The 72089-nt window shown below is 34.0% G+C and overlaps 1 protein-coding gene across 2 annotated transcripts; it reads left to right on the top strand.

Moving 5' to 3' along the window:
- Positions 1-16379: 16379 nt before the first annotated feature.
- Positions 16380-66066, top strand: LOC129226440 (putative sodium-dependent multivitamin transporter). 2 transcript variants are annotated; one of them, XM_054861041.1, is made up of 13 exons: positions 16380-16508; positions 24279-24687; positions 26765-26830; positions 28762-28881; positions 34855-35006; positions 40514-40654; positions 44709-44844; positions 48523-48730; positions 52085-52239; positions 53718-53953; positions 63705-63814; positions 65169-65263; positions 65955-66066. In XM_054861041.1, exons 2-13 carry the CDS (start codon positions 24364-24366, stop codon positions 65985-65987), a joined length of 1776 nt encoding a protein of 591 aa, XP_054717016.1. In that variant the 5' UTR covers positions 16380-16508; positions 24279-24363; the 3' UTR covers positions 65988-66066. The 2 variants fall into 2 exon arrangements, with proteins under 2 accessions (XP_054717016.1, XP_054717017.1); XM_054861042.1 differs by lacking the exon at positions 26765-26830.
- Positions 66067-72089: the final 6023 nt, after the last annotated feature.

Below are 72089 nucleotides of genomic sequence, written 5' to 3'. Positions count from 1 at the left end.
TGTATTTTAAGATAAAATTTTCCATTCAAATTTGACAGAAAAAATACTTTTTATCACTATTACTTCACTTGTTCATTTATAATTACTATTTCAATTTTTAAAACAATGAAGAGTTTTCCTTTTTCTTCGCTAGTTGCATCGTTAAAATGAAATTGGCGGCCGCACTTCTGAAAAACGGGGAGGGGTGGGAGTGGGGGGTGGCTTGCAATAGCGACGGCCCTGAAACAGACGCGGAAAAAGTATTATTAATTCATCTATTTCTTGTTGAATGAGCTTAAATATTTTTCTTTCCAAAATTCAAAAATTTCATATTTTAAATAAAATAAAAAAAACTTTCTGGAAAAAAATCCCCCCAAAAGTTTTGATGGCGCAACCTGCGCCATAATCCCCCCTGTGGGTACCCCTGTTTAGAGAATAAACCATTGAATCACATTAAAAATGCCAATAATGGGGAAATGACATTAAATTGGAGTAAAAGGAAGTCATGTGATGCACACATCAGCTCGTTAAATTATGTTTTATATTACTTCGGCTGCTAATGAATTTTTCGCAGTTTATTATATTAAGCAGTAAAACACAAAAACTTGTCGATCTTCTGCTCAGGGCAGTGATATTATTAATTAGTAAACGAATTAATACAGCTATTAGTTTTACCAATTAATTGGTAAACTAATTAATAATAAACAGCTTTCATCATAGGCTAGTTGCTCGGATTTGCTCGAAGGAATAGTTAATATTAGTCTCTTTTTTTTTCAGAAAATTTCGATTCATTATTTTCTAAAAATATAATCATTTTGTTTAACGTCTTGATAAATTTATTTATATCTGATACTTGAAGTTTATTCAGCAAACGAGATTGCTTGTTTTCGTCACTTGGCTCAAATTCGGACTATTATCTGAAATCAGTTGTTTTTGCAATTTTTTTATAGAGAGTCGCGTGAAAAAAGCAAAAGTATGTATGCTGGTATGCTTTTCTTCGAGAACGGCAAAGGAGTTGTGGGTCAAGTCAGGTAGAAAGAGATTTAGAATTTTCCGAGGAACTTATTTTTTCTGTGTAGACATTCTTCCGAAAATTTCGTGCTGAAAGCATGCTCGCCCATTTAAAACTTAGACACCAAAGTACTAACTAAGATAACTAGCAAAGCACCAAATCAGTGGATATTTCTGGGAAAGTTGAAACTTGTTTGGAGCTTCCAAGTCATTTAGAATTAAAGTTATTACGCTCTTAAAGATCAAACTCGAAACGCTTTTCTCTAATTAAAGCATTTTAACTAGTGTTTTTCTTTTTACCTCCTTTTACAAAAAAGGAAGTATTGTATTCGCGAAAAAAATTTTATCCAAAAAATCGGCCTTAATTTCCATTTTGCTCACCTCCCGAAGGAATGTTGAGTTTTTTTTTCGAGCCGACCGCACGTACATATGTACCGAAGAACGTATAGACGCACGAAATATTCATTTTGACGATTCTCGAATGAATTACAACGAGTTTTCTCGTGACGTCTGTATGTACGTACATGTGTGCGTGTGTACGTATGTGCGTATGTATGTTGCATAACTCTAGAACGGTATGTACTAGAAAGTTGAAATTTGATACGTAGACTCCTAGTTGAGTCTAGTTGTGCACCTCCCCTTTTGGTTGTATTCGGGTGTTTCTAAAGGGGTCTTTTGCACCTTTTTTGCAGAGCATTTTTTAAGGAATTTTTACTAGGCGACACAAGTTCATCATAAGAGTAAAAATTATTGAGAAGGTTACAGCTTTTTCTCAACAAATGTATGCATAATCGTCGCCTCAAAGTGGAATTTCTGTAAGTACTGTTTGTTCTGTGGCGGCTGTATAGATCTTCTGATTTAAAAGGAAGCCGATATGAACCAAACCTTAAGAATAGTATTAACTCCGAAGTAAAGGGGGTCCGGGGGTTTCTCCCCCGGAAAATTTTCGAAATTTTATTCTTGAAAACGCATTTTAGACGATCTTTGGTAATGTTAGGATTGAAGAGGTTCGGTGTCACTCACCTGTCTATTTTTCGAACTTCTAGTTCTAAGAATGCAGTTTTAGACGATCTTTTTGACGATGTTAGAGTGAGGGGAGATTTGAGGGCCCATATCAAAGGAAAAATTTCTCTATTTGTAATTCTAACTGACTTTCGTAATATTATGCGCTCCGGTGCGACTCCCTCCCCACGCCCGTTTTTTGAAATTGAAACGTTAAAAACGCAAACATTATGTCCAATAATGTTTAGAAGAGGGTGGTTCGGGGTTGTCAGGCGGATTTCTTTCTGCAATTGTAGTGCTAAAAACGGAGTTCAATACGTTCTTTTTGTGATATGACGTGGAGGAGTAATTCAAGGGCCCGCCACAAGAAATTTTTCTAATTTGCATTCTTAAAGATGCATTCTACTTGTCTTTGATAATGGTAGGGGAGAAGAGGTTTGGAGCACTCCCTCGGAAATTGTAGCTCTAAAAAATAAAAGATGAAAAAACTAAAACCCGAATACGGCAAAAAAAAAGCCCTAAAAGATAAGAAACAAGGTAGGTGCTGTTTAATATCATCGTCCTATTGAGTAAAACCAGTAATTTGATAGGTTAGATACTCCTGTTTATTTAGTTCTATTGAAATCCTCTGCCACTTTCGCATTAATAACATTATAATTCAATTCAAATGCCGTTGTCGTGCGTTCTCAACTACAGTTCTACTATACCGCACGACTACGGTATTTGAATTGAATTATGTTATTAATGCGAAAGTGGCAGAGGATTTCAATAGAACTAAATAAACAGGAATATCTAACCTATCAAATTACTGGTTTTACTCAATAGGACGATGGTATTAAACAGCACCTACCTTGTTTCTTATCTTTTAGGGCTTTTTTTTTTTTTTTTTTTTTTTGAGCAATCACGATTGCTTATTGTTTTCACTTGACTGTTTTTGACGTTCCTTTGATTTTTCCCCCGCCACCCTCCGCACCATCACCGTCGACGGGCTCCTCACGATGCTGCTCCTATAGCGAAAGCCGTCTCCAGGTTGCATCCATGTCCTACACACACGCGCATACATACACATCTACACACACACGCACACACACACACGCCTACACACACATACACAAACACATACACACACGCATACATACAGACACCCACACATACACACACAAAAACATACACACACATACACACAACTACCCACACATTCATGCCTGCACACAGACACAAACACATATGCCTACACACGCATACACATACCCCCTCCCACACACACACATTCATACACACAACTACCCACACACTTATGCCAGCACACAGACACAAACACACATGCCTACACACACATACACATAACCCGTACACACAAACACATACCCCCACACACAAACACACACGCACATACACACAATCGTGATTGCGAAAAACATGATTTGAATTCAAGATGTCAAAATTCAAATTAGTTTATTTATTTATTTATTTATTTTTTTGCCGTAGTCGGTTTTCAGTTTTTTATTCTTTTATTTTATTTAAATATTTTCCGTTTTAATCTAAGATGGACAAAAAATAATAACGTGAGTAATTTACGGTAAGCATTTTAGTTTGATATACAAGAATATCATTAACTTAAAACTTAAAAGGTAAACTTAATTTATTGCTATTACATGAAGCTGATAGAAAATTTAAACAATAAAAGATTGATTTAACTTAATAAGACTATAATAGTAATCAACACCAAACTTGTTTCTTACCCTTTGTTCCCTTAGTCGGGTTATTAATAAATTTATTTAAAACCCACTCTAAAAAAATCATTTAAATTCGAGTTTTGCAAGGTAAAATCAACTCCTCCTATTGTCCTATTGTTGAAGTCGATTGATAGCGTACGTTACTTGAGCCATAATAACGAATCAATTGACACTTATTCATGAAAGTCGGATAAATAGTTTAGGTGCTGCAATAGAACATACGCAAATACAAAGACTGCTATTTTTTTTTAAAAGCAAATTATTAATGGATTTTTTTTGCTTTATATTTGTCTTTTCCCCTGAGACAAATAAAGTTATGCTCTTTTCTTTCTTCCTTTCTTTTCTTTTTCTTTTTTCTTTTTTTTTTTTTTTTTGTATGTGTGTTTTTTAATGTGTATTTGCCTGCCTTTTTGGATTTCCCTTAAGAAGGGGAATAGCATTGAGAGAATGATGCAGGGATCCCAATTTAGGGGTCCCGGGGGTTCCATCATCATCATCATAGTTGGCTCGACAGCCCAGGGTGGGCCAAGGCCTTCCTTTGGAGAATCTTCCAAGACGTCCTACTTTTTGCCTGGGTTTTCCAATTTTTAACTTTGAGAATATCGAAGTCAGATTCAACAGAATCCAACCATCTCATTTTTGGTCGTCCCCTTCCTCGAATTGTCACAGGTTTTGCAGCAAAAACTTTTTTAACTGGGTTTTCTTCGTTCATTCGAGAGACATGGGCCGCCCAGTTCATTCTCCTATTTTTTATGCTTTTTATTATGTCAGGTTCTCTAAACAATCTGTGAATTTCAAAACTGAATCGTCCCCGGGGGTTCCCCCAGATTGAATTTTGGAAAAAAAAAATCTAGTAAAATTATGCAGTTTGAAGCCATATAAAGGAAGATTGGAATCGAAAATATTCGGGGAAAAATAGGCAAACAAAACTTTTTTTTAATTATGTACTCTTGCAAGTTGAGATAGTACACAGTAACATTTTTTTAGGGGTCGACACATCAATGAGGCAGTCGACAGAGAGATAGAGCGAGGGAGAAGAAAGTATAATGCATTGTTACTTGCTCTCATGGACTTTCGATACAGTTAGTTTTTAATCACCTCTGCAACCCATCTACAAAGTGCTTTAAAAGAAATAGGGTACACACTTAGAAAATAGGTAGCAAGAGAGTAACATAGTGCCCATTTGAACAATTCATAATTTATACGCTTAGTAAGAAATAAAATTGAAGCATACTTCTTTTTATGAATATACTTTAATCCAATGTTAAAGCAACCCCCCCCCCCTCGCGCGCACACACACACACACACACACACAAGGGAATAGAGTTTGATGGAATAATGAACGATGCTAAGAGTAAGAGTATAATTTCCATGAAACCTATTGTTCAGTGGCAAATCATGTAATTAATTGAGAAGTTCAAGAAATAAACTGCTAAAACTGGAGGTTATGTCCTAGCTGGGTCCAAAAATGTGAAAGTTCTGTCTTTGGACCTATTGTCCGTCGGACATTGTGTCCGTTGGACGTTATGTCCGTCGGACGTTATGTCCCTTGGATGTTTTGGAACTGGACGTTATGTCCATGGACGTTTTGGATCTGGACCTTATGTGATGTCCGTTATTCCATTGAAGCACACACTGAATTTAACATATTTTATCACTCCTCCTTATCAACTCCAATTTGTTAGAAATTTTAAAATTCAAGGCTTGTAGCCACATTTTAGTAAAATTTCAAGCATTTAAAAATGAAATTGATTTTTTTTTCAAGTATTTTCATTTTTTTAGGAACGACAACTCACACAACTTTTCGTGATAAGCAATAGGTAAGCATAACTAAATATTAAGCATGATAAGCATAACTAAAATGTAAATCCGGGCCCTGGAAATGATAGTATAAATAACAAATGTCTCAAAAACATTTTTACAAATTAAAAGCGGTAATGGATAATTAAAGTAAAAGTTTTTGAAATAAGTAAATTTTCTTACGAACCAAACTTACCCTTAAAAATCCTTTGTTTGAATCATCAAAATGAGTTTCAATTTCATTATAACTTTAAAAGGATTTTTAATTACAGCTAAAACGTGTTACAAATGACTCCATCATTCTTCAGTCCTGTTGCCTCGAAACTGGAGAAAAAATAAATAGATTGCCAGTGCCTACAAGTTTCAACGCGCGAATCCCTTTTATTCAAAAAGTCATAAAAAAGGAAGTGGTAGGTGTGGTATAATCCTCAGTTACCCTAAAGCAAAAATTACTGAAAAGAATTCCAGGAAACAACCCCGACCCTTCAGCCTTCGGCTTTTCTTTCGAAAAAATACCTCTCTCTTTGCATCTTTGAATGAAAAACAGCTGTTTTCGTTCCGCAAACTGCTTTTATTGCCGTCCCGTCCCACCAAGTAGTGTCCCTGCAGGGTCCTGTACCCTGTACACAGATAGACGTGAAATGCTTATCGGCTATCATCAATGAAAGAGCTAATGAGATGGGGTGCTAATCGATTGCTTAATCTGGCGCCGAGCAGGGCTATGGCTCTGGGCGCCGAGTGCGTGGTGGGCCGGTCCTCAAGGGTAGAAAAAGAAGGCTTTCGTCATGTACGAGTCGGCGGTTTTTTTTTTTTTTTTTTAAAGAAGGCAAGGGTCTTCCTAAGATTTTTACAAAGATTTGAAATCCGTTTACAAAAATGAGTGTACCAATTTTAGATTTTCCAGTGTCGCCCAGTGGTTTGATTTCGCATCTTCTAGGCGACAGATTTTTTTCACTAGGCGACAGTAGTGTCGCGCAGTTCCTATGTTAAAAAATGCTCTGCTTTTTTGGGTGGAAATCATTGTTAATTTCGATGCAAACTCAAGTCGTGTTATAATTTGGCGGATACTTGTAATATATCGCAAGTCTTTTGGTCACCAAGTTTTGTCGCCAATTTGGCGACAAATTTGGCGGATTTTTTTTTTTTTTTTAAATCTGGTTTCAATTTGGCCACCGTTGGTGATATTCAGAGAGTTAACTATTGAATCACATTAAAATTGCATTAATGGTCAAATAACATTAGATTGTTTTAAAAGGAAGTCATCAGATGCACACATCAACTCGTTTTTATGTAAAAAAAAAACTGGATGTGTCCTTGCAAGATGATTAGCAGGGATAATTCAATCGACATAAAAAATGGTTTTATTTGAAAATTTTCCCAGTTAAATGTCTGCTCTCTCTCTCTCTCTCTCAATTTCAGCGGAGAGTTTACTTTTAGTGTTTCAGTACAATGAAAATAAAATGTAACTGTTTAACACTAGTGCAAAGTTTTTTTTCAGTGTTTAACTTCTTAGTATATACTTTATGTTCCTTGACCCCCTCCTCCCTCCCCCTGTTTTTCGATATTTTTCTAAAACTTTTACTGTGAAATTAAAATTATTTTTCCTTCTTCTTCTTCTTCTTCTTTTTTTTTTTTTTGTATATACTTTATGTTCCTTGACCCCCTCCTCCCTCCCCCTGTTTTTCGATATTTTTCTAAAACTTTTACTGTGAAATTAAAATTATTTTTCCTTCTTCTTCTTCTTCTTCTTTTTTTTTTTTTTTTTTTTTTTTTGTCTTAAACAATTGCCGAATCGTGCCAAAAATAAAAAATTCAGTAACTCTACTGTACATGCAACAGCTTCGTTTCATTTTTAGTGATTACACCTTAGAATGGTGTGACTTTCTTTTGAAGTGGCATACGTATAACCATCTCATTTGAGCCATTTCCAGAATGGAAGATTAACGTTGTCTTTTGTTTAGTGTTTATGAGTTTCAGTTCTCTATCAATTACTAATGGACTGATTTATTTTGAATTTAAAATCCTTCAATTGTTTATTTTTGTGTTTTCTTCGAATTTGATTCAAGCATTCGAAACAAGCTAAAATAAAATAAAGTTTCAAAGAATGAAGTTATTTTTTAAAAATAGTTCAACATATATTTAAAAGATGGCAGCACGAAACATTATGGTTTTAGCTGGACCCAGAGGGGTTCGTGAAAGTTATTCGATTCACGGCACCCTTTGAAGGATAAAAATTTGTTCCTCCAGGGAGGGGCGTGCACAGAAATTTTGGGGCCCGTCATAAATGATTTTTCCGGGCTCCCTCCTTATTGTTTACCCCTATATTTCACCCCTAGTTTCAAAAATAATGGGCCTCCTTCAGGCTCAGGCCCGGTCCGACATGTGTGTCCCTTCCCCCCTTCCCCCCGACGCACGCCCCTGCCTATGTCTATTATATTGATTCAGTGGGCATTTTGCGGCTTCCCTTGCCTCTCCCTGCGGCACCCACTGTGAGAACCCCTCGCTTAGCGTATATTTCAGTAAAACTTGAAAAAAAGAAAAAATATTAAAAAAAAACAAAAACATGATATATATATATATATATATATATATATATATATATATATATATATATATATATATATATAAGACTATTTAGAAGACTTAAAATAAATACATAATTTCCATATTACAACACTAAAAAATTGCAGTTAGTCTTTATATCGAAATGTTTAGGATAATTCTAAAGCAGCCAATAAAAATATGATTAAAATTTGAGAGAAAAAAATATATAGGCGGTATAGTAAACGCTACCTGTACAGAGTTGGATACCACCCATTTCTCCTATCGAATATTTAACTTATATTTCATTGTCCGATTTAGGATTACCCTAAATGTAACGACATTGAAATTAATTGTTTTGTAATCAAGAAATCATATACTTTGTATTTTATTTCATATAGTTTTTAATGCGAACCAAGCTTAGGATATTTAGTTTTTTCGCTTTGAAATTTTTTTGAGGGAAAACTTTTTAAAATTAAAAATATATTTACTTGTATTGGCTTTAGTTTACAATTGTAATGTACCTAATGAGAGAATAGCTTGTATTTACTATTTTTACTTCCTTTTACAAAAAAGGAAGTATTGTATTCGCAAAAAAATTTTTACTCAAAAATCGACCTTAATTTCCATTTTGCTCACCCCCGAATGAATGTTGAGTTCATTTTTCAAACCGACCACACGTGGATATATGCCTAGAAACGTACAGAAACCGAAATATCCATTTTGACGATCCCCGAGTTAATTACAACGAGTTTTCTCGTGACGTCTGTATGTACGTATGTATGTGCGTATGTGTGTATGTGTGTATGTATGTCGCATAACGCAAGAACGGAATGTCCTAGAAAGTTGAAATTTGGTACTTAGACTCCTAGTGGGATCTAGTTGTGCACTAGGGTGGTACAAAGTACATAGAGAAAGCCTTTCTTCAACTAATCTTTTGCGGCACCCCACTAAAATGTGCCAATAGACTAGAAAATGTGATTTGGAAAGTTTCAAGTCATTTCGATGATATTAACACGTGCCGCAAAGAGGCTAAAGTTACGAAAAATGGCAAGTTTTAGCAAAAAACGTAGTTTTTCACCTGTAAAACCAAAACTATTCATTCCAGAAACTTTGTTCTGGTCTCATTTTATAGGGAATTTTATCCTCTTTAAGTGTAATTCCATCAAAATTCTTGTGAAAATTGATTGAACATTATTCAGGATTTTTCAAGTCAGATCGTAGCTAATATCCTTAAAATCGCGTAAAAAGAACGAATCATTATAATATAAATTATACTTATTCTTTTAGTTAATGGGTGTAACCCCCATACAATGTTTAGCTATCAGAGCAAAAACAGCAATATTATCAGAAATATATGCAGCGAAATTCTGTTACAACGAATACCGATACAACGAAATACCTGTTTCAACGAAAGTAATTTTCAGCTCCGATTTGATTTCCATTACGTTGCTTGAACTTCATTGCTACTAAAACCTCGTTACGACGAAGAGAATTTCTGGTAATTTGAAGTTTGTTGTAACAAAATATCACTGTAATATAGTCATTTCTCTAAAACTCAAAGCTAAAACAAACAACTGCATGTAAAACTAATGAAATTAGCTGTAGAGGCTATAAATACGGAACGTTGCTTTTCTCCTCCATGGTCAGCGCTAAAAACTAGCTTAAAAATCTCAGTCTTGTAAGGGTTTTCGATCCCCCAGAGAAAGAAAAAGTACGATTCCCAGGAAAGTGGCCAGTGTTCTTAGACGAGGACTTGTTAGGGCTTTCGTTAAAATGACAGTCATTTTATGGCTCCTTTCTGCAGTACAAACCTGCGTTTTGTGAGTACAGTTGTTACAGAAAAAGTTTTCGTATTTAGCGTGTCGCTACCACATCTTAGAAGTTGGTTTGAAAGCAGTTTTAATTTGTAAAATAGGTACGTCCCTCAACCAGATATTTTTCAAGAATTTCAGGATGAATGGTATAGATAAGAGGCAATTCAAAGCAGATTAAAAAAGAAAAAAAAGCAATCCAGATGAAATTTTAAGCTTTCTTTTTGAGAAATAAAAACAGTAGCAGCTTAGGGATGCCTATAAAATGTTCATTCCATTTTGCTTTACTTACTTAGGGAGTCTTTCTCCAAACAATGTTACTTTTCGAGTATCTGGCGCTGTTCATTGCACAAGATGGATGGCAAAGGCCATATGAGGCAGTGAGAAGCAAAGGGATGCAAGTAGACTATTTTAAGTTTCGAAAAAACGCGTTTAAAGATCAGATCCTATGTTGATCCAGCTCTCTCCTCTAGTTCTCTAGATCCTAGCTTTCATTGAATTTTTTTTTCTAAATCATGCTATACAGCAGCACCTACCAGGGCTACTATTACAATCTCTTGCCCCAAGACAGAAGAGATGTTCACCTACCATTTGTACTGGTCATCTCCAAATTTTTAATTTTGTCACTTGCATCCTTTTGCTTCTCACTACCTTATATGAGGCAGTGAGAAGCAAAGGGATGTAAGTGGACTTTTTAAAGTTCCTCATAAAATGCGTTTAAAGTGCAGATCCTAGGTAGGCTTTCATTGAACTTTTATTCTAAATCATGTTACATAACAGCCCCTACCAGAGCTACTAGTACCATATCTTGCCCCTTAGCAGAGGAGACGTTCCCCTATTATTTGTAATGATTATCTCGAAAATTCTAATTTTGTCAATTACATTCCTTTGCTTCTCACTGCCTCATATACTCTTTAAAAATATATCTTCTCAGGGATCAGCTTTCCTTAATTGATTTAAAGATAAAAGGTGTTAAAGATATTTGGTTGTTTATCAACAATATTTATGGAAAAGTATGGTTTATTGTCTGCGATCCAGCTTTAGACCCCAACCAAGATCAGTTAATAAAATCTTTGGTTCAATACAAGAGTATTTATGAAGATGATGTAGGCACAGAACTACCTAAAATAATTAATCATTTCTAGTCTCTGAACTCAGAGAAGGTTGCATTTCCCTTTTTTGATGGTACTTTAACGAGAGAAAAAAGATCAAAACAAAGAAGGCTGCAAAATTAAAATTCGAAGTAGGAGATAATGAAGATGATTGTGATGATAGGGATACAGAAGCATAGCTCAATCTGAAGGAAGCATGGTTTACTGGACAAAGTAGATTTTTCCATTTCTCCTCAAACTTTTTAAGAGATACAACTTTTTACAGAGATTCGAAATCGAAACAAAGTTTTTAAATACTGATCTTGATGAACAGTGTGAAAACCAATATTATATTAAAGCTAAAAAGATAGTAAACAGTTTAAGGGTTGTCAATGGCACAGCTGAAATAGGTGTAAAACTAATTTCTAACTAACGACAGTTTCTATTACAAGTAATGTTCGAATGCAGGCACATTTTTCCACATTCATGAAAACCTGTCATCGAAGCCATTACCACTTAACTTCTCAATGAAAAGTAATAACATAATTATGTATGATTTAACAGTGTAAGCAATAAAATGCATTAGATTCCCCCCCCCCTTTTTTTTGTACTTTTAACTCTGCTTTCTCTTCTGAACTACTTAGTTATTTTATTTTAAATCAGCAATTTGCTGCAATTAATTTTTAAAGTACCTCCAAATGAAGTCTTTTTAATGGGTAAATTAAAATCGACAAAGAGCAAATAAAGGTAGTTGAATATTGTAATACTTTTAGATCTTTGCATGAAAATACCTTATTGATGATATATATTACATGACCTGACCTAAAAAATGCCCAGTGCCATTCTATAAATTTTGCTTAAAAAATGGATAAGATAACTCCTCACGAGAGAATAAAATTTCCCATGAAATGAGACCAGAACGCAGTTTCTAGGATGAAAAGTTTTGGTTTTAAAGAAGAAAAACTACGATTTTTTGCTAAAAATCACTGTTTTTCGTAACTTTGGCCTCTTTGCGACACGTGTTAATGTATCGGATTGAGCTGAAACTTTGCAAATCATGTTTTCTAGTTCATTGGCACATTTTAGGGGGGTGCCCCGGAAGAAATTCGAAAATCGATTTTTTGTGACCACCCTATTGTGCACCTCCCTTTTTGGTTGAATTCCGATGCTCAAAAAGAGGTCTTTTGGTCCTTTTTTTTTGGGGGGGGGGGGGTGAATCATTGTTAATTTCTATGTAAACTCAAGTCGCCGAGGTCTTTGGTCGCCAACTTATCGACAAATTTGGAAATTTTATTTATTTTTTTTTTTAAATCTTGTTTCAATTTGGCCACTGTTGCTGACATTTAGAAAGTAAACTATTGAATCACATTAAAACTGCCAATAATGAGAAAATGACATTAAATTGGAGTAAAAGGAAGTCATGTGATGCACACATCAGCTCGTTTGCTTTAAATATTGCAAGTTTGTATGCTTGTTCAAAATTATAAACTAATTCTTTGCTAATTTTAGAAGCACAAAACTACAGATAGAAGGATTACAATATTTATTTTTTTTTAATTCAATTTATATTAAGCATGTTTTTGAACTTCTTGAAATGTGATACAATTGCCGGTGCAGCGGGCATGTACTAAAAAACTATGGCTCAACTGTTTCTGCGATAAGGTCAAAATAATAAATTCTCTGTGGAACCTTAAGTCAAATAAAGTTAAATTTTCGCTTTTTATTGATACTTTTTAAAAACGAGCTGATGTGTGCATCACATGACTTCCTTTTCACGCTTATTTAATGATAATAGGGCCTTGGACTTGGAGTAAGCAAAGAAACACTTCAAATGTTTCACCCAAAGTTTGTTGCGAACCGAAGGAAAAAAAAACGTTTTATACAGATTAATTTTCCCAATATTGGTAATTTTAATGTAATTCAATGGTTAACTCTCTATATATCGCCAATAGTGACCAAATTGAAACCAAATTTAAAAATAAGAAAAAAAAAATCCTGCAAATTTGTCGCCAAGTTGGCAACAAAACTTGACGACCAAAAGCTTGGCGACATGTTGCCAAGTGTTGACCAAATTATAACACCACTGGAGTTTGCATTGAAATTAACAATGATTTCCCTCCTAAAAGGTGTAAAAGACCCCTTTTAGATAATCCGTATGCAACCAAAAAAGGGAAGTGCACAACTAGACCACACCGGGAGTCTACGTACCAAATTTCAATTTTCCAGGACATACCGTTCAAGAGTTATGCGAGATACATACACACATACGCACATACGCTCATACCTACACACGCACATACATACGTACATACAGACGTCACGAGAAAACTCATTGTAATTAATTCGGCGATTGTCAAAATAGATATTTCGGGTGTTAATACGTTCTTAAGTATAAATCCACGTGTGGTCCGGTTGAAAAAAAAACTCAATATTTTTTCGGTGGCGAGCAAAATGGAAATTGAGGCCGATTTTTGAGGGAATTTCTTTTGCGAATACAATACTTCCTTTTTGGCAAACGGAAGTGTAAAGGTTAACACAAGAAATTGAAATCCAAAGTAGTAGGTCATCATGGTGATCGTGATTTTAGTACTGTAAAATACAACTTTGTCTGCAGAACTTAATCATTTCTTGAACAAAGGGAATTGACGATTTTGTTTCTCTTCGAACTTTACATTTTTTTTCAAGAGATTTGAAATCTAATCGGAATTCTTAAGTAATGGTTAAAACGTATTGCTTTAAAACCAATGATAATTAAAAGTTTAAACATGGCTTTGATGTGGACTGGTGACACAATAGTAAAATTGATCCAAAATTTCAGTTCCTCTTTGACAAATGACGAAGAACAAAGGCAGTTTATATTATTAAATACTATTCTCTAAAAGCTAACATATTTAAGTCATTACCGCATTAATTTTAATTTTATAAGTGTAATTTGTATAGTATTCTACTGTAAATTTAACTAAATGCATGTTAACATTGTGTTTATTTTAACTTTTCGCTTCTGTTTTTTAACTCCTTTTTTCCTTATTTCAAATCAGTAAGTTGTTGCATGTACTTTTAAAAAATACCTATAATTGAAGTCTACACAAAATGAAACGAGCCGATGCGTGCATCATATGACTTCCTTTTGCTACAATATAATGATAATAGTGCCATGGAGTAAGCAAAGAAACTTGAAATATTTTTACCCAAGTTTGTAGCGAAAATGTTTTATACATATTATCTTTCCCAATATTAGACATTTTAATGTGATTCAATGATTAATTCTCTCAATATCGTCAATAGTGACCAAAATACAACCAGAAACTAAAAAAAAACACCAAGTTTGTCGCCAAGTTGGCGAAACATTTTGGCGACCAAAAGCTTGGCGATATATCGCCAAGTGTTTGCTAAATTATAACACCACTTGAGTTTTCATTGAAATTAACGATTTCCCCCCAAAAAGGTGTAAAAGACCCCCTTTGAAACATCCGAATGCAACCAAAAGGGGAGGTGCACAACTAGATCCCACCAGGAGTCTACGTACTAAATTTGAACTTTCTAGGACATACCGTTTTTGAGTTATGCGCGATACACACGCACATTTATACGTATATACAGACGTCATAAGAAAAGTTGTTGTAATTAATTCGTCGATCCTCAAAATGGATATTATGAATGTTTATACGTTCTTAGGCATCTATCCACGTGTGGTCGGGTTGAAAAAAAATCAATATTCATTCGGGAGAGAGCAAAATGAAAATTAAGGCCGATTTTAGGGTGAAAATCTTTTCGCGAATACAATACTTCCTTTACTTCGTAAAAGGAAGTAAAAAACAAGGAACAAACAAATGTGATTGATTGTTGACTTTTAACGGAAACTGCTTTTTGATGATGTCCAATACAACCTGGCCACCGAATATCAAATTTTACGTACAATTTTAGGAAGGTGACTTCACGAGAATAAAATCGCTTATGAAATAAGACAAGAACCAGATTTTTAGGTCAATGGTTTTCGGGGTTTTGTAGAAAAACTACGATTTTTTGCTAATAATGGCAGCTTTTCGTAATTTAACCCTATTTGAGGCACGGGAAATATTATCCCATTGAGACAAAACATTGCAAATCACATTGGGGAAGTGTCTCGGTTGTAGTTCAAAAATTAATTTTTTTGCGATCCCCTATCTGAATAATGCGCCAAGAATATAGGCTGGAGCCTCTGTAGATGCATGGATGTTGTGTTGACTGTCTAGGTTTTTCATTCCATCATGTCTTAATACAGTACAAGGATGGATACAAGGGAGGGTCGATGGAGCAATCGCTCCTCTCTTGAGGGACTCTTCATTGGTAAATTTTTGATATTGAAGGTCGAAAAACTTTATTTCAGACGATCTTTGATAATGATGAAACTTAGGGAAAGAAAGGTTTGGCATTCTTCCAAGAAATAGTTTAGAATTGAATGCCAAACTTTTTGTGATGAACATTTACAAACCAGGTTGCGTAGTAAAGGGCATGTAAAAAATTTCTCTTCTCTTGAAATGCTTTTGGATCTGCCCTTGTAATGGTAGGGATGTCGCTTAAAACTATAGATCCAATAGGTGTACTTATTTTAACAGATTGTTTTAATTTTTGTTACAGAATTTTTTAAGGGATTTTTGTTGTTATTTATATACCCTGTATGTAATGTGATGATATGTGATATGCCTCTGTGTGATGACAATATTTATGAACTGTTGTCCTTATTGTAATAAGAATTTTCGGAGTGTTTTTTTTCTTTCTTAAAGGAATTTTTCACTAAATATCTCCTCTTATTTAGGTATAAATTTTGAATAATATGTGTGTAATATGACATCGTTTTTTTTTCTTTTTCTTTTTCTTTTGAGATGGCCTCTGCTAAGGCCCCTATATATACGAGCCGGCGCATCAGCTTAAGATTAGCCATTTTGGATCGGAGCGCGTGTTTGAGTAATTGTCTTTTTTGGCGAGTTATCGCGTTTGGTGATTGTTCACTGTGAACAATTCTTAGCGGCACATGAATTAGTTATTAAATAAAATATTATTTTTGGCAAATTTGGTGAAATCTGAAACTTTGCTGTGGTAACCCTAGCAGTGCAACAATGAAAATTCCGATCCAAAATGGCTAAAATTAAACTGATGCGTCGGCCTATCTATATAGCGGCTCTAGCCTCTGCAAAGTCGGGAGACGCAGTTGTGAATTAAAAATGAACGTAAACATTACGCCCATTATATATATAAACGAAGTATTCGTCTGTTTTCATTGATATTATATCAGATCCCGCATCTTCTTCCACTGTGCAACTTGATTCTATCGAAGGTCAGCGTTTACGGAGGTTTCAATGATCTCTATTTGGTGTAACTTTTCATCGCATCACATGACCTTTCATTCGAAGATATGTCCGCTCATTTTGTAACTCAGCTTTAAGCTCATCCGGGAAGTATCCACTATAAAAATTGTACCTCGATAGTGTTTTAGTTGGATATCCAAAATTTTGTCATTTGAAAAAGCAAAGCGCATGTAAAACAAAAAGCGTTTGGTAAGTAGTTTGTTTCATTGTTAAAATTGTAGGTTTTATAGCTTTAACTATAAATAATTTAAACAAATATCATATCGAAGTAAACTAAAAAATTTTATCTATCTTCTCTGCATAGCATAAAATGAAATCTCTAAAAAGCGTCTGTGTGCTTGAACTCGCTAAACTCGAAAACTGGCCGACCGATTTCGCTGAAATTTTCACAGTTTGTTCCTTTAAGTCTTGAAAAGGTTTGCAGACCAGTTCGAAAAAAAAATTCGACGAGTAGTTCTTTTTTTATTTAAATTTAGGCCCAATTTTCACACAAATTCCCGAATATGGGGGTGAAAAATCACTTGCACACCTCGAACTTTTGTAGGCTTAGCTGAAATTTAGGCACTACTTACTTCATTACATCTATCAATAAAAAAGTGAAGGAATTGTCCAACAGTTTTTTTTTTTTGGACATCATAGGAAAAAGCGACATGTTTTACTCCAGATCGATCTCGACCTTTGGTCAAAAAACTAAGCTTCTATCTCCAAAGGAAAAAAAGGTTACGAGACTTTTTTAAGTAAGTTCAAAAAATCTCATGTCAAGTTCAAATTGTTAACCATTTTCTTTGCATTTCAATTCCTTAAACTTATTTTATTTTTGTGTTTCCATGGTTACGCTTTTTAAATCCATCTTTCTTGGTTTAATTTCTTAAAGGTATTTTAATATGTGTCGTCACTGTTTGGAAGGGAAATTTCGCATGAGTTTTTTTTAAATTTATTCAAGCCTGAATGTTGAACGTACGTCACTTGAGATAATTTTTATTTCCAAGGTGGGCCGGGCAACGCAGCTAGTGTTATATAATTTTTTAAAAAAATGTCTCTATGTATTTTTTGACATTAATTATGTAATCAAAAATTATTTATTGATTGCATCCAATTTTTAATGTCAGCAGTTGTGTTGTATTCAGGGCTACGGAGTCGGAAGAAAAATGATACTCCGACTCCTGAATTTTAGGACGTCCGACTCCGGCTTATTTTATTTATTTATTTATTTATTTTTTCAACCCTTCCCCTCATTTGAAGGGGGAAAAAACTCCTAAACAGAGATTGAAACATTAATTCCTTTTAATGAAATTTTCGCGTTGTATTTTTTTTGTATACCTAACATGTATACAACGTTAGAAATTCAATTTTGAAAATCAAATTATCCAATATTTGAGATTTCTAAAGGGGGAATACTTAAAAATCCCATCAAAAAAAATTGAATAGGATTAATTTGCTTCCCTTCAACGTTTAACAAATAGATGTTGATCAAATCCTGGGCTTTCAATTTTTGAAAGCTGTAACTTGAGAGATTTTTTTTTTTTTTTTTTTGCTGAGTCAAAAAACTTTTTTTAAAGGTGGCGGTCCCCTCCCCACTCCCACCCCCTCCCTGATGACACCCATCTGGTAACACCTCATCTTAATTTCAGAATTTATAAAAATTGAAATACTTTAATTCTAAAAAATTTCCCCAATAATAAATCTTAAATTTCATCTTAAAAATTTCAACAAAAATATTGCATTATATTGCGGGGGAGAGGTCGGGTACATGTACGTCTGGAGCAAATTTTACCCAAAATGCGGCGGTACACAGTTTTGTACAACTAGTTTTTACTATACCTATACATTTTGTGGCTTTTTTTTTTTTGTTTTAATTTTACTGGCAGTTTTAGAGTTAACTTTAATAAGAAGATTTTAAGATTAACTACAATTATTCAGTGTTTTAACCAATAAATCATGTACTGATTTTATTTTGATTTAATTTTTGAGCACGGCACGACTTCCAAGCATAGCCATTTTGTCAATCTTCAATTTAGGATGGTCATTACGTCATGGAAATGACGTCATGACAACGTGATCCAACCTCAGCGCTTGCTTTTGCTTCTTTTTTTTATTGCCATTTAGGAATTTTATTCATCCCCCCCCCCCGACGTTTTACTGTTGTTATTTAACGTTACATATTTGTGTGCATTTATTCAATAAAAGCTGTGAGTTTTTTTTATCTTTTGCACATACGGAAAACAGGTTTTTTTAATGCAGAAGAAGTATTTCTGTCCATGAATTTATTTTGACACATTGGCGAAACATAAAAGAATAAAAAACACCAGGCGAATTTCCTTATATAGGTTATAATTTATTAATCTCTTGCTTATTCGCTAATAAGTACAATAAAATAAATTGGGAAAAAAAAACAAGTCGCTTGAAAATAGTTTGCTTTTAAACTTTAAGTAGCTGTCAACTTCGTAATTCGGTGTAGACCGTTCTTAAAACTGCATCACAATAGTGACATCAAAACCCCTCATAATACTACACTAGAAATTTAAACAGAATCTAAACTTAAATATTTTATAGTTTATTTTTATCGCAATTTTTAGCATGGCTCTACTTACATAGTACTAAACTCATTTCAATGTGCATGACAAAAAGCTACTAAAAATATGACTTCGTGTTATATACAAATGTAACAATAAAATCAATGCATACTTTAAGCTTTAAGATTCCCGACCTGTGGTTTGCGGTCCACTCGTGTTCCCGTAAACAATTTTCATGTGGTCTACGAACAACTAGTAAAAATCAATCTTGGATCTGGGGGCGAAAATTAATGCACATGTGCTTTTGGATTCATCTCATTTCACCTAATATAATTTTCGTGAAAATATTTTTTTCTATCGTATGTGGTTCGCTTTTAAGATTCGGAAGGAGATCAAGTGGTCCAGTAGTGAAAACGTTGAGAACAACTGCTTTTAACTAATAAAATAAAATGAACAGTTCAACTGTGGTGAACGGAACAAAGCAACAGAATGAACAGTTCTTCAAAATAGATGTCATTTTTCCCCTCAGGATTCACTTAATTTTGAAATCTAAACATACGGATGTAGCAAATGATTTGTATTTGAAATTTTCGTTAAAATATATATCTTTTTAGGAAAATAACTCAAGGAAAAAAGTGACTTCGAGAACTCAAAGGTTCTACGCTCCCTTAACTGTTGATAGAGGGTTGCTTTATAATTTATTTTTTTGCTTTCGTTGAATGTTCTTTGTATGTTTTAAGGGGGGGGGGAGGTAGAAACTTTTACCTTAAACTAACTGAGAGATACGTCTGAGTCATCTACGCTGTATCAGCTATAAATGAAAGTTGAATTGCATTGATTTTCATTTGGGGAGAACAGATTCACAACTGAACGAAATAAAAGATGTAACGTACAAGTGATAGTTTACTCATATATTGATAATTATTTCGTCCCGGGCATAAATACATTTTTAACATAATTTCCCAATGTCTAGTTCTTTCTGTAGCAAAAGAGTACGTAATGTCTTTTTTTTTTTTTTTTGAGCAATCACGATTGCTTATTGTTCTCATTTGACTGTTTTGAATTCCTATCATTTTTTTCCCACCACCTCCCTCTGCCAGCACCACCGTCGCGTCGACCGGCCTCACGATGCTGCTCCTCTTGCGAAAGCCGTCTCAAGGTTGCGTCCATATCCTACACACAAACGCATACACACACACGCCTACACACAGACACACACTCATGCTTGCTCACAGACACAAACACACACTCCTACACACACACATACACATACACACACTCATGCCTGCACACAGACACAAACACATATGCCTACATACACACACACACACGAACGCCTACACACACACGCGCGTACACACACAGCACTGCATACACAACACGCACACACATGCATACATACACACACGCACCCTCACACATGCGCCTACACAAACACACACACACACATGCGCCTACACAAACACACACGCGCATTCATACACACACACACGCTCGTGACTGCGAAAAACATAATTTGAATTCGAGATGTCAAAGTTCAAATTAATTTTTATTTATTTATTTATTTATTTATTTATTTTGCAAACACACTGTAAACTGTGAACACTTGAAAGAACATTTTCAGCCAGTATTTGAAATTTTCAAACAAATATTTGATTCATAAGAATTGAAAAAGGGAAGAAGACACTTTTTTTCTCATTAGTAAATTTGTTGAAACTTTTCATCCTAATATGTTTCACTTTGAAAATGGAACAGCATATACTTTGGCGCAGGTATTTAAATTGAATATCGTGATGGATTGTCTGTATACACAGTGGACTTACTTCATTTTCCTTTAAACTTGATTTTGACGCATGTTTGCAAAACTTAGCAATAGCTTTCCTTTTGGCACTGTTAGAAATACTTGTCTTTCTTTTTTTTTTTTTTTTTTCAAATTCGAATCATACTTGTAAAGTTTATTTGTTCCCACACATCTAGATATAAGTCTTACGTTTTCTCGTAATGTTGATTTCAGAATGTTCAATTACCATACCTTAAAAGCCAACAGGACTTTTTGGTTCATTAACACTCCGTCGGGCGCAACTGATCTATTAGGCACACCTCGAATTCTTTAGTTAGCCATGCGCCCTCAATAGCTTATGGAAAAATGTATATTCATTTTCTCAAATAAACTTGTTACATTCGAAAATCATGAAAAACTTTTATTTCTCTTCTTTGGTGTTTGTAGTTGACATTTTTTTCGTAAGAAAATGTGAACATGCGTAGAAAAGATCAGTAGATCAAAGTGTGCTTCCCAGGCTCAATGCGCCCGATCATGTTCTACAACATATTGCGCCCGACGGAGTGTTAAAATTTTACTTTTGTCTGACCTGGGAATCACTTCCGTTAACTTAGTGTCACGGAATAATGCACGCAAGAAACTGACGAACATCGCATTTCTCATAAGAAATTCATACATAACAGAACAATTCTCATCCGCCCATTAGCTGATGAGATTCCTGATAAAAAAAATAACAATTTCGGTGCAGCTCACCCTCAAATTGTTCAACTCAGCTCCTGGCTAAGGTGCAACTGAACCTCGAAAGTAGACTTTAAATAGAACATCAAAGTTTGAGCCGTCATTTATGGGATAGTGGAAAACATATGAGCATACAGAAAAAAAAATTAGCAAACTGATAGATCTTACTGAACTAAAATAATGTTGTAGTATTTTATTGGGATATGATTATATTTTTGTGTAGCACACCCGTGTTCAGTATTTGTTTGCATTTTTCTAACACAAAATATTTTTGTTGTAGGATTAAGTTTCTAAGCATGAGTTGAGTTATTGAACACATTATACTGAAAAAATGCTTTCCTTATTTGGTTAGTTAAAACAGAAACATTCTTTTTTTTTAATTGCTTATGTGATATTTCAAAGTAGTTGGACTTGAGAACAAGTATATATGTGCTGAAAATGGATGCTAATACAGAGAATTGCCCTGTTTTGTAAGAATAATTGTAATTTTGTTATTTCTAGTTTTACAATAAATAGTATACAGTGGCTCCCAGAAATGTTCGTACATTTCTTAGTAAAACCAAAATAACGCAAAACTGAATTCGAATGTTCAATACATTTTTGCACCATTAGTATGTCATTCTAAATAAAACCCTGTAGATTTTTCAAAATATTGACGGATCTTTTTTTTTTTTTTTAAATGGGTCAAAAATTGAAGAGACAGAAATAATACACCACAAAAGTCATCGTACACCCAAATATTTTCGAATAAATTCATGATTTAAATTATCATCTGTCGTGTTTTTATTATTTTTGCATTGTGTTGACCCTTAAAGGTCATTTGGCCTTAAATTTTTTCTTTATTTATTCCTTAATGTTGTGATTATTACTTTAAAAGGGATGGTATTCGTAAAAAAACAAACACCATTCGAAATTTGCTTTTGTTTCCTCATAGTAGAGAAAAATTGGTTTGAAATATCTCTAAATTAGTTAATTAATTCCATTCTATAGTAAAGTGCTTGATAAAATGCTTTAAAGAAAAGAATCGGATCGAAAACAAGGTAAGAAAAGGTCAACCGGCAAAGTTGACAAAGCGTGATCGGAGATTTTAAAACTTTATCAAATACATTTAAAAATATATCAAAAATACACATTTGAGTGCTGTAAAAGTTTCTACAGAGTGAAATGAAAATTTTTACATTTAATTTACACCTAAAATTGTTCGCCAAGTTCTCTGATTAGCTGGATAAATGGTACCTCTTCCCGCAGAAATTTTCTTGGCCTTGTGAAAAACAGAAAGCTCACTCTTTTCGTCGCAAAATCAATGATAAATAAGCTCAAAACGTTCTGGAATTACGTCTTACTCACAGATAAAAATGAATTCAACATTTTTGGTTAAATTGTTGTATAATTGTAAAAATTAGGAACTTAATCTTAAGAACTTAGTTTTACCAGTTAATCAGGACGGTGAAGGTGTTCTTGTGTGAGGGTGCATATAAGCATCAGGACTTGCTAGTTTGGAATTTTGTGATGAAATAATGAATCATGCTCTTCATTTAACTATTTTGAAAACCAATTTTAAAATCTTAGCCAAAAATTTGGTTATCGGGAACAACTGTGGTTTTTATAAGATAACGATAAGAAGCACACGGTTTTCAACGTTTGCGTCTAGTGCCTCAAAAATTATCTTAAAGTTTAGAAAAGACCCATCAATCTCCAGATTTCAACTTAATGTAATATATTTAGAGAATATGGAGGCTAGATTACGAAAATACGGCTTTGAAACGAAAATAGAGCTAGAAACAGTAAGACTCGAAGTGTGGTTGAACACTTACTCAAAAATTACGCAAAAAAAAAAAAAAAAAAACAATGAAATCTATTCCCAGATGTTTAAAAGGAATTGTTGATACTGCTTGATATTCTACTAAATAATAACTTCATAAAAAGTTGGATTATTCAATAATGTATAGTCATTTTTTAAAGTGTACCAAGACTTTTGTAATATAAAATTTCCAGCACATTTTGGTTTTTGATTTTTAAAAAAATAAAATTTAATATTTTTCAGAATATTTCATGTAGTTTTGTTGAAAATTGATCATAGATCTTATATTTAAATACTTATTTCGAAATATTAATTCTATTATTTATTACCCGAAAAGGAAGTTAGCGGAGTTTTTGAACGCCAAAAGAGAATCGAGCCTTTCGAATAATTTTAATTTTAATGGCCCGAAAATGGCTCTTTCTACCCGAAATAATTACCAGATCAGTTCAGTTTTGGCGCCCTTCGAAAACCCGCTAAAAACACCCATAGAGTTCATTAATTTCCTTCGAATTTAAAAAAAAAAAAAAAAAGACTGTAAAATCACCGGGAAAAAAATTAAAAAGCACTGCTGAGCCTAATGGGATAGACATTTTAAATCGGAAAATTATCGTTTGCGCGATCTCATTTTAAATTAGCGTACAGAAGGTTGTCACTTTTTTTTCCTCGGGTGTGACTAAATAAAATTTTGTTTTTGTTTTGAGGTAAAAATTTCCCCTTTTGATTATTATTTGGCAATTTATCTTCCCCCCTTTTTTTTTAATGATTTTAGTTGAATTTATGGTGGGTTGCGTTTAATTTTTTTCGGGGACTTTTGATTTGCCGTTTTCTTTCTTTGAGAATGATTATTTTGACGGAAAATTTTGTAGGTTTTTTTTTATCCTCTAACTGAAGCCTGATTGTTAAACATGCGTCACTTGACAAAGTTTTTATTTTCGAGGTAGACCGTGCAAAGCCGGGCAATGCAGCTAGTTTGTAATAAAGTGAAAAACGAAGCAGTACCTGTGTTGATATGTTTTTCTTAAAATAAAAGTTGTGCAACGCGCTTAAATAGCTTGTCATACGTATAGAAATGAACTGAATCATTATTCTCTCTATATATTTATTGTTTGTTTGTTTGTTTTTTACAGATATTCAACGAACTACAGAAACATGGAATCTTTTTCAATTCTTAAAATATAGACCACTACTTCTGCAGCTTCAGCGAAACCAAAGATGTTGGCCTTAGATTATTTTATCTTCGCTCTTATGCTTTTGATATCTGCTGCCATAGGGATCTACTTCCGTTTCACAGGTGGCAAGCAAAAGACGAACAATGAATTCCTTTTGGCAGATCGAAACATGCCAATTTTACCAGTCGCATTCTCACTGATGGCTTCTTTCATGTCTGCATCCTCTGTTATAGGACTGCCTGCGGATACCTACCTGTTTGGCTTAAATATGCCATACATGAATATAGGAGGAATCATTGGCGTCATTTTATCATCCTATTTGCTACTACCAGTGTTCTTCGATATGCAATTAACAACTGTGTATGAGGTACAGTTTTAAATATTATTATTTATTATTCTAGAAAACCATAATACTACATTGACCAACTCTTCGGCAAACTTTTCATGTAGGAAAAACGGAAGATGTGTAAATAGTAAGGCGCTTGATCAGTGGTCACTTCAAGATTTGAAATGAACTAGTAGTAGCCACAGTGAAGTATATTTTTAAACTGAGGGTTTATAATATTAATTACCTTTCTTGAAACTCTATGAGCATATCATAGCCCAACTCTTCCTTGATCGGCCCATTTTTTAAAAATGCCAGAATTTTAATTTGTTCAAATTTTATCCACTTTTTTCCCAAACCTCAAATTTGATCGATTAGTGGCCAACACAAAATCTGAAAATTTTAGAAGGGCCCATCTGAAGAATTTACACAACATACTTTAAACTCAAATAACTGATGAATAAAATTGATTCAAAATGATGGTTACATTAAGTACCAATGTAGTATTAACATTATTGTTGTTCATTTCTTCCTTCAAAGCACATAAGTAACTTTGAAAGGGCCACTATTGAGGCACTAGGTGTGTTTACCTTACTCCTTGTCTGTCATAAATAGCATGAAATGGCAATAGCATCAACACGTAGCTTCCGTTGACCTGTATTGTTTCTTAAAACACAAAAAAAAAAAAAATGTATGCAATGTCACGCACGTGTCTGATGACGTCTTCAAACGTTTAATGCATCAACACGTTATCACAGAGATGCTTTCTTATTTATTACTAGTGGTACCCGCACGGCTTTGCCCGTAATAAAAAAATTAAAAGGTCTTTTGGTTCGCCTGTATATTTACAAATAATGTGTGGTGAATTTTCTTGCCAATTGGCTTGTACCCATTTTACGGTTCCACGATATGATAATTTCGTATCTTGCCAATTGGCTTGTGCCCATGTTACGGTTCCACGTTATGATAATTTCGTAATTTACTCGTCTATCTTATGATAATTTTGTTCTTAAAATTAGAATAGAAAAAGAACCGCACTGAATTTTCGGAAAATCGCTTCGATGTGCACACCCCCATGCTACAAACTAACTTTGTGCCAAATTTCATGAAAATCGGCCGAACGGTCTAGGCACTATGCGCGTCACAGAGATCCTGACAGAAAGAAGGAGATCCGGACAGAGAGATTTTCAGCTTTATTATTAGTAAAGAAGGCGGAACTTCTGTTACACCTAATGTAACACTGAAACCCAATGGCTCCGCGCTTCCACGCAACAGAGCGGGTTTGATTCCTGGGTTCGACACGATCGACTCAGCCTTCAATTCCTCCCGTGAGTCGCAAAAATGATTACCAAGCGTGCTTGGGAACTAAACCCTGAAGGTCGCGCATTTGGTTCACCACCTAACTGGAACATCTGCCTTGCAACAAAAAGCCCTCGGTCTCGTACATTAAGATGGACAGTTTATCCCGCCGACATTTCAAATTTCCTCCCCCTTTTGCCGCATGAAAAGTTATGGTTGAAGCCAAAAACCGTGGGTGGGGGGATTTTGCGTCCGCGAAACTAGGGAGACACCAGAGGGACGCGGTAAGCATCGGCTCTCTTGGGCCTTTGCGTCACTGAGTTTTGTTAATTCAAGTTATTCGTGGTTTTACTTACTCACAAACTAATTTATGTTCAGAAACAACTTTGCTTGAAAATAGTACTTTCATTAATACAGAAAAATATGGAATATGAATAAATATTGCATTAAGAGCTATATAACATAAAAAGCATAAATTTGATTCAGACACGTGTTTCTGGTGTTGAAGGAACCGATTTCCGTATGCAGAAAGTGGATGTAAAGTCAGCCGAAAAAATATGGATGATTTGTGGGGTCTGCATTCAGAAAGGGATTTCCTGAGAACTTAGTAACACGTGTCTGCAATGTTTTACAATCTTGTGCTTTTGACGTCGTTTCGTTTTTACTATCGTCATTGTTTACAATACTTTGTTTTCACAAAAGTAACAAACCGATTTAGTTCACTTCAATTGTTTACTTCATTTATTTTACTATTTCTGTGTTTTTCTTTATTATTGTTCATGTTTTTATTAATTTCTTTCATCCTTTGTTCAATTTTCAGTATTTAGAAGTAAGATTTGGTAAAATGACAAGACAAATGATGTCAATTGCTTTTATCGTTCAAATGGTAAGACTTCGTAAATTTTGAATTTATCTATGCTATAAAAGACATTTAGGAAATTATTTTTTACTCATAATTTATTTTTTAAATTAAGGTTAAATCAAAGCTTGAGCCATTGTAGCTGAAAAAGGCATAATCTTTAACTTCAGATATGAATTTAGAGTCAGCTCGTTTTTGAGGCAGTTTAAATTGAAATTACAAGATTTAATTTTAATTTTTTCAGTTTTAGTTTTTGCTCGAAGTTGAATGCTCTTATTTTTAACATTAAATTTACATTCTTCTTGCCAGATTTTACCTATAGCTTATTTATTTATTTATTATTTTTTGTAGATTTAAATTTACCCGCTATTTATCCACTTCAGTTTTACTGTTAACGAAGAAAAAGAGTTGCGCGTCGAATTCAGAACTAATACTCTTAATCTGGTTTCAAATCTTAAATAAGTTTTAAAAAATTTACCTATAGTTTTTTCTCTGGGTAAAACTACAGGATTTCAGTTTGTTATTCAAGTAATTATTAAGTAAAACTAATTTGAAAAAAAAAAAACGAACGCTGCTAATATGTACAATACGGGGGGCTCAAAGTAGATTTGTGCCAATTTTCAAGATATTCACCAGCTCTGTCTAGTGCAATGCGATCTCCTGGACATCACGGAACTAGACACACACAAAATTTTTAACATAAGTTTTTTTTCTTTATAGAGATTATTATGTATTGTTAAACAGTTTTAAAAACACGGGAAAATAACAGTCTGGTTTAAGACTTAATTTTTTCAGAAAGGGGTGAATAGTTCAAAATTTTGCAGGTTGTTTAGTTACTTTTGCTTACTTCCATCATAATTACATTTAGTTTTGATGTGAGAGATTTTTCTACGTTTTTATCAGTAAAAATGATGTTAACATTCAAGAAATTCGGACTGTGTGTGTGAATGATTTGCTTTTTACTATTGATTAAGTTTTGATCTGTAAGCTTTCGAAATTTCTCTATCTACGAGGAGGTTTTCAAAAGTAAAGTAACAAGCCCATGAAACATAAAAATTTATTCAAGAGTTACAAAAATAGTGACAGTGTAAGAAGGGAATGCTTCAGATTACTCTCTAGATAATAACCATTCTTATCAAGGTTTGTGTTCCAGTGGTACACCAAACCATCAAAGACACAACGGGGAGTTAAATCATCGTCAAACTTACAAAACCACGTCAAGACGGCTTGCTGAACTGCAGCATCAGTTTTGAAATGCTGACTTTCCGAGTGTTTCTTTAAAGATCCGAAGAGATAGAACTGACTTGGTGTGAGATCGGGACTGTAAGCAGGGGGGGGGGAGGGGAGTCTAATATATCCCACCAAAAATGCTGTAGCAAATCGTGCATAGCTGTGGATGTATACATTTGGGGCAATGTCGTGTAGCAACAAAACGCCTTTTGTGAGTAGTTTAGTGTCGTTTACTGCGAATTGCTTCTTACAATCGACCCAGATTGGTACAGTAATGGACAGCATATACGGTTGACCATGATTCCGTGAACACTGCCATCTTCTAATTCGTCTGTTAGTGCACACCCGCGTACAAACAACCTATTTTGAAAGCTTTGATTAAGTTCGTTATATTCAGCGTGATTTTATTCATGCAGAGTCTCTACACCCGTCAGAACTCTTATCACCTTACTTTCGGAAACACCATTGTATAACTTTTGAACTAATAAAAAGCTGTGAACAACCTAAAATGCCTAAAAATGTGCTCTATTTTTCTAAGACAAGGTTGAATCCTTGTTATCTTTGGATTCATAGCAATTATTTTATCTGTAAAAAAAAAAAAAAAAAAAAAAAAATTAAAAAAAAAAAAAAAAAAAAACGAAACATTCTGTTTTTCCATGCTTTTTGATGATAAAGTAATAAAACTTAATATTTAAGGGGTTTTGCATCATATTTTTGTTTGATTTCAGATATTATACATGTCAGTGGCCTTATATGCACCTGCCTTAGCTTTAAGTGCTGTAACAGATTTACCCATCTGGGCTTCTGTAGTTTCAACAGGTGTGGTGTGTACCTTCTACTGCATGATGGTCAGTATGTAGCATGTTCCATTACTTTTCTTCTCATAAAAATAATCATTTATATTGACATATTTCATGTTTAAAACTAAACTTATCGTTATTTGCTTATTGTGTATTTCAGATAATTCTATTAAAATTTCAGATTAAAATTTATTTAAGAGAGGCATGCATATTCGCTTAGAAAAATAGAGTTATTCTTCAAGCTAATGTTTCATGGGTTTATGTTTGCTCTTATCTACTGAATTTGTTTTTAATTTCATTAGGCTTCTCTCTCAATACGTCTTTCGAATCAACATTTTTTTTTTTTCTAATTAAAATGAAGTATGCTTTTAACATTTTTCTGAGATATCATGTCATACGTTAATGGGAAGGGGATGGGGAACAGATCGAAAGACATATTTCTCTATCTCAATACCCTAATTTCTCCTTTTCAAACGTGTTCAATTATGCATTTTTAAAAATATTTCTTTTTATACTACATTTGTGCAATACATGAGAGAGAAGCCATCTTTCACTTTCCTATTCATTTCTTTTAATTTTTACGAAAAATAAGCCTAAATACAACAGTCTCAATAAGTGTTTTAAATAGTATGATATTTCTAAATAACAGTATACAATTTTCAAAGCTATATTGTGTGACTTCCAATGCCATTTATGTTGATACTTTAAAAACTTTGTTACAAAATTCACAAGTATAAAAATTACCACATTTGAGCTCAATATTTTAAATTAAGGAAAATTTAGGCTCTTATGATACTGTTTTAATGTAGCAATTTGCTGTTTATATCATACGGCCATGAATTAGTTGTTGTAAAAAAATGATTTTTTTTCTTTATGTTTTTTACATCGGAAAAAAGTGATAACGTCTCCAATTTGTCATGTAATATTGAGAATAAATCCTTATGTGGTTTCTTTATCTCGGAGTCTTGAACCCTTTTAAAACTTCATGAAAGATGAGATCTGCTTACGCTAAGATAAGACGCGCTAGCAAAGTGCGCCTTCAGTGTTTACTTAATGAGAAAGAAAATATTTCGTATTTTAAAAAAATATATACAAAAAAAGAAAGTCTTTTTCAAATAGTATACATTCAAACCTGTTTTTCTTTGATCTTTTTTGTGCGATTTTTTTTTTTTTTTTTTGTGTGTGTGTGTGTGGTATATGAAATATCAATCAGATAGGGTCTCAGTTGACGAAATTATTAATATAACGAGCGCGAGGTAGTATCTTCAAGTGATGATAGGGCTACTCCGATGAGAGGTCCATGTGACCTCTCAAAAATTTCCTTATTCGGGAAATTTTGTTCACGCTTCGGAACAATTATCATAACTTCATTTACTTTGTTTAAAGAAGCAATTCCTACTTATTTCGTAAGTTTTTGGCTTATTTTCTATGTGAGACTTCTTTTATGCAGCCTCTATTCACCGTATTTAAAAAAAAAACTATGTTGCGAAAAAAACAACTTTTTACTCGCGAAGTCTTGTGCGATTTTATATATATATATATATATATATATATATATATATATATATATATATATATATATATATATATATATATATATATATATATATTAATAATGATAATAAGGTGAGTTGTGATGAGGCCTTTAACGTTGAGGTAGTAACAACAAAGGATATTGAAGGCAAACAATTTAATGGCATTTCTTTTAAAGGACTTATTATTTTTTTTCTTATTAAGCAGTTATGTCTCTAGTTTCTGTTAGTAGTTACTATCTGTAAAGATGTGTAAGCTTAAACCATCTTTTACACCGAATGGTATGAACAGTAAAGATGGAAAAAAAAATTGCTAAAAACTTCTAGTACGAGTTATGCGCTGATCCTCCATCAGTATTCGATGAATCTGATTTCAGAAGGAAAGAAATCCTGTATCGTTAAAGTGTTATTATCTGAAGCAAAATATTCATCCACCATCACAAAACAAACAGCTGGTGTCATATATGTACTAGATGGAAGATACGTGCTCGATCATATTTTTTGGTCATATTTTTTGGTTGCAAGCTTCAAGGAAATATGCCAGCAATGCTGTGTATATGTCACTTGTAAGTATGGGAAAGTGTCATTTTTGATGGGTACAAAGAAGGAGAAAGCACCACTAAAATATCATCCGCGTTTCATTACGACAGTCAAACCTTCTGCTTTAGAAAACTTTCTGCGCCTCAAATCTTGTGCTTGCTCTGAGGGGTTCATTGGATATAGTGAGTGTTTGAAAAGTCTGAAAGTGGACTGAAGTGCGCAACTATATGCACAAACTGTGCTTGACATTGCTGCGACAATAAGGATTTTGCTGAGAATCTAGATCCCGAAAAAGATCTTGGTAGCGAAAACTTTTTGTTACAAGCTTAGGAGAAATCATTTGAAAGCAAAAAAACAGTTCCGCGTAATTTTTCTGACTATTTAATCAAATGTGCCGTGGGGGGTCATCTTTTAGTATATAAGTTCGTTTTGGGAGGTGATCTACTGTTCTTATGGGGTGGACAGTTCAGATTTAATGCATTTTAGATTTGCATGAAATAATACTTCTACTGGAAATAAAAAGGGGGGGGGTTGAGGCGGAGGGGGGTGGATTCTGTAGCTTTGGGAGGAGGTGCGCCATCGCACTTGGAGGATTGAAACACTTGATTTCTAACTTAAACATTGCATAAAAAAATATTTCCATATGAAATATATGAAAGGGGGTACTGCTTCGTTTTACGGCGATAAGGGGACTCTGTAGCATTGATAGGTTATGTCATCCCTCTTGGAGGGCAAACACCGTTAATTTCATGCTTTTAAATTTAGTATAACATAATATTCTCACTTTAAGCTTACTCTAAAAATTCCGGAAAAATACCCAAAACAGCAATTTTTTTGATGCCCCCCATTTCGAAACCCGACGCACAATGCGGTGGGACTTTTTACTCGTTCTTATTGGAAGGGTAATAAACAATTTGCACCAGGTTTAGCTTTTTTTTTTTTTTTGGATGTTTGGGTTCGACCCCTATTTTTACTGTACTATATGTCGTTTGCACAAGAATATTTCACTGGTTAAAAATTATGTTTGTGGTTATTTATATCAAATTTTGTAGCATTGCTGACACAGAAGATCTGAAAATAAGAAATGTCCAAGTTAACATGAGATGAACTTGAGTACTGTTTAGGTGTGATACGAGCAACAAACGGCGTACACATTTAAGGGTTTATTGTCCCTCAAAAATGATCAAATGATAAAAAAATAATTTTATTGCTTATTTCAAAACTAAAAATTATTCCGAGCACAGGAAAAAAGTTTCATTTGCTTTAGTTCAAATATTAAAGAGCTGATGTGTACATCACATGACTTCCTTTTACTCCAATTTAATGTCATTTTCCCATTATTGGCAATTTGGATGTGATTCAATAGTTTACTCTCAAAATATCACCACCAGTGGCCAAATTGAAACCAGATTTTTTAAAAAAATCGCTAAATTTGTTGTCAAATTATAACACGACTTGAGTATCAATCGAAATTAACAATGATTTCCCCCAAAAAAGGGGCAAAAGACCCCTTTAGAAACACACGAATGCAACCAAAAGGGAGGTGCACAACTAGACCCCACTAGGGGTCTACGTACCAAAATTCAACTTTCTAGGACATACTGTTCTTGAGTTATGCGACATACATACGCACATACATAAATACAGGCATAGGTCATGCTCCCTATGTGCACTTATGCAAAAGAAAAACTTTAAATAGCTTTCTCGGTTAATGTATTTTCGTGTTTTCGTGTCATTTGAATCACTAAGGATTTTTTTTTTCTATTAAAGTTGCAGCTTTAAAGTAATACTTTTTGCAATAATTATATATATTTAACAAAACTGCTTATTGGATAAGCAATTTATAAATTACTCAAATGTTTCGAGTATGTTATATCTTTAAAAACATTATTTTTAATTACGATTTTTTACTTAATTAATCACAGAAAAATTTCCAACGCTGATATAAGCAAATGAATGCACAGATTTTAAGAGATGAATATTGTGATTGCTTAGCAATAATAATAATAATAATAATAATTAATAAGTGCAAATATAAAAAAGCCTTAAAGGTTTTAAAAAATGGAAATTTTCCTAATTTTTTTGAATTTTTAAAAAATGTGGGCAATATTTTAAAATTTTGAAAATAAATTATTGATTGCGAAATAAGTGTGCACGTTATGTTTTTAAAGAAGAACAAAATTTACATTAATTTTAAAATGTTTTAAAGATATATGCTCCTTTAACTCTGGTTACGAAAATGAAAGGTATTGCTCTATGAATAGTTAGCGGTACCCGCACGGCTTTGCCCGTAGTAGAAAAATTAAAAGGTCATTTCGTTCGCCTGTATATTTACAAATAATGGATGATGAATTTCTCGCTAATTTGCTATGTTCATTTGTTCGCTCATGTTAAGGTAATTTGAGCACCCACATTATAATAATTTTTTAGTTCACGTTATGGTGATTTGCTCGTCCATGTTATAATAATTTGCTAGGTAAAATGTTCTTACAGTCAGAATAGAAAGAGAACAAAACCGAATTTTCGAAAAATCGCTTCGAGGTGCTACGAACTAATTATGTGCCAAATTTCATGAAAATCGGCCGAACGGTCAAGGCGCTATGCACGTAACAGATATCCAGAGATCCAGAGACAGACTTTCAGCTTTATTATTAGTAAATAAAGATAGAGATAAAATAATTAAACACATACCATTACGATTGTTTTTCTTACTGGGACATTACAGCGCCACATTTAAACATAGTTGAAAAGTTTCTTCTTTTCTCTCTCTCTCTTTTTTTTCATATTATAAAATATTATAATTTTTAAATATTCCTATTTTTTCATATTATAGAAAAATTCGTGAGCCTGTGAAGCTTTTTTGTGCAATCCGTTTATCTACAAGACAATTTAATGTTTTCTATCAATTTTTGAAACTTTTTGGACACCCTGAAAATTAATAATGCTACCAAAAACTATTTTATTTACTGTAAGTAATATATTTCGAATTACATGGGTACTTGTATGAGAAAACAATTGCTTGATTCACTTTTATTGTAACTTTAACCATCATTCTATTTTTAATTGATACTTAAGCAAAAAAAAAAACCTGGATACTATGTGTATATTACGTTTTGTCACAGTTGATAATCCTATAGTTTCAAAATTTAAACAAAAAAATAATTGTATAATAAAATGACTCAGTACAAAATATTGATTTTTTTTTTTTTTTTTTTTTTTTTTTTTTTTGCATTAAGGAAGAAGGGAAGTATGTCCTGAATGTTCTTATAATTGAGTACAATAATTATTTTTATGAAAGAAATTAAATAAGGATTCTCCAGAAATTTTTTCATCGGAATTGGTTTGCTTTTTCTTTTTACTTAATTACAATGTAAATACATGGAACTATTTTATTAACGAATCATTAGAATAGAACATAAAATACATCTGAGTTTCGTTTGAAAATATCCGTTAATGTATTATAAAACAACGTTTGATGCTTTAATGTAGATTGATGTTTAATAAATCTGTTAGTATTGTTAGTTAATTTTACTGATTATCTATTGCATGTATGTATTGCTTAATACTCTTAAAGTCAAAATATCTCCAAGCGAAAGGCAGACGAAATTTTTAAAAAAGTGTTAATTGGTGCAGTAATATTAAGCTGACTATAAGTTGAAATAAAACAAATGAATATTTACTGCTTAATATTTTTGTAGAATGCATCTGAGGGCGATTAAGGGATTGCTTCGATAAAATTGAAAGATTTTTCTTTTAAGTTTTCTTTTAAGCAATGAAACTTGCATATTTCTTCTATTAGGCCATTTTTTGCGTTCATTCGCTCGAGTTTATTGAAACTTGGCATCCCTTGAGAAAGAAATCTTTAGTTCAAAAAGTATCATTTTAAGACTTTGGGGGAAAAAATGTTTTGCGGTTTGAAGGTTTTTCTTATTCTTAGTAATTTACTCAGGGAGGAATGAAAGCTGTTCTTTGGACGGATGTCTTCCAAGCCTTGATGATGTTTCTTTGCGTATTCGCTGTACTTATCAAAGGACTACTCGATTTAGGAGCGAAAAAAATTTACCAGATAAATCTTGATGGTGGAAGATTGAATGTTCCTGGGTAACTCTTTTTTGATATATTTCTAAGTAATCAAATCGTATTTCTAAACTAAAATTTTTAAATTGTTTTTTGGTGTGGTTTAGTCTTACTCCCAGTTGAAGAATAATTTTTCTGCACTTTTCAAAATGATTGAATACTTTCAAAAACGGAATAGGTTTAGGATGGATGCATTTTATGTAACTGAATGTTTAACCCCTTGTTCGTGACGCCCAAACTCAGTTCGAACAATACAGATGCGGAAATTTTCGAATGCCTAACCTGTGTCCGGACAGGAGAAAAACCAATGTTTCAATGGACTCTATTCAATATTCATGGTTTGACAACGGTCCCTTTTCCTTTTCGTCTGCGGGTATTTTCATATTCAGTGTTAGTAGTGCTATACATGCTCGTTTTATTTAATAATCACTGGACTTTATGTACATTGTGAACATGCGTAGGGCTAAAACAGACTTATGACTGCATAAAAACGTTGAGAAAAAGGATGAATCAAAAGAGAATGTGAGTTTTCACCATATTGTTACAAATCCTGTAAATAGTAATTATTGTAGTAACGTAACCTGTAAATAGTTTCCCGTAATGAATATACTACCCCTTAACATATGGCTAAATTATACGACCCCCCTATTTCTTTTTTTGTTCATTGATAAAATTTGATAACGGTCTACTATTTTCCAGAAGCGTTTGGAATATTTGAGAGATTTCTTTCGGTGTGTATATAAACCGTTACGCTGGATAAAGAGTGAGTTTCGACTGAGAATTTGTACTGAGAGTGTGTATTAGCTCTGTTTATAGCGAGGCATTTCGCTGTGTTGTTTTCGTATTTGGAAGTAAATACGTGTGTAACCGTTGAGTTTACGGTGTTGAGTGATATTTGCTTAATTGCTGATGATTATTTTAGCAGTTGTTAACGATTTCTCCTGTACATAGTGTAAATAAAGCTCCTGTGTTTTTATCAAGAACTGTGTCTTCATTTCAAGAAAGTGGAAGTCGCACCGAATTCCGTTACAATATTTTTGGTGAGGAGCCAAAACGCTTTAAGTCAGGAAAATACGATTACAAAAAGAGTATTTCGTACCAAATGAATCGTCCATCATTCTTTTACAACATTTCTAAGTTAAATCCATTCGAAAGATCTCAATTTTAAACAGAAAGAAGAGTTTGTAAGCCGTAAAAATGCATGTGGTAACACATGCAGGATAATCCAGTTTTTGTTTGCTACAGTACCCACAACGCCGTGTTATACCGTGTCTATACCCGCAGTTACGTCACGTGAATAGGGTCCATTTTGTGAAGTTCGAATTTAGTTCATCCGATGTATATAATATCCATTTCCCCATTTCCCCCACCAGGATTCCCTTTATAAGAACCATCACAAGTCGGTGCAAGAACTGAAACTTCTACTTTCGCTAAAGAAAAAGCTATACAGTGAAATCCCATTACAACGAACTTCAAACAACTGAAAATTATGCTCGTTGTTTTGAAAATTTCGTTGGAATGGAATTCCAGCAATGTAATGGAAATTAAAATGGGATTGAAAATGTACTTCATCGTCGTATTGATATTCGTTATAACGGGATTTCACTGTATATTAAATTATCTGTAATGGCTATTTGGTTCATACCATTACGGAAGAGACAAATGCAGCCGTGGGAGGTAAAGCTCAGAATCTGCAGACATAAGGTTTTGAAATATTTGCTGAAAAGCTGAATTTCATAGTAACGATAGGAAAACCGTTTGAATTTGGCAGTTTTTTATTTATTTATTTTTTTTTCGTGTTTTATTTTCAGCTGAAGTCAAATAAGCAAACTTATACAATAAAATACAATAGATAACAAAAACGCAAAACAAAATTTCTAGGTTTTCAAATCCTTTCCTAAAACTGATTGTTATGACGTAAAAAAGGTAAGCAAAGAAGAAAATCCTAATCGGTTTTACTTTACTTAAGGGGTCTAAGGACCCTTAACCTTCAAAATGTTCGATTTTCTGGAAAAAAATATATGTTATGGCTAATTTAGTTCTGAACAATTTGATGCCTTATTTATTACCATACGCAAAAAACTTTTCAAGTTATCGAAAAAATGCGTATATTTTCCCCATAGAGATTTATGTTAACAGCAGCTGTTTAAGCCACTTTTTCTCAGGTTGCGTTTTCTAAGGTTTCTCGTTTTGCGCGTATGATATATCAGAAAGTTTTTTATATATTTCCGTAAAACTTTTTGTGCATGCTTGTCTGGTTTCGTTTTATGATCTGAACCTAAATTTATTTATTTTTTAAAAATTATTTAATTTATTTTTGAAATTTTATAAGTTAATATCAAAATTTTCCAAAATTTTGGGGGGAAATATATTTTTATTTAAATATTATCTTTTATTTTTAGTTGAAATTTAGGTTCAGATCATAAAAATAAACTAGACAAACATGCATGAAACGTTTTGCGGAAATACATAAGAAACTTTCTAAGATATCATGCGCGCAAAACGAGAAACCGGCACTTGAGAAAAAGAGGCTTAAAAGAACTGCTCTAAACCTAAATCTCTATGGGGAAAATTTACGCATTTTCACGATAACTTGAAAAGTTTTTTACGTATGGTAATAAATAAGGTATCAAATTGTTCAGAATTAAATTATGCATAACATATATTTTTTCCAGAAAATCAAAAATTTTGAAGGTTAAGGGTCCTTAGACCCTTTAAATGTGGAAGTTTAAAGTCAGCAACAATTGGACACACTTAACATACTCTATTGGACAAATATTTTTAGATTTATTGTAAAATTGCAACAACCGAGTAGATGCGCATTGTGCTTTTTATGCCATTTGCCTTCTTATGCTAAGATTGCCCCGTCTTCGGCGGCTGCTTAGGTAAATTTCCAAATGCTGTTTATCAATCTATCTAATAATCTATATGAATATTAATTTGAATAAAGCATTTTCCTTACCATCCTTTTAGTTACCTATTTTATTAATATATAATTATGATCAAAGTATCTGTAGTGTATCTCTAAGTAACTAGTATCTCTAAGTAACTGTCCAAATATTTATATATCTTAACTTATTTTCAAATACATCTCTATTTATTTCAACCTAATCACCAATCATATTCTTAGACAAAATCAAAAAACATGCAAAACGCGCATGTTATTTGGTTAAAACAGCGCAAAAAAAGAAAGAAAGAATGTATCTTTGTTCCTCTTACTATTCAAAAAAAGCTTCAGCATTGACAAAAGGCGCAGCATAGCCAGGGCATGGAGACATAACACATAAAAACAATAATTTGTATTAAAAAAAAACTGAAAAAATTCATTTAAATGTAAAAAAAATAATCATTTTTATAGCAAAAAAAAAAAAAAAAACAGCTGATGTGTGCATCACATGGCTTCCTTTAACGTCAATTTAATGATAATAGTAGTGCCTTGGAGTAAGCAAAGAAACACTTCAAAAACTTTTACCCCAAGTTTGTAGCGAACTGAAGCAAAAAAACATTTTACACAGATTATTTTTCCCAATATTGGACATTTTAATGTGATACAATGGTTAACTCTCTAAATATTGCCAACAGTGGCCAAAATGAAACCAAATTTTAAAAAAAATGCCAAATTTGTCGCCAAGTTAGCGAAAAAACTCGGCAACCAAAAGCTTGGCGATATGTCGCCAAGTGTTCGACAAATATTTAACACCTCTTGAGTTTGCATTGATATTAACAATTATTTCCCCCCAAAAACGTGTAAAAGACCCCCTTAGAGACATCCGAATCCAACTAAAAGGGGAGGTACACAACTAGATCCCACTAGGAGTCAACGCACCAAATTTTAACTTTCTAGGACATACCGTTTTTGAGTTAGACGAGATACAAACGCACATACTTAAGAACGGCAAGACAACCCCAGACTAAAGTTCCCAGACTACTCAAGACATATACGCACACACGTACATAAGCACATACATATGTACATACAGACGTCATGAGGAATCCCGTTGTAATTAATTCGGGGATCGTCAAAATTTATATTTTGGGTGTCTATATATTTTTAGGTATGTATCCACGTGTGGTCGGGTTGGAAAAAAAACCCTCAACATTCTCATTTGGGGGCGAGCAAAATGGAAATTAAGGCCTATTTTTGGGTCAAAATTATTTCGCGAATACAATACTTCCTTTACTTCGTAAAAGGAAGTAAAAAAAGGCGGTAATAGTAAAAAATTTAGATAAACATTATAGTGATCAAGATTCAATTGCTGCGATCTCGAAACGAAATCCAGGCTGTGACATCAACGGCTTACATATGACGTTTGTCTTCCTTACTGTGACTTTGCAGATATTACTTCTATAATTACCTTTTTATTTCTATTTCTATATTTAATTTTTTACTTTTTACGATGTCAAAAAAAAAAAACATCTTGAACCTGTGAAGCATTGTAGCGTAAATCGTATATTCCATTCGATTAATTGTTGCTTTTCCGTGATTTTTAAAATGTGCCACGTACTTTTCAGACACCCTACATATCCTTAAGAGTTAAACATGTAGCCTGAAAACCTGTCCTCCCCCCTCCCCCCACAAAATGTTTCTACAATCCAATGTCAACTTAATTTTATTAAGAATCTTTAAAACAAAACAAAAAAAAAATTTTTTTGCTTTTAAACTTATTTTTCAACTATCCAGTTAAGTTTGTGTTTGACTTCCTCTCGTGGTTCTTGAAACCACTTTTATAGGATTCGAAACAAATAAATTGCATGAACTTCGTCTTGGAAATGATTAACTACTTGTTAAGGGAGTCCGGGATACATTTTGAAATTTTTTTTATTATTTTCCTTATAGTTTTGAAATTTTTTGCACTGATTCATTATTTATTTAATGAGCAAAATCATAACATAAATATGAAAAAAAAATTTTATTTAAATTTAATTAGTTATTTTTAAAAAATGGGGTTGCTTTAAATTGCTATAACTCAAAATATTCTTGATCAATTTTCAATTTTTTTAAATGAATTACGTACAAATATTTAAGCTTTAATTTTTATTTGGCGATTTTAAAAATATTGATTGAATAAAAAATATTTGAAGAAAAATTCGAAGATACTTTTTTTAAAAAAAAATCATAATTTTTGCAGTAAACGTTTTTTTCAAATTCGCCGAATAAAATTTAAAGTAAACTGTTCGAAAAAGATATGCTCCAAGTTTAATTACTTTATCTTTATCGGTTCCTGACTTATAAGAGTTTGAATGCAAGAAATCGGGAAAAATTGCATCATGGAGAAAAACGCGTTTAAAGTTTTAAAGTTAAGTACACATTAGTTAAGTGCATGAAACAAAAATAATTATATCTTTCGTTCTATTTAAGATATAATCAAGATTCAAGCGTCCTCTTAAGCAGAAAAACACGGAGTAATTTTTCACATGATAAAAAAAAAATTGCAAAATTTGACGATTTTTGTGTTCCGGACCCCTTTAAGATTTTTTGGCAAATCTGAGAAATATTAACATTTGTTTTTTTGAATTTGTCATATCTTTAGTTTCGATTTTGACCCAGAAATTCGATACACCATGTGGAATTTGCAACTTCAAGCATTGTTTATGTCTATAACCTTATTTGGTGGAAATCAAGTTCAAGTACAAAGAATGCTTACATTGAAAAGCTTAACTCATGCCCGTTGGTAAGTGAAAGTGTAATATTAATTTTTCCGGCATTTTATCTGTAAACTATTTTAACATGCTCGAAAAAAGGGCATTATGTTGCGATAATGTTTCCAAACTTCCAGTGCAGTTCTACTCAAGTATACAATTATGAAAACAAGGGCGAAATGTAATTAAAGTGGGAAATTAACGAACGCATTTCTTATATAGGTCAGACCAAGGATTGTATGCGAAGGGAAAAGTATGGGAATATACAATAATTTTCCTGTTTTCTGCTTGACAGTTTTGAGAGAGTCACCTGTCACCTCTTAATTCTTATTTGGGTCTTTTTATGAAGCGATTCCCAAACTAGTGTAACTTGATTTTAATATGGCGAATTAGGGTATAAGTAGGCGAACTTCTTTCGAGGTAAGTTTCCGAATTTGCATACTTACCCCAGCTACATTTATAGGCTCAAAACGTTTCACGATTGCAGCACAAATTATGTTAAGTTCTAATTAAAAGAGCATAGGTGAATACGGTCTGTGATTCTTGGAGTGTGAACAATACAGAGGAAAACTACGAATATTTATGATGTTACAAACGATTAAACTCCCACCCTCTCGGATAGATAGGACAGTAGTTCTACTCCCGCTCCATCCCCAAATGTTGACCCATATGATAGTGGCACTGGTCATCTCGATGAGAATATTTCCCAATATATTTCTGCTGTCCCATCAGCTTCTCGACTGATTTCCATTTTACTGATTGGGTATCAGACATGCCAACTGAAGATAGTGCTATATATCAGCCGAACAATAGAGCATTGCAACTAGGGATTGCAATACCGGTATACGGCATACCGAATACCGGTAGTTCGAGCAACTTTGCAATTTCTTAATACCAGTATTGGCTGAGGAAAATACCGGTACTTAGCTAAAAATAATAAATATTTTTAATTCTATAATTTTCAATTTCACTTATTAAATATCTACTTATATTTTAAACGTACATTTATTTTCCCATGATACAAAACCGAAATCAGTCTATTGATGTAAAAAATGAGCTTCAAAAGCATGAACTAATAGAATATCATTAAACAAAAGCATTTTGTGTACTATGTATTTATTTTTTCTATTTTCCTGATCGCTCATTTTCCCTTTTAGGAAAGTTAATTTCGAGTGTAATTTTGAATTCGATTCATAGGACAAAGGGGGGGGGGGGGAGGAGAGGAAGTAGCGAACAATTTATTCGAACCATCAATTGCAAGAATGCTTTATGATTTTCTTCTTAAATATTTGTCTCAACTGTACTAAATTTTGGCAAAAACTGTTTCTTGTTAGTATTACAAATGGCAATTTGTTAGCCCCAGTATTGGTTTGTTGACAATTTGCATGAAATAAATGAGATATTTCCTGATATTTGAAGGTGATATGAAGAACGTTAAAGAATGTAATGGCTAGAAACACAGAAAAAGGAATTTTAAAGCTCTTTCTTATTCTATTGTCATTTCTGTCCCTTTTTTGTAGTTTCGTTTCCCCGTATGCAAAAATTGCATTTTAAATATACAAATAATATTTTTATGTAAAGTGTATTTTTATGTAAGGTATTTAGATTTAAATCTTGGTTAAGTATAAGAATAAAGTGCAATATAAAAGCATAAGTGACGAATAATATTTGTAGAGTGAAAAAGTAAAAATTCCTATGAAAAATGGAAATGTTTCTTCAAAATTCTAGATATAATTTGGTGCGTGTGTGTGTGTGTGTGTGTGTGTGTGTGTGTGTGTGTGTGTCTGTCTCTGTGTGTTTTTTTAAAAAAAGTTTTGTCAAATTTTTTATGAAATAATGTCTTAAATAATTTATTCGGTTTTCATTTTCCTTGTTAATTCATAAAACAAAAGTTTTAAAATATGTTCATGAGTTTCTAAAGTACAGTCGGATCCCGACATGCGCGAGGGATCTTGGAACGTATCCCTCGCGTAAGTCGAAATTTCGCGTGGTGGAACAACGTATGTTTAGAAATTTTTTATAAGCACACCCAAGTATTTCAGACATGTGTTAACACCCCTAAATTAGTTCAAACCATTCTTAACTATATATTTTAATATATTTTATAAAGAACTGACTTTTTACCGTATTTTAGAAAAAGCGTTACTATTTAACATAAATTTCTGTTATGAAGCACAAAATCAATGATTCATGAGTGACATTAAATAAAACAGTACGATACTTACATTATAATAGCACTGAACAGCAGATATCGTAAACTTAATTATAATTTTTAAAATGATGACGATGATGGTTTATGCAGTGTGGGAATACCCCTCTTTCTGACCTCTTTAAGCCACAACGAAAGAGCAGCTTCAATTTTCATGGTGTTTGTATTTCGCTCAGACACTACTCTGCGAGCTTCAGTATTAAAACTAAGTTCTGAACGTTCATAGATTTCCTTTTCTTAACTTTAAATTGTACGCTTCGAAGATTCACTCATATCCAATTGTCGTGCTACTTTCGATCCACTTTTAATTGATCAAGCATGTCGAGAATTTTCACCTTTTCTTTAATGGTCAGACTCTCTTTTTCTTTCCACTTTCGCCAACTTGAGATGAAAAATCGCGTTTGAGATACATTCTATTTTATCAACATTCATACGTAAAATGAAAAAAAAAAAAAAGTTTGGAATCGGAGCGGTTATTTGTATAAACTACAACAAAGCGTTGTTTAGACTAATACAGTGTGTGAACTTCCGCTTAGAGTGATGCTAAAGGGATGAAAAACCACTCACAAAACCAATATTTAGGGTCAACGAAGCCCATTTTACCGCTCCTCCGCTTTTTTCCAAAAATAATTCATGTTGGGGACGAGCAATTTGTGTTCGCAATAAAAAATTCATTACACATGAAAAACTCGCATAATAGCCATTTCACGTGAGTCGGATCGCGTTGTAGCGGGATCCGACTGTGTTAAAATTACGGGGCAGTCTTTAAAATTTCGCATATAATTTGAATTCAAATATTAAATTACTTTCGTTGCTGATCATTGATTTTCATATTTGAATGTCTTTACATAAAAATTGACAACTATTAGTTGATAATGAAAAGAATTTGTTGGAGGCGGGAACCAGAGTTTCAGAATCAGAACATTTGTTATTTATTTATTTATTATTATTATTATTATTATTATTTTGTATTAAAATACATGAAAACAACAAGTTAAAACTGAAAATTATTACCACCGTTGACGTGCAATCGAGAAAAGCTATTACATTTACTGAATCAAAACGCTTTAATTTTTAGAAATTGAAAATTCTAAATGACTTTACTTTTGATGCAAATGGTTACAGAGATGAGTTATTTGTATTTTTCATTCTAAAGTTTTAATAATATTTACTTTTTTCCCCTGTTTAATCACCACAAAAAAAAACTTTACTAATAATAAAGCGGAAAGTCTCTCTGTCTGGATGTCTGTAGGATGTCTGTGACGCGCATAGCGCCTAGACCTTTCGGCCGATTTTCAAGAAATTTGGCACAAAGTTAGTTTGTAGCATGGGGGAGTGCACCTCGAAGCGATTTTTCGAAAATTCGATTTTATTCTTTTTCTATTTCAATTTTAAGAACATTTTCCGGAGCAAAATAATCATAAGATGGACGAGTAAATTACGAAATTATCATGACTTGGAATGGGAGAGTGAATGAACATAGCCAACTGGCGAGAAATTCGTCATCCATTATTTGTAAGTATACTGGCGAACCGAATGACCTTTTATTTTTCAACTACGAGCAAAGCCTTGCGGGTACCACTAGTAAATAAATAAAATAAAAAATCATGTTAGAGAAATAACATCTACGAAGGCAAGGTTTCTGAAATTTAATCTGTTTATTTTTCACAAAAGTAAAAAAACCTCTAACGGTTTTTTATGCAAACAATTTCTAAGTCGCAAAAACTTGATTTTCGTTTCTATTTTTTACATTCCTCCACTGTTTTGTTTGGAAACAAAAGAAATTAAAATATTTCATTGATTTGATGTTGTTGATGATTTGATTTGTTAGAACTAAGTGACAATAATTACTTTATGTTATGTTTTTGCTTTTATAGGTCCATAATTGCATGTATTTTCATTGCTTGCCCATTTCATATATTAAATTGTAGTTTGGGACTAGTATTATATGCTTATTATTATATGTGTGATCCGCTCTCTGCACAGGGCTCAAAGATTGACTCAGCTGACCAAGTAAGTTAAGGGGTTATTTTTTTTCTGTGATAAAATGACAGGTTTGAGTGTTATAAGACACTCAAGCAGTTTTAAAATATATATTTTTAAAAATATTATTAATTTTAAATTAAAGTTATTTGGTTGACTGGCGTCGCTATGCTTATCGAATCGATACATTTTTATTTTCATGTTTCATGCGCATTGACATTTGCACAACCTTTAATTTCTGTGGATAAAGAACTTTGTACTATTGAACAACAGTTTTCAACTCATTCATATGAAAACGCTGTTTGGGCTTTAAATAGTTGAATAGTTGGAGGTTTATCCAAACTACATAGGTTTTTTTTTTTTTTTCCAAGCTCCGTTTTCACAGTAGGAAAGCCAGGTGGGCGGCAGCTGGCTGGTACTAGGATACTGCACATACCTCTGTCCAAACAATCAGTTACTGTCGAGTCCAATCTGCCATTTTCTGTTGAGCTACAGACACGAAAACATGGCTGCCTCTATCGAATCTCCCACCAAATGTGAATTGAGAAGTGTTATTCGTTTCTTGCAAGCAGACGGTAACAGGGCAGCGGAAATTCATAGAAGAATAAATCGTGTATATGGAGACAACTAATGAGTGCTGGTGTTGTTCGTAAGTGGTGCCGAAAATTTAAAGAGTGCAGAACTAATGTGCATGATGAAGGTGATCTTGGACGCAAGTCTGGCTACCGACGACCTTGTTCAACGAGTCAACAAAGCGGTTAAGGAAAATCGAAGATTCACGATAAATGAATTATCGATGCAATTTCCAGAAGTCCCAAGATCGTCATTACATTCTATAGTTATAGAACGGTTGTGCTACAGGAAACTTTGTGCTCGCTGGGTCTCAAAAACACCGTCAAAAATCACTTTCAATCATTGGCGGCAACGTTCTATGAGAAGGGTATAGAAAAGCTTGTGCACAGGTACGATAAATGCCTAAATCGTCAAGGTAATTATGTGGAGAAATAATATTCATTGTACCTTACTTTTGATGGTAAAATCTTTTTTGTATATTCACCCGTTTTTTTTAAATCGCAAAACGGAGCTTGAAAAATAAACCGTCATACAAGACAAACCTTTCTTGATTATTGCCCAACTTTCCGGAGACTTGAAATTTTCGATCTAAAGAAGAAGTGGGTGCGCATCTCTACTTGGTCAGAATAGAATGGACAATGTGAAGAACAAAACGTTAAACTCAGTTTCAAAGAGGGGGAGAAATCTCGCATCACAGATGAATAGGTCTGTTCAGAGACTTCTAAATAAGTTGAAGTTTCCCGCTTAATCGTGTTCATGTTATTAAAGTAATGAACGTTTGTGCTCAAATCAAATAATTAAGTCATTCAGTAAGTTACCGCCCTATAGCCAGGGCTAAGGCAGAAATACATGAAATACACCGCCAGCTCAGTCAATTACAGCCGAGGACTGCAGTCCTCGACTGGAATTGACTGAATTGGTGGTGTATTTCATGAATTAAGTCATTGTCAATAGGTACGATTATTTATTCATGCAAATGGCATTGAAAAACTAATTATTTCCAGATAAAATTTGGTTGAATTATTTGTCTTACCAATAGTCGGGTTTTCGTTTCCATCATTGGAGCAAGATTTTCAGTAATATTTGGGTTTATTCGAGAAGCGGTAGGTGCAGGAGGAGATGGTGTAAATAAACCAATTTTTGAATAAGTTTCATTTGTGTCTATAGAGACTGAAATTGTTTCAATAATTTTTTAATGTCATACCGAATTTCGGCAGTATCCTGTTCGTCACTATTCGACTTTTGCACTCGAAGGGTTATAAGTTCATTTAGAGTTCCATTATCAGTTCGTATTTTATTGCCAACGATAATGCGAGTTACTAATTCATTTTTGTTTCCAGTGAGTGAAAGATTACAAAAATGCAGTTCGTACTTCAATTAAGTTACAGCTGAATTTGTTAGCCTTTCGCTATCCAAAGCGTTGAAAGAGAGCTCATATTTATTGGTATTACATAATCTTTATCGCTGCAATTTCACAGATTTCCTTCTCAAGGTTTTTCGGGTTTTGGCGAGAATTGAGGCACCATAGTCTGTCTGGCGAAAAGGAATTCGTTTCACGGTTCTTTTTAAATGCCGACTGCGCCATATCAAGCGATATAAAACTGTAGAATGGTGAAGGTGATTGTAAACTGTAGAATGATGAAGGCCAACTGATACTAAAAAAGCATTTAATTCACAAATAAACAATTGAGAAATCCTAACATAGCGACCTTCTGGCAGATATTCATTATTAATTCATAAACAACTGAGTATTGATACTCAAAGACACTTTTAACAAATAAATAACAATCTGACCTTATATATTCAATTACCACTAAAATCTTGACAGAAAACTATGCTGAGCAACAGACTTTAGCTGAAGAAAGGTTTTAAATTTTAACGCGTTAAAAAATTAGTTATTTCAAAAAAGCATTATCAAAAATTAAGTTATGTCATAAAAGCGATTGAAGAAAAGATACTTATTAGTAACGCATGCGCTTCTTGCGGCATTATCTGGAAGCATTAAAATCAGAAACATATCACCTCCGCTGCAAAAATAATAATAATAATAATAATAATAATACATTGATAAACATGTAAGTTTTCTTAGTAGAACATGTGATGTGTTTTTGAGAAAAGATTTCATAAATGAGATTAAGCAGGAACAATGCAGAAATGATGTAGGGGAATGTGGGGCAAAGAGGAATAAATCAGATAACTTACTTCTCTCAAAATGAAAGTGTTGGGAATTTGTTCTGAAAATTCTCGGTACATGAAGAAAGAACAATATATTTCATAATATAACTGGCCCTGAATCAATATTTTGTTTTTATTTTTGAAATAAACTTGTGCTTCCAAAAAATGTGGAAATTTTTTACTTCTTTTTTTTTCTGGGGCAAAGTGAAAAAAAAATTTTTTTTTCGAATGAAATATTTTCTATTCCATTATTAAAGATATTTTTGATCAAATAAATAAGTAAATAAACACATGAATTAATGAATAAAATAGTAAATGATTACGGAAATGAGTTAATGAATGAAGAAATATGTAAGAAAATATTTAATGACGGAATGTGAATGAAATAATTAATAAAGTAATACGTAATTTTTTTTTTGTAAAAGATTGAATCAGTACATGAAATGAACTAGTATTTAACTTCGCCTAGCATGCAATTGACTAACTGTACAGAACATTTAAATTACAAATGAGCTTGAGCATAAACAAATAAATACTGCTCTGAATATTAGTAAGCTCAATTGGCATTTAAAATGTTAATAACAAAAAGTTTATTACTTAATAATAACACAAATAAGTTTAGACTTACAGCAAAATATTAGAATACGAGTATCAATTTTAGAAAATTGTTTGTATTATCATATTCTTTAATTTGCAGAGTTTTTTTTTTTTTTTTTGACTTGAGTACTACACAGTGTGTTATTAAGCTAAAATGTCACTGATAGGTGGCGCTCAAAACAGTAAACAGTTCACCATTTCACTTTGCCCCAGATTCCTCTAAAATTAGTAGACTTCCCACCCGTTAAGATTAATTTTCTAATTTTTTAACTGCACCGAATTTCTTCCATGTCGTAACAAATTTGCGTTTTTCAGCTGAAATAGTTACATCATCTTTTGAAACCTACATTTTTATATTTTCAGATGATTCCATATCATATTATGTCTACATTAAGTCAATATCCCGGGTTGACTGGCGCATGTGTTAGTGGAATTTTCAGTGCAACGCTTAGTACATTGTCATCTGCTGTCAATTCTCTCACAGCCGTCACAATGGAAGATTTCATTAGACCTTTTTTCCTATCTACGGGAATATCTGAAGATAAGGTAACCTACAGTTCGAAAGGAATTAGTAAGTTAAATGTTAAGACATTTTTAATAACACCTGTCTAAAGAGATTTTTTCTTTTTGCATGCATCAGCATTATAGTTTTAACGAGTTGATGCACAGACTTCCAGTACATGACTTCCTTTTACGCTTATTTAAGGATAATAGTGTGTTGGACTTGGAGTAAGCAAAGAAACACTTCAAATATTTTCACCCCAAGTTTGTTGCGAACCGAAGCAAAAAAAAAAAAAAACGTTTTATACAGATTAATTTTCCCAACATTGGCAATTTTATTGTGATTCAATGGTTAACTCTCTAAGTATCGCCAATAGGGACCAAATTGAAACCAGATTGTTTAAAAAAAATTCAAATTTGTCGCCAAGTTGGCGACTTGGCGGCCAAAAGCTTAGTGATATATTGCCAAGTATTTGCCAAATGATAACACCACTTGAGTTTCCATTGAAATAAACAATGATTTAACTCCAACAAAGTATAAGACTCCCTTTGGAGCATCCGAATGCAACCAAAAAGGGAGGCGCACAACTAGACCCCACTAGGAGTCTACGTACCAAATTGCAACTTTCTAGGACATACCCTTCTTGAGTTATGCGACATACATACGCACATACGCATTTACATACATACATACGTACATACTGACGTCACGAGAAAACTCGTTGTAATTAACTTGGGTATCGTCAAAATGGATATTTCAGGTCTCTATACGTTCTTAGGCATATATCCACTTGTGGTCGGGTTGAAAAAAAAAAAACTCAATATCCATTCGTGGGTGAGCAAAGTTGAAATTAAGGCCGATTTTTGAGCGACATTTTGTTCGCGAATACAATACTTCCTTTTATGGTAAAATGACGTAAATATGAAGATTTGAATTGGAAATAAATCTTTTTAAACTGAGTTTTTTTTTCTTTCTTCTTTTAGTTTACGAAGCGTCTAACATTTTTTTTTTTTTCGAAAAACTACTACATTTGGTAAAAATTGTATTTTAAACTCAAGAAAATTGAAGCATAAAGCTTTATAAGAGAAAATTAAGTATATTATGTATGAACGATTACATACATTACTTCACAGGGATTCAAAAATACATTATTTCGCTGACTCGCTTTTTTTTTATAACAGGGGAGGGGTTCGTGGCACAGGCTGTGCCATTGAAATATTTTTTTGAAGGGGGGGGGGGGAGGAGAGTTGTTTCGAGGGGTATTTTTCTCACTTTTAGGAGTGGTTCTCGCTTTTTGGTCGGGAGGAGGCCTTTGCGAAATTTAGGAGGGTGCACCCTTGTTCTTAGGGGGGGTGACCCCTTTCCTAAGTATATATATAAACAGCATGAATATTTAAATAGCTGTCTGATTAAGCAAATTCCAGTTTAAAAGGGTCCAAGATAAGTTGCAACGTTAAATTCTTTTATTCCAACAGACAAGTTAAAACTTAAAAAAATCACACTTAAAAATGACACATTTCAGTGTAGACGCCATGGAGCATAGCTGTCAGTTTTTGCTTCCCTTTTACAAACGAGCTGATGTGTGCATCACATGACTTCCTTTTACTCCAATTTTAATGCATTTTCCCATTATTGGCAATTTTAATGTGATTCAATAGTTTACTCTCTAAATATCACCAACAGTGGCCAAATTAAAGCCATATTTAAAAAAAATAGCCAAATTTGTCGCCAAGTTGGTGAAAAAACTTGGCGACCGAAAGACTGGAGATATATTGCCAAGTGTCCGCCAAATTATAACACCACTTGAGTATACATCGAAATTAACAATGATTTTCCCCCAAAAAGGGGCAAAAGACCCCTTTAGAAATACCAGAACGCAATCAAAAGGGAAGGTGCACTACTAGACCTCACTAGGAGTCAACGTACCAAATTTCAACTTTCTAGGACATACCGTTCTTGAGTTATGCGACGCACATTTGCACATCCGCACATACATACGTACATACGGACGTCACGAGAAAAGTCGTTGTAATTAACTCGGGGAAGGTCAAAATGGATACTTCAGGGTTTTATACGTTCTTAGGCACTTTTCCGCGTGTGGTCGGGTTGAAAAAAAAAAACTCAACATTAATTCGGGGGTGAACAAAATGGAAATTAGGCCGAATTTTGAGTGAAAATTTTTCACGAATGCAATTCTTCCTTTTTTGTAAAAGGAAGTAAAAAGGCAGTAGTATTGTATTCGCAAAAAAAAAAAAAAAAAAAAAAAAAAAATCCTCAAAAATCGACCTTAATTTCCATTTTGCTCACCCCCGAATGAATATTGGGTTTTTTTTTTTTCGAATCGACCACACGTGAATATACCTAAGAACATATAGACGCCCGAAATATCCATTTTGACGATTCCCAAGTTAATTACAACGAGTTTTCTCCTGACGTCTGTATGTACCTATGCATGTGTGTATGTGAGTATGTATGTCGCATAACTAAAGAACTGTATGTCCTAGATAGTTGAAACTTAGTTCGCAGACTCATAGTGGGGTCTAGTAATGCACCTACTTTTTTGGTTGCATTCGGGTGTTTCTAAACGGGTCTTTTGCACTTTTTTTGGAGAGAACTCATTGTTAATTTCGATGCGAACTCATTTGGTGTTATAATTTGGCGAACACTTGGCGATGAATCGCCAGTCTTTTGATCGCCAAATTTTGTCACCAACTTTGCGAGAAATTTGGCGATTTTTTTTAAAAATCTGGTTTCAATTTGGCCATTGTTGGTGATATTTAGAGAGTAAACCATTAAATCACATTAAAAGTGCCAATAATGAGGAAATAACATTAAATTGATATAAAAGGAAGGCATGTGATGCACACATCAGCTCGTTTTTACTTCCTTTTACAAAAAAGAAAGTATTGTATTCGCGAAAAAAATTTTCACTGAAAAATCGATGTTAATTTCCATTTTGCTCACCCCAAATGATGTTGAGGGTTTTTTTTTTTTTTTTTCTTCGACCCGACCACACGTACATATGTACCTAAGAACGTATAGACTCCCAAGATATCCATTTTGACGTTTCCGGAGTTCATTACAATGAGTTTTATCGTGACTTCTGTATGTACGAATGTATGTGCGTATGTATCTCGCATAACTCAAGAACGGTATGAAATTTGATACCTAGACTTTTACACCTATTGGGGGGGGGGAATCATTGTTAATTTCGATGCAAACTCAAGTGCTGTTATAATTTGGCGGACACATGGCGATTTTTAGTTTTTAATTCTGGTTTCAATTTGGCCATTGTTGGTGATATTTAGAGAGTTAACTATTGAATCACATTAAAATTGCCAATAATGGGGAAATAACATTAAATTGGTGTAAAAGGTAGTCATGTGATGCACACATCAGCTCGTTTCTTAATGTATTTTTCAGCTTTATTTTATGGCTTCTTAACTTTGGCACTAACATTTTTGGTGGCTACCTTTGGCAACCTTGTTCAAGCCGCCATTACTATTTTTGGAATGGTTGGTGGACCAGCTCTTGCAGTTTTTTTGTTGGGGATGTTGACGAAAAGATCTAATGAGAAGGTTAGTGACATTTCATTTATTTATCTCACCAATTTTCCTTCCTTTTTAAAATAACATTTTTTTCTTACTTTTTTTAAAAAAATTTGTTTATATATAATTATTATTTGTTCGTTTCTTCTTTTTTTTCTAAAATTTTATTTTGAATAAAAATTTGTACCATTAATCTCGTTTGTGCTCACCATGATTTTCAGGATCGTTGGAGATACTTTTATAAATGTTTCATGTTAAAGTTGAAATTTTTAAAAATCTCTCAGTTTACTCTACTGAGAGAGCATGTGCAGTTGTTAACCTCTACCGATTCAGTCAGGTTATTCCAAAGGCCTTTTTCTTCAAACTGGCATATTTATTTCGGACTAGCGCGGTACCCGCACGGCTTTGCCCGTAGTAGAAAATTAAAAGGTCATTCGGTTCGCCTGTATATTTACAAACAATAGATAATGAATTTCTCGCCAACATGCTATGTTAATTTGCTCGTCCATGTTATGGTAATTCGCTTAAAAATTACTGCGGAAGAATAAAATCCACCTTAAAATTGGAAAAAAAGAAGTACAAAATTGAATTTTCGAAAAATCGCTTCGAGGTTCTCACCTCTATGCTACGAACTAATTTTGTGCCAAATTTCATAAAAATCGGCCAGACGGTCTAGGCGATCGATATGCGCTTGGCAGAGATCCAGAGATCTAGAGACATCGACTTTCAGTTTTATTATTAGTAATGATTTCTAAGAAGTTTTTCAAGTGTGCAATAGGTATATTGTTATACATCTTAAGTTACATTGGCGGTGCTGCTTGAACTGATAAGATGTTTCGAGGTCGGCTGACTCCCCCCCCCCCCGACTTTGAACCCCCCCCCCCCTCCCTTTTTTAACGCCTTGTGACTTTTCGAGCTGTCTCTCGTACGGGATGCAGACGTAGAGGAAATTATTTTGTGCTACACCTGTACTGCTTGCCTTAGTCTTATGTCATACATCCACGTGCACCACAAATTATAATCATTTCTCAATGCTCATAAATTGAATATATTTTCCACGGCAAAGTTTTTGAGTGAGGCAAAGAATAGCTTTTGCCACTGAGTAATTGCCTGGGCTGGTTCCTTGCTGAAAATATGATCATTTGTTAGTTTATTAAGTATTATGTTACTTGGAAGTAAAATCGCAAATACGTAATGGCACGTTTCATGCGCCCTGAGTTCTTCACATCATCATGCCCATGGTGTCTTTCGTGCTAAATCTAGAAAGCTTTCTTCTTTTTTTGATTACTTTTCGCCCTCATACTACTTCAAAGGCAAAAACAGCTACTTGTGTAATCATTTGATAAATGTTTAGTACTAAGCTAAAATCTGGTGGAAAGTGTTAATCTCATTTCTTCTCATTTTAATTAGCTCCATGCCTTTTGAGTATTTTCAAAAATATAATTTTTATGAATGTAACCATTTTGTTTTGTTTTGTAACAACTCACTGATTTAATGTTTACTTTCAGGGTGTTATTATTGGATTTATTCTATCGTTTGCACTTGCTTTATGGGCTAGCTTTGGAGCTTCAACGTATGGACCACCTCCGGAAACCCTTTCACTATCTACAGAAGGTTGCCCTTTGAATTCTTCATCAGATTCATTAACAACTCCACTGTCTCTCCCTGAAAGTTTAACTACACCATCATTAACCACGATTCAGAACAATATATCCAATTCTACTGTTGATGAAGAATCGGAAGAGTAAGTATCCTCCATACGAACGAGTGCTACGTCCTCGAATGAGTTTGTGGGTTAGCCATTGAGAAGAGATAAAATAGAGGGAGAGAAGACTTTCATTCGTGAAGAAAATACCCTAAGCCACGTGATACATTTCAAAGAAAATTATTGGAAGAAATGAAGTTTCTTCCGCTAGTTTCAGGCAGAGGGTTAACCATTCGTCGTTGTTGAGTCACGTGACTTGGAGTCTTTGCCAAAAGCTTTTGCTTGGTCCAATGATTGGACTTGCTCCCTTAATTTACAAATTCTTGCTCTAAGGGGTTAGCACGGCAGTCAGGACCTTTGTTTTTAAGCCATATTGCTAATCCTTGCCTGTTAATTTGTGTGTGTAAGTACTCATTTCTATAGAAATACCCACGAGGAGCTAGGTTCATAGCACCATTGATTTTTTTTTATTAGGGCAGGGGGGAGCAAATTTGCCGGGTTTATTCTCATTTTTGTGTGTACCATCGAGCGTCGGAAGGGGGGGGGAGCATCTCTGGATGTGATCAACCCCATCCCTTACCTCCCGCCCTTTGTCTTAAATTTATGTTTACGATATAAGATAAACACACCAATACTGGCCAGTGCTTAATAGGGACCACTGTAAGGTTTATATTTGAAAAAAAGAAAAAAAAAAGGATTCCAGATATCCTAAAGGATTAAAAAGTCGGAACCTGGGGGACCATCGGGAAACCTGGAATCCTTTTTTTTTTTTTTTTTTTCAAATATAAACCTTGAACTATGAAGCACTATTAAGAACTGCCCACTACTGGTGTGTTTACTTTAATGGTAGATTAAATCTTGACTCATGTTCATGCTTTTTTACTTTTGAATTTGTTTAAGCATTTTTAATGGGAAATATTCCTGCAAACAGTTTTCAATAATAAACTCAAACATGGTGCATTTGTTTCGAATAAAAAATGCTTATAAATGTTTTATAAATACTCCTACATATTTTAGTCAAATGCCGTAGGCAAAGCAAATATATTATTCAAGTTTACTCCAAAAAACAAAATGCATAAGTGCCGTGTGTTTCGAATGCTGTGCTAGGATTCACTTATTTTCGTCGTTTCTTTGAAGTAATATTTTGCAAAATTTAGATTCAATGAAGCAACTAAATACATTTTTATGATACGCAAATCTTGCTAAATGCTATAAAGTATGAATTTAATTATAGTTATCAAAACTGGCAAAAAAATTTAGAACTTGAGTCCTGAAAATGTGTTCTCGCTTAGTGCTCACGGGTTTTTTGTTTGAGATTAATTTTATAAGGTGAAAATCTGCAATAAAATTTGATCATTGTCGTAAATCTTAATATATAAAAATCAATGTCCTGAGATAACATATATATATACATATATACATATATATATATATATACTAGCAAAAATACCCGCCGTTGCCTGGGTCAGTAATAATTATTAGAAAAAATCGTTACTTGCTTTTGTTTTCTGTTTTAAGTGAAAGAATTTAAAACACATCTTTTTGACGTGATTAAAAATCGAGTTTCTTCCTTACCCATAAAACTAAAATAGCAATAAGTATAAAGAACAAAGTAGTATTGATTTAGAAACGAAAGCACTATATTTAAGCATATACAAATTTAAAAAACATGAAATTAATCTTCTCATGTTTAAAAAGATTAATCTGTTGATACTTTTTTTTAACATGGAGTCTAAAACCTTCTCTATATGGCTAATGAAGTACGAAGTGATTAAAAAAAAGTAGCTGCGCTCGTAATCCCCTTATACTTGCTTTAGTTACTTCGGGAAATTTCAATCATTGTAGCTCTTGGTGCGATTTTACCGAATTTGCGAAAGTCGTTTCGGCGTACCTTCGATGATGCTCCCCCATTCTTTCCTTACTTTGTAAAACGATCTTATACATATAAAATCTGAGTATCTATCTATCTATCTATGTCCAAGCTTCTTCTCCCGAACGACAGTGAACTGACCATCAAACCAGGTATCGATGGATTCGTCATCTTCCCGTCTTCATGTTTGGCTATTTAACATAATCCTCCGATAATAATTAGCGGAGATATCAATTAAAAATTATTAATTATGACTCTTAGATTTCAAAATAAAATCCATATTTTTCGAAGGCTTTCCTCCATTCAAATTATTATTCAGTGCTTCAACTCAACTTTCCGGATGAACGCTTTTATTAAAATTTACAGCGTGAAAAAAATCATTGAGATGAAAGATCTGTTGCCATTTCTTTTTCTCGAATATGAACAGGTGAAATTTTTGTTTTTGTTTTGAGGCTTTTCGTGTAATCAGGGGATTTAAAATGTTTACTTTTTTTTGGGGGGGGGGGGTTCCGCAATCTGCCGCAAAATTTCACTGACTTTTTTTTTTTTGGTTCAAGCCTGAGTGTTGAACTCGCGTCACTTGACATAACTTTTATTTTCGAGGTGGACCGTGCAAAGCCGGGCGACGCAGCTAGTATGATATTAATTTTCGTTACAGGGATATCGTCGCCAGATGCTGAGATATTTTTGGTCACCATAAAATGGCGCTAAACAGTTTCATCCGAAATGTTACCAAAATAAGTAATAAAATTTGGTGATTGTTCAAAATTGTGCAAAAAGGAAAATTAATGGAAGTTTTTGTGCTGTTTATGGATTTGCCTAATTTAGTTGCTGGATTATTTAATACAGTAAAAAAAGTCTTTTGAAAATTCTTTGATTGGCGATATTTTGTTTACATGGTGAAAGCTGAGAAACATTATGACGTAGTCTTCGGCTTTAAAAACAGCAACGTTGAAAAAACTGCCAAATGCATCAGCTACGGAAATCTTTCTGCATAAATTTTGGCGATCTTCTGGTTGTTTGGATAATGAGTAAGTGTTCAATCAGCATAAATAATAATAAAAACCATTAATTACATTAAAGTTCCCTTTAAATGGAAAATCATCAGCCAAATCATGTATTATTTGCCAATCTTGTGCAAAAATCTTACTTCAAGATTTGACTTGAGAAAAGCCTTGAACAATCACGAAAAGCAAAGAAAGTCAACAATACAACAATTGTCGCTATCGACAGGGAGTTGAGATGATACACTAAATACTGTATTGAGTTGAGGATAGCCTTCGAACATGGATCTAAAAAGCTCATAACTCGTTTTTTATTCTACTTAGAAATTTCGAACAGGTGCCATCTTCAGCAGAAAAATCAGAGCTTTCGATGGACATATAATGTAAATATGTGCAAGTATTTTTTCATCCCAATATTAGAGACTTTATACAAAAATTGTGTTTTATTGCCCCCCTAAGGGGGTTTTGCCCCCCATAACAGGACGAAAACTACCCTATGTGTTATTCTGACGCATAAGCTATATTATTGTAAAGTTTCATCAAAATCCGTTCTGTAGTTTTTGCGTGAAAGAGTAACAAACATCCATCCATACATCCATACATCCATACAGACAAACTTTCGCATATATAATATTAGTAAGATATATCAACGCACAGCCAAAACCACTGAAGATTTAGACTTGAAATTTGGCAGGCATGTCCGCATAATTACGAAAGTAACCACTAAGAAAGGATTTTTCAAATCTCAATTAGTTCGGGAGAAATTAATTAAGACCCATTAATTTCTGCGAAATTAAAACCTGTCATTGAAATTCAAATCCCTTATTTTTGAAGGCTTTCCTCCATTCAAATCATCTATATATATAATTCTCTTACGTGCCGGCAAATGAAGGGGTGAATTTCTAAACCTCTGTTGGCAACACTTCGCCGATAAATCATGTAAACAAACTTCTACGTTGTTTTGAAATCTTGAATCACAGAATACTCAACGAACTTTTTTTTTTTTTTTGAGATGAGTTTGAGTCGGGCTGTGGCCCATTTCAACCTTAATCAGCAAAGAAAAGCTCAAAGAAGGCAGGAAACCGTTCTTGAATCCAATTTAAGACGAGCCAATCGTACTGAAGCAGAGAATAGACGACGCTCAAAGCGCCTACGCGTTCAAAACAACATTGCCGATGAACATGATTGTGGAGCAATGTGTGAAGATATAATTCTCTTACGTGCCGGCAAATGAAGGGGTGAATTTCTAAACCTCTGTTGGCAACACTTCGCCGATAAATCATGTAAACAAACTTCTACGTTGTTTTGAAATCTTGAATCACAGAATACTCAACGAACTTTTTTTTTTTTTGAGATGAGTTTGAGTCGGGCTGTGGCCCATTTCAACCTTAATCAGCAAAGAAAAGCTCAAAGAAGGCAGGAAACCGTTCTTGAATCCAATTTAAGACGAGCCAATCGTACTGAAGCAGAGAATAGACGACGCTCAAAGCGCCTACGCGTTCAAAACAACATTGCCGATGAACATGATTGTGGAGCAATGTGTGAAGAATGCGAATTTTGTGGTGCTCTTTATTGGCAGAAAGAGCGTAATACTGCAAATAAATATACTAAATGTTGCCATGACGGAAAGGTGCGGTTACCGGCATTGTGTGACGCACCTGATCTGTTGAAGGAACTGCTGACTGAAAATTCCCCAGCCGCTAAAAATTATCGGCAGCGAATCAGAGAATACAACTCTGGTTTAGCATTCGCTTCGATGGGGGCGCAGTCTACCACAGAGTGTCTCCCCTGTATGCAAATGACCATCATAAAGAAGGATACGGACAGCTGTATATTTTCGATTCGAGTGTGTCTACTGCAAAGCGCATGGGTAGCAATCCACAGTGCTTACAACATCTATTTGAAAAGCTGGATTTAATGTTAAGGGAAATAAACCCATTTGCCCAGTCCTACCTTCAAATGCATCGATTGATCCAAGAGCACCAAACTACATCAGTAAAGATGGTGTTTTTAGAAGATAAAAATTTGGATATGCGACGCTTCAATGCTCCCACTTCATCCACTGAGGTTGCTGCGATATTTGTTGGTGATAACGGAGAACCACCATCCACCCGAGACATTTGTGTGTACCCACTTGGTGATACATGCCAAAACATTTCACCACTAAACCAGTGTTGTGATCCAATGATCTACCCTTTGATGTTTCCTTGGGGGGAATGTGGTTGGAACACTCGAATGGAACATGTAGAAGAGAGGAGAACGACTACGCGCACCCGTGTCACACAACTGCAGTATTATTCATACAGACTTTCCGAGAGAAATGGATTTAGCATTTTACACAGTAGTGGTAAACTTTTCCAACAATATATTGTTGATGCTTATATTAAAACTGAAGGATCACGTTTGCTTTTTTTGAGGCAAAATCAGAAAGATCTGAGAATCGAACTTTATCGGGGTCTTTTAGACGCTTTAGAGTGTCGAGCACGTAATGATCATGTACGTACTGGAAAGCTTATTATACTACCATCTTCTTTCCAAGGAAGCCCACGCCATATGCAGCAGAACTACCAAGATGCTATGGCAATGGACCGCAAGTTTGGTAAGCCAGACATTTTTTTGACATTTACCTGCAATCCATCCTGGCCTGAAATTATAAATTGCATGAAAGAAGCGCAACGTCCAAAAAATAGACCAGATATTATTGTGCGTGTATTTAATATGAAATTAAAAGAATTACTGGAAGATATTTGCAAGCACGCAATATTTGGAACAGTTTTGGCATATATATACGTAATTGAGTTCCAAAAAAGAGGTTTGCCTCATGCACACATTTTGTTGACATTAGATCCGGAAAACAAAATTCGTACGAAGGATGACATTGATAAATTTGTGAGTGCAGAGCTTCCAGATCCTGTAACAGACGCAAGACTATTTCAAATTGTTTCAAAATGTATGATACATGGACCATGTGGAACTATAAATGCATCTTCTCCATGCATGAGAGATGGACAGTGCTGTAAAAATTTTCCGAAACAGTTCAAGGAAGAGACGGAAGAAAATGTTAATGGGTACCCTATTTATCGCAGAAAACACTCTGAGCCTGTGCAGGTTGGAAAATATTCAATAGATAATAGATGGGTTGTCCCTTATAATCCTTGGTTGATAAAAAAATATAATGCACATATTAACGTTGAAATTTGCGCTTCAGTTAAAAGTGTCAAATACCTTTATAAATATGTGTACAAAGGACATGATGCAGCCTCGGTAGCAATACAAGCAGATGGTGCTCTGAATCATGATGAAATTTTAAGTTTTGTTGAAGGTAGATATGTAAGTGCACCTGAAGCCATGTGGCGCTTAAACGAATTCACTTTATCAAATAAATCACATACTGTGGTGCGTTTAGCTGTACATTTACCTGAGCAACAACCGATTGTTTACCAAGACGGTCAAGAAGCACAGGCGATTGAAAGAGCTGCTATGAGAAAAACCACACTCACAGCATGGTTTGAACTAAACCAGAATTTTCCTGAAGCTCGCACCATATTGTACTCAGATATACCCCAATATTACGTTTTTGAGAAAACTGGAACAAAATGGAAAAGGCGACAACGCGGAGGACCAAACGTTATTGGAAGACTGCCAGTAGTTAGCATACAGGATACCGAGAGGTACTATTTGAGAATGCTACTACTGCGTAAATCAGGAGCAATCAGTTTTGAAGATATTTTGACAGTAGATGGATTTAAATGCAGTACCTTTCAGCAAGCATGTCGAGAGTACGGTCTTCTTCAACGTGACCAGCAGTGGCATGATGCCTTGAGCGAAGCCGCTCAAATTCAATCTCCAAAACAGTTGCGCATGCTATTTGCAATGATTTGTGGATTTGCCGAAGTGGAAGATGTTCCAGATCTATGGAGGCAGCATCAAGTTTCTCTTTGTGAAGACTATGTGCATCATTATTCTGAAGAGACTGGACCTGACTATGCACTTGCAGATATAGAGGAACTGCTTGCATCATACAATCTGAGTCTCCAAAAGCTGCATTTACCAGCTGTAAATTTGCCTGCAACTGTTTTGAGCAAAGTAAACTTTGATATTGAGGAAGAGCAGGAGAAAGCTAAAATTTACACTGAAAAATTAAATAATGAACAGCGGTGTGTTGTTGAAAAGGTATTACGTTCAGTGTACAACAACTCTGAAGACACACCCAAGTGTTATTTTTTAGATGGTCCTGCAGGAACAGGAAAAACCTTTATTTATTCAACTTTGCTTCACACAATACGGGGTAGAGGTGATCATGTTATTCCTGTTGCATCAACAGGTATTGCTGCAACCCTATTAAAAGGAGGAAGAACTGCTCATTCAGTTTTTAAAATTCCAATAGATTTAAACGTAACATCAACTTGCAATTTGAAGCCAAATACTAAAGAAGCAGACGTATTGCTGAAAGCAAAGTTAATTGTGTGGGATGAAGCACCCATGACGCATGTCTATGCTTTCTTAGCCGTTGATAGACTGCTACAAGATATCACAAATTGTAAAGAACCATTTGGAGGCAAGGTCATGCTATTAGGTGGAGATTTTCGGCAAGTTCTTCCTGTCATTTTAAGAGGTTCTAGAACATTGACTGTTGCCAGCTCCTTGAAAAAACACAATCTTTGGCTAAAATTCCATAAATTATACCTCACAAAAAACATGCGTACCCTCGAATCGGAAAGAGATTTTAGTACTTGGTTGTTAGACCTTGGAGAGAAAAAAAGTGGCTCAATGGTTAAGTTACCTTTGCAATGCTATCCTACTGTGCAAAATCCTATACAGCAATTGTACAGTGACATAGATTTCTCCACTGTCACTCCACAGGAGCTGATAGGTCGAGCTATACTTACTGTTACTAATGAACGATCCATGGACATCAACAATAAAGTACTAGAATGTATACCAGGAAGCGAAACTGTTTACAAAGCAGTTGATACGATTATCAGTGAAGACCCTCAAGATCAGTTGACATTTCCTGAAGAGTTTTTAAATTCTTTGACACCTACAGGTATGCCACCATATGAGTTAAAGTTGAAAACGGGTTGCATTGTGATGCTGTTGAGAAATTTAGCTCCCTCAAAAGGATTATGTAATGGCACGCGTCTCATTGTTACAAAATTGAAGAAAAACATTATTCAGGCAAAATCAATTGATGGAAAAGAGACCTTCCTGATTCCAAGAATCCCAATGATTCCGTCTCAGACTAACATGCCCTTCAAATTTAAACGAATGCAATTCCCTATTCGTGTTGCATTTTCAATGACCATCAATAAGTCGCAAGGACAAACGTTTGAGAAAATATGTTTGGTGCTCTCTGAGCCTGTTTTTAGTCATGGCCAGCTCTATGTGGCATTATCAAGAACAAGATCTTTTGAAGCAGTGTCAGTTGTGGCTCCCAAACGGGACATTTTTAATTGTGTATATGAGGAAGTTTTCTCAGATTAGAATATATAAGAGTGTAAATATGTAAATATATAAGAGTGTAAATAATGTAAATACATCCCTCGGGGGAGCCTGTAACCCCTAGAGGGCGCGTCCCCAGGTGGCGGATAGGGGAATGCCTTCATTGGTTTTCCAATGGGTGGTAGAAGGGAAATAAAATACCTTCCGCGGACCAACAGGTAGAAGTGCAATCTCTCCAAAGCAATGACAGACACTTTTGTATCTATAATGGTAAAGTTGTGCACATTGCCAAGGCAGTCATCTTACATACAGCAAAGTTAAACTGTCGAAAATCTGGCTAAAGCAGACAAATTAACATTATGAACGTAATTTTCATATTGGTTAAATGGATGGTGACCTAAATGCAATTACCAACTTTAATTTTTACGGAAAATTTTAGCTAGGCTAATGTATTGGCATACAGCGAGCGAGCGAAGCGAGCATGGATCGCGAAGCGATCCACAGGGAACTGCGTAAGCAGTTCCGGGGGTTGGCGAGCGATAGCGAGCAGGGGGCGATAGCCCCCTAGTTATTCAATACTTCATCTCAACTTTTGGTTGATAGCGAACTATAAATTTGATATTGTTTTTGTTTCTCACGTGATTCTTCGAGGCTTTTCTCAAGTCAAATCATAATGTTTCTGTCTATTGCTTTCATTTTTTCAAAACTAGAAACGAAGTTTTTAACAACATCATCACAGGCGGACTATCCTTTTGAATTTAGAAGAGTGCAGTTTCCTGTTAAGGTTTGCTTTGCAATAACCATTAATAAGTCACAAGGACAGACATTAAAAGTCGCAGGGATCGATTTAAGAGAAGACTTATTTTCACACGGCCAATGTTATGTAGCTTGCTCCAAAGTCAGTTCATCAAGCAGCTTAATAATTTTAGCACCAGAATAAAAACTAAAAATGTTGTATACAAAGAAGTTTTTGCTTAAACATAGGTATAAACAATAAAATTTGGATGGCCTGTGTTTGCAAAGATAATCAATACTTTAAAAGGGTCGTTAATAGCAGTTAAAGATCGGTTAAGGACAAGGGCATATATATAAGGAATCCAGGGGCCCCGGGATCCTCCCAACATTAGAAAAAAATTATAGGTAATAAGTAATTATTATAGGGGATTTTCGAAACTAGGTGCACCATGAACTGTTAATCCCTGCTAATTCCATTACCCGAGCAATGCCGGGTACGGGAATGTTAGTACAATATAATCTGTTAATATGAAAGTTATTTGGCACATTATAAGCCCTCTAAAATACGTCATAAATAAATTACGACGAAAAGTTTTCACCGCATAAAAGTTGAACGTGGACAGATATATAAATGCCTTAAATAGGCGTATAATTATATGCGGTATTTACGTTTTTAAGCGGAATCTGTTGAACATGTATGTGATTTTAGCACATTTTTATTAATTTATTTTTGTTTTAGATACATATTTCCACTGTACAGAATTTCATACATGTGGTTCGCTCAAATTGGATTTTTTTCTGCAATAATTATTGGATACTTTGCAAGTGTCTTGATAAATCTAATGACAGGTATGATGTATTTATGAATAAAAATGACAACAACGTGCATACAGAACAAATAAAGTAGTAAAATAGAGTTAAAAACTCTTTTTTTAACTCTATTTTACTACTTTATTTGTACTTTATGCTCGTTGTTGTCATTTTTACTCATTCCATAGTACAAAGTTTTCGACTGCTTTTTTATAATGATGTATTTATATTTTGCAGTTTCAATGTATTTCCATCATTATAATATTTAAATTCATTCTCTGTAGTAAAGACTGTTATGTAAGATATTTATTCAGAAAACGCTAGTTACAAATAAATATATGTATTTTTTTTCTTTTTTAACTTTAAAAGTATTCGAAATTTTAAAGCTACAAGCACGAAATTAACTTGAAATTCCTTTGAAGAGAGTTTGTGAACATCCGTTGCAATCCAGATTTGTGAACCTGCAATCCCCGCATCTTTAGACCATTTAAGAAAGCATTACGGGATTAACACTTCCATTCGGATGTTGCAGCAAAGGAGGAGCTTTTGCAAAAATCAACCACGACCATGGTACTAAATTGAGGATTCCTATCTTGCAGCGTCAATGGCGATTTCCATTGATTCTAATAACGCGATATTATTTTTTCATTCAATTCGCATTTGGACTACTCTTATACTTTGAGTTGAAAGTTTCCTGGAGTTGGAAATTCCGACATCGATGATACAAATTTTTCCACCCCTCCAAAAGTTGAACTTCAATTCGTATCCATACAGAAACAAGGTATCGACTTGATAACTACTAATTAAAATTCAAACCAACGGTGTAAAAAATGCTTTCACATTTCACAATAGGAGAGATCTTATATTTGATATGGAACAGTTAAAACAAACTTCGTATAAAAAAAGTCAGTTATTGCTCAGTTCTTAAAACATTCATTTATAATCAGTGATATTCCTATAAATGTTTCTGAGGATATATTCCTAGTAATCCATTACGCACAACATGTGTATGCGATCATGTACATAATATGTCATAATACAGTGAAACCTGTCTATAACGATAACTTTTCTATAACAATTTTTTTTTTTTTTTGCCTCAGAAAAATGTCAGCATGAATAATCAAACTGTCTAAAACGATAACCTGTCTATTACGATATTTTTTTTTAGGTCCCAACAGGTTTTACTGTATAAGAAAAACCATGAGGGTATATGCTATTTGTCTAAAAAATGTTTAAGAGTATACGGCGTATGTATACCCTATGGGAACACCACTGTTTATAATGTCGTGTCACTGGAACTACAGTAATCTGTCGAGATATTTAGAAAATAATTATTTTTTTCGGATTTTTTAAATTTATTTAGATATTATTTTAATAAAAATTTCGTTTCTAGGTGAACAGTGTAACGTTCCGAATGAATTGATGAGTCCTATGTATCTACGGGTCTTTGGAGCATCAGAAACCTCCAAGAAAACCAAAAAGATGAAGGTAATCTATACCAAATTTATATCCTAAATAGTTATTTCCAGTAATGGGGTTGTTTCCTTCAGTCAAAAGTACTACTTTTAGTCAATAAAATTGATAGAATGAGCAAAAAAAAAAACATAGACCCAGAAAATATTTTTTTTTCCCAACAGTTGTTTTTTAATTAATTTTTTTAAATGTCCGATTTTTCAAACAAGGCGTGTTCTTGATGACGTCACAAATGATGCATTTTGGCGCATCTTTCTGCCATGGTTAAACGTTATGATAATCAACAAGCGAATTAAAATTGCGCTCTACGTTTGCTACCAACCATTTCGTTGCCAATACACGTGAGTAAAGATGCAAGTTAAATATTTTGGTCTGCGAATGGCAACACTGAATGGCATTTCATCATTTGTGATGTCATCGGGCAGAAACATGAACAATAAAAGTGCACCGATTTAAGTAATTTTTAAAAAAAAATTAAACTTAAACAAATTATTTAAAAAATGGTCATAATCCCATGTTTTTAAACATGCTCTTTCAGAAAAAAATACTTTTAAAATTTCGGAAACGACCCCATTCAACTGTCTGGAATTGCATATTATGTTATAAATTAGTTTCACAAGTTTTGTTTATTTAGCATCACTTGCTGTGCCCCAAATACATTGTAGAAGTTAATGCCTTTATTCGCTAATGTATGAATTATTCGCAGGGATCACTGGAGCTGTATGAGACAAGAAGTTGACCAGAACTAATAAGGAATCACTAAAACATTGATTTCATGACTATGCCATTATCATATGGAGTTACAATTTTATTTCATCATGTTTTTAATAAATTATTTTTCAAAATGTGTGGAAAAATTTGATTCGTTTTACAATTTTTCGTACATGCTTTTATTTTTCTTTTTAATGTGCAATAGAATTTTTAAAATAATGAATCTGCATTTTGTTACTTATTTCATAAATGAACAAAACATGTCACTAAATTTCTATTTTCAAGCACATAGCGAGTCTCATTGATAAGAAATATTTTGATGGTCTTGTAAGTATTTTAGTCATGTAAAGCGTAAAAGTTTGTTGAGAAATGGCAATGCACGTAATTTAAATCTTAGGAAGGAAATGTCGACGCATCTTTCCAAACCTTAAATTAAAGAGTAATTCTTCCTGCAAATCATTGCCCAGAAGGATGATTTCCTTTTAACGCCAAAAGAAAGATTTCATAGCAGCTTTCTAGAATGAAGATACATTTGGTAAACAGGTACAAGTTTCAGATTTTAATTTTGTTCTTCAGAAAATTTAGATTATTTGTAGTGACGGATTTAGGATGTTGCAACTGTAGCTACGCGCCATCACAACACAGAGGCCCCAAAGAGGATCCAAAAAGGCGCAGGAAAAGTATTTTATGAAGTTCCGTTCAGGATCCCCCCAAAATGCATTGCGACGGGAACACCGAACCTGTAAAATCTGCCACTGATTATTTGTAGAAATGCGTTTATTTACGCAACTATTTCTGGTGCTTATGCTATACTAAGGTACTCCACCCCCCACTCGTTTCGTTCCCCCATCCCATTCACCACCTGCTGTGGTTCATTGCCACCTGCGACGAGTGACGATTGGTAATTCTAATGCAGCAGCAGCAGCAGCACGTAATTCTAATGATTTTACCCTGGATGTCTTATATGCAGCGGTACCAGTATTAAACTGGTAGACATTAACAGTACGGTGGAGGGTTGACATACAGACAGACGTGCACAGCACAGGTTTAAATAATTAAGATAATAATTACAGATAAAGATATTATCTCGTATGTTGTACACTGATCTCACGTATTTATTTATTTTTTCAAGTGAGTTGAAACCTGTGGTTATTAATTTTAAAGCTTTTTCACCTCTTCTAAAAAATATTATAATTTTTTTAAAAACTTTCTTAAACGTATTTAGTAAACTGAATCCTAAAGAAGTTTCTTTTCTCTTCTTGCTAAAAGATGGCGCCACTAAAAAATGGAATGACGTTTAAAGTAAATTTTTCCTATCTAGTTAGTGGCGTCCTCTTTCGATCAAAAGATTTGCTTTAGTTTAACATAATTTTTTTAAAGTTTCCTAGTAATAGCCCAGTCAATTAACACAGTGTAGCGTGCATGGAGTGTGCAATATTTTTTGACTTCAGGATATTGTTAGGGGTAGTTAGTACTAAGTGAACATTCTTGGGGGGAGGGGATGAGCTAAAGGTAGGAGGGAGAGGGGGGAGCAAATTTTGGGTTTTATGTGTACATGTTGGAAATGGGGAAAAAAATGCGTTCAAAATAAAAAAAATTCAAGCTAATTCTAGTACCTACAATGCTGTTTCTACACATTTTTGCAAAATTTTTAATAACTTTCCGAGTATATGTTATGAAAAATCGATGATTTTGGGAAAAATTCTCTCTTATGGCAAACATTTCCTCTTAGTGCTTCCTAGGATCAGTATTCATAAAACGTGTCAGAGACAAAGTTGTAGAGCTTTAAGTTTCCTTCAATTTAATATGCTACTTTGTTACATTTTATTCAACTAATCAAAAGTTATAAAATTTCAAACAACGCATCTTCATGGCAAAAAATGGAACAATTTCCATTCGCAAATTTCAAACTGACTAGAAAGTATCTCGCATTCCTCCTTTCCTCAATGAATTCGACAATCCTAATTGACAATTAAAAAGTATTTGTGGATTACTGTAACTCAAACGATGTCGCGCTTCCAGGGGGGGGGGGGGGGGGTCGTGAAATTGCGGCTTTGTGACATACGGGAAGGAAAGAGTAAGAAGTGTGACATCAAGCATTTTTTAATACGAATATGTTTCAAGAAAAGTAGCTTGTAAAACGAACTTTGTAGCAAAGGGGAAGGGGGTTAAAATTTTTGAAAAAAGTTTGACGTTATTTATGGACACACATTCCTTTACCAAGGAATCGGACGAAGATTTGCAAAATTACGTGGACATCAGTGTCTGTTGGAAAATTGATACGACGATCAAGCAAGAAGGTTTCTGTCCAACTTTCATAATAACAGTCGGCTGATAAATTCGCCAAAGATGAAGTTGTTGAAAAACGGGACAAATACGCTCCGAGCTTTAGGTGATGTTAACGTTGATATTGCGAAGACTGCTGTCCTAAGATGGCAAAATGTTTCGGAATAGCTATCAATTGAGAGGAAGTCCTCCTGGTGATTCTCTTGATAGCCAAATCCCCAAGAGATCAGAGCACAACATTCTGCTGGAAAAATCTGGAAGAGGAACTTAAGATCCGCTCCGTATCTCAGGAGAAAGGGTGTTTGTGAAAATATACCAGAGATCAAAAATCTACTACATGAACCTAAGGTATATATCAACCATTCTTCTTCCCAGGAATCCATTGAGGCTGCTGGGGTCACATGTATCTCTCATGGTATGATGATCTAGACATAGAAAAGTCCCTCAACGAGTTCCGCTACAGATCATTCATCAAACTGCAAACATAAAGACTGATCTTTAACTCTCCCGTACCACCAGGGTACACCAGTAGCTAAGAACTTAATGGTGAAGTACCGGATTGGGGTTTGGAAAAGGAGGAATGACCAACTTGTGCTGAAACTCTCGGCATCAGATGTTTCTACTTACGGAATCTTGAAGATGATTTTGACCGATGCACGAAAGGATGTGACACCGGAAGGTAACTTGTAGAAAATCATCGTTAAACTACTCTGTCGCATGCTTGCATCCAAGGAAAGTTGCAACAACGGAAACAAAATATTTATCCAGGACGAAAGGGACGACGATGACATCAATACATAACTAATTTCTTAGAACAACTTTCCCACTGCTGATGGACAAGACATTTTCGCCTCAGAATAAAACCTAGATGTCACCTCAAAAAGATGATATTTTCATTTCCAATTACTGTCCTTCCATATTACATACAAACACGTTTGCAATATGATAGTTATAATATAATTAAAAAAAAACTACAATTACAAAAAGGTGCTGCGAGTCAGTTAAATTTTACTTACTTCTATTATTAAAATGTTCATTATCATGCTATAGCGTCACATATTCATTTCAATAAGAATAATGAAATTGAATTTACGTGCTAAAAAATCATAGTTTTTGATTGCTTGTCAGCTGGGTGTGGCGGTGATTGTGCATTAGCTTCGTATTTTTTAGGTATCAGGTTTGAATCCGCAGTTCAAGTGTTTAGCCGGTGGATTTTTGATACACAGAAAACCGTGAGGGAATTTGTCACATGATTGCAGCACATAACAAATCCATTAATTGCCTGTTTGGCACAGACACTCTGAGACAAAAAGAACAAGTTTTTTTTTCTCTCGAAAATTATTGGTATTTAAGAACGTATACCTAAAAAACCATTGTAAATGTGACATATATGTATGATAACAATTTCACAATCAGTTTAGTTAACTTTCACTATTATTCGGAACACATTTTTCCCGCCGTTTCGAATAGTTAGATATAATCGAAAACCCAAAATGTGTCCCCCCCCCCTTTTAACACTTTAACTCCCCTTCCCCCCAGAGTCGGGGACTTTCAGTATGTTTACCTATTAATTACTTTTATCAAATTTACTACTGGCGAAGTGCTGACATTCTGCACTTCCTCAGTCCACTTTCGTTCAATAATGCCATGGGCATGGAGCTAATTCATACTGAATTCTGCAAATCTTCGTTCGATTTTTTGGTGAGGGGCTGTCCGTAAATGATGTTCCATAATTGATTTTAATCATCGATTTTTCATAACATATACCCTTTAAATTATGGGAAATTTGCCAAATATGAGTAGAAACAGTTTTGTGGGAAATATATTTAGCGTGAATTTTTATTTTAAACGAATTTTTACCACCGTTTTCGACATGTAGTCAAAAAACCCAAAATTTGCTTCCCCCTCTCCCTCTCACCTTTAGCTCACCCCCCCGGATCGAGGACTTTTAGTATTTTTACTTACTGACTACCCCTAACAATATTCTGAAGTCAGTATCACATATTCCACGCACGGTGCACCCCTCTTTTGAGCACTCATTTACTGGACTGTAACAAGAAAATTATTTTTGACTAGTCTAAGCCACTAAGCGTAAATAGAACAATGTTGTATGGGAGCCAATTGACCTAAAATTCATTCTAAGAATTTAACATCAATCTTGGATTAGGCCTGTTAGGGGGGGGGAGGGACTTGACCCCTTTTAATTTTTTACACATAAGTAGGCGTGTTTTTTGTTGTTTTCCGATAAAATTTGCATTGCTTGCCTCCCCCTATCCTCATGGAAAAATCTTGAAATGACGGGCATGTCTAGAATTGCGTTTCTAACATTTATTTACACAGTAGTAAAAGTAATTAAAAATGATGTAACAAGTACATCACGGTTCTAATGGCACAACCAGGATTCTTTGAGGCCCATGCCCTTACCTCACCCCCAGAATACTGAGTTGTATGTTTTTAAAAAAATCTTTTATTATTAAAGAGAAGAAAAGAACGTATCTTTGGAAAGACAAAGTAATTTTGAACAGAAAAATTTACAATGTTGGGGAAAAAATCTGAATTTCGTTTAAAACGAAATATCTAAGTTTCAATTTTTCAATAGCTATAGTTTATTGGTCAGTTAATAATGCCCCTTATCCCCGTGTTGGTTGATTTGACATGGAATTACCCGAAATTCATCTCGATAGTGGAGGCCTGTATATTTTTTGTCTTTCCTGAAACTTTGTATACGTGAAGCATACCCACCAGTTCCAAACTTTTCTGCGCTGGAGCTAAGTTAAAATTCGAAAGAAAAGTTTTTACAATTCGCCCTCCGGCACACTAAAAGAGAAGGTGCTGTCCACAAATGATGTCGCGTTTTTTATTTTTATTTCAAAATAATTGGTCCTTTTTGATCCCCCTTTGTCACAAGTGTCACATTGTATCTTACGCCTTCCCTGCCCTTGTAACACGTAGCACTTTTTATATTAATATATGGATTACACTTCTTTTTACCACCTACCTTTTATCCCAAACTGTCACTATTTCATACTCCCCCCCCCCCTGCCCTCTAGTGCGGCATCCAGCGTAATCGACTATCCCTAAACACAACATCATGTTTTTATATATTAAAAAGAAAAATTTATCTCCGGAATTCCATATCTAACATAAAATTCCATTCCAATTGTTTTGTTTCATTTTAAATTAAAGATAGAAAGTTCCAATTTAAAAAAAAAGAGTAGGTAGGGCAAAGGATGCACTCGGGAACATGGTATGTTTTACTAAGATAACTAGAAACAAAAAATCTCTAAAACAATTCTGAAATATTGCCACTAATAGTTCTACCTTCGGACCAAACTTCTAGAACAACGAGCCATTTTATTTTTATGTGACGTCAGTTTCTTTGTCTTAGCAGGTTGTGCGTGTAATTTTATCAATGTTCTCTTCACGCGAAAACATATTTTAAACACAAAGGAGCTACATTTAACTATCGCAAACCATTTCTGAACATTCAAGTAAATTTCTGACAGTGTTTTTTTTTTTTTATTTAGGAATTTTTTCTCTTTGCAAGTTAATCGTAAGGTAGATGGAGCACTTGTGAACACAATATTAAGGGGTACATGTGAACAGTTCCTATATTTTCCTCGTAAACTTAATATTAATGTGGTAGGTTATTACATGTGTACATATTTTTAGTTGTTGTTTTCTACAATCAGTTTGTAAAGTTATTGTGAATTATCATCATTATTTTTAAATATTTCTAAATTTATTTATTTATTTATTTTGTTTCTAAATAGTTTATAAAAATGTACTGTCATCTGATACTTTCAGAAAATTCAGACTAAATATGATTGTTTAATTTAAAACT

The sequence above is a fragment of the Uloborus diversus genome, chromosome 7, assembly GCF_026930045.1.
Source record: "Uloborus diversus isolate 005 chromosome 7, Udiv.v.3.1, whole genome shotgun sequence".
NCBI lineage: Eukaryota > Metazoa > Arthropoda > Arachnida > Araneae > Uloboridae > Uloborus > Uloborus diversus.
This window is presented reverse-complemented; position numbering and strand designations above follow the sequence as displayed.

Bases quoted from the DNA above. Each gene is read 5' to 3' on its own strand.
- LOC129226440 (XM_054861041.1), top strand. From the start codon at position 24,364: ATGTTGGCCTTAGATTATTTTATCTTCGCTCTTATGCTTTTGATATCT. The intron at 26,831-28,761 runs GTAAGACTTCGT...GTTTGATTTCAG, and splicing joins TTGCTTTTATCGTTCAAATG to ATATTATACATGTCAGTGGC. The intron at 35,007-40,513 runs GTAACTCTTTTT...TCATATCTTTAG, and splicing joins GGAAGATTGAATGTTCCTGG to TTTCGATTTTGACCCAGAAA.